Source organism: Marmota monax, unplaced genomic scaffold (genome assembly GCF_021218885.2).
Source record: "Marmota monax isolate L192 unplaced genomic scaffold, Marmota_monax_Labrador192_F-V1.1 WCK01_AAM20220418_F8-fsc00873, whole genome shotgun sequence".
NCBI lineage: Eukaryota > Metazoa > Chordata > Mammalia > Rodentia > Sciuridae > Marmota > Marmota monax.
Window position 1 is genome coordinate 62,298 of NW_026692760.1, and position 72,089 is coordinate 134,386.

At 39.8% G+C, this 72,089-nt stretch overlaps 2 protein-coding genes and 2 pseudogenes across 5 annotated transcripts; 2 read left to right on the forward strand and 2 right to left on the reverse strand.

The window, feature by feature from the left end:
* Positions 1-21,418: 21,418 nt before the first annotated feature.
* Positions 21,419-42,854, forward strand: LOC124094166 (aspartoacylase). 4 transcript variants are annotated; one of them, XM_046446780.2, is made up of 6 exons: positions 21,419-21,820; positions 24,966-25,161; positions 26,806-26,899; positions 29,448-29,555; positions 31,790-31,899; positions 41,865-42,854. In XM_046446780.2, exons 1-6 carry the CDS (start codon positions 21,585-21,587, stop codon positions 41,970-41,972), a joined length of 852 nt encoding a protein of 283 aa, XP_046302736.1. In that variant the 5' UTR covers positions 21,419-21,584; the 3' UTR covers positions 41,973-42,854. The 4 variants fall into 4 exon arrangements, 3 of the variants coding, with proteins under 3 accessions (XP_046302736.1, XP_046302737.1, XP_046302735.1); XR_009226973.1 differs by lacking the exon at positions 41,865-42,854 and adding an exon at positions 31,453-31,555 and having other exon boundaries at positions 21,420-21,820; XM_046446781.2 differs by lacking the exon at positions 41,865-42,854 and adding an exon at positions 35,028-35,271 and having other exon boundaries at positions 21,420-21,820.
* LOC131424257 (transient receptor potential cation channel subfamily V member 3-like) lies at positions 41,934-44,132 on the reverse strand. Its single transcript, XM_058580020.1, has 3 exons — positions 43,962-44,132; positions 43,170-43,271; positions 41,934-42,075 (listed from the first exon to the last, which is right to left on the reverse strand). Exons 1-3 carry the CDS (start codon positions 44,106-44,108, stop codon positions 41,998-42,000), a joined length of 327 nt encoding a protein of 108 aa, XP_058436003.1. The 5' UTR covers positions 44,109-44,132; the 3' UTR covers positions 41,934-41,997.
* Positions 44,133-50,049: 5,917 nt separating this feature from the next.
* Positions 50,050-50,820, reverse strand: LOC124094168 (olfactory receptor 1468-like; annotated as a pseudogene).
* Positions 50,821-64,077: 13,257 nt separating this feature from the next.
* Positions 64,078-66,857, forward strand: LOC124094165 (olfactory receptor 1-like; annotated as a pseudogene).
* The last annotated feature ends 5,232 nt before the right edge of the window (positions 66,858-72,089 follow it).

Here is a 72,089-nt window from a genome sequence, read left to right on the forward strand (position 1 = left end):
GCCAGCTCTGCTATTCTGTGCCTGTCACATCTGGCTCCCTGGGGATTGCTTCCTGACAAGTAGCTATGAAAGAGCCTTCTGTCACCCCAGGGATTCCTCACCCCCAATCCCTTTCTCACCTTCTTCCTCCTGGCACCCCAGGAGCACCCCTAGCACAAGACCCCACTTTGGTGTAACTGGTCTGGCACTTCTGCCAGCAGGCAGGGACTGGACACAGCCCCCGAGTGTGCATCCCAGGGGCTGCTGCTTTCAGCCCAGAACCTGAAACACAGGTTCAGGCAGCCTCTGGCCTCCAGCCCTGGGTAACCCCTTTGCATTTCCAGGTTCTGGTGAGGCTTCTGAAGCTGGGCCTACCCAGAGGCCTGGGCTTCCTGCCTCTAGTGTCCTGGGCCCACAGGGGTCCTGCAGCCACTTGTGGGCCTCAATACCCTCTTTGTTCTGGCAGCACTGCCATTGACTCAGCTCCAGAAGATTTCCCCTTTATTTAACTTAATTTATTTAATTAATTAATTTATTAGTACTGAGGATTGAACCCAAGGGCACTGACTACTGGATTACAGACCTATTTTTATTTTATTTTGAGACAGGGTCTTCAAGTTGCCCAGGCTACTCTTAAACCTGTGATCCTCCTGCCTCTGCCTCCCTAGGTGCAGGGATTACAGGCCTATGCCACCGGCCTGTAGATGGCTTTTAAAGAATCCTCAGCATCTTCTGATCCTAGCGCAAAGTTTTGTCAAAAACGAAAGTCTATTAAAATTCTCTTACTTTCCATTTCAAATTAAATAACCCACTACTTGCCTTGGTGTCGCAGACCCGGACCTGAGGTTTCCCTCTTGACCCAACGGCTGGACTGCGAGGTTTCCTTCTTAAACCGTTGGCGGTGCGCGAGAGGTTTCCTTCTTGAACCTTTGGGTGCGCGCGCAGGCAGCGGGATGCGCGGGCGACCCCCCCTCCCCGCTACCTCCGGGTGGCAGAGGCTGCAGTTCACCCCAATGTGCAACACATCCTCGCATGCAGCCAGAACATGCTGAAGAACAAGCAGCATCTGCCAGCAGAGACTCCGCTCGGTTTCTTCTTATTGACTTAATTCATTTACTTAATATATTTGACATTTAAAATGTTTTATTTTTATCAACATGAAGTAACTGTACATGTTATGGGACTCGTGATATTTCAACCATGTATATGCTGTGCATTCATCAAATAAGGGTGGTTGGCATGTCCATCTCATTATTTCTTCATATTTGTGGTCTCTCTTTAAGCTGTTCATGAGAAATAGAATAGTATTGTGAACTACCTTCGCCCCACAGTGCTGAGGATGCCATAACTTGCTTTCTTATTGAATTTCAAAGATTCTTTTGAAGTTTGAAGTAATTATTGTGGGAGATTATCCATCCTTCCATGGCTCATGCATCCTATATCATGATCTGCCAATCTGTAGAGTGAGAAAAATCCACTGTTCCTATGTGAGCTGCTGGGGATCATGACTAATACCATGCACAGACACTTCCACCTGGGGGCAGCACCACCAGCTGGGATGAGCACTCTTTTTGGATCCTCCCCTTTGGACTTGTTATGGCTCTTATACCCTCCCTAACCTCACTGCTCTTCATGTGAAATTCCCCCAAGCAGGAACCTTCTGTACCTTCCCCTTCCGTCTTTCCTTTGACTGTGTGTTAACCAATGAGTGGACAGTTGGTTCCTCCCCATCCCTCAGCAGGGATGGGCTGAACCTCTATTTTGTCCTTTGGCTCCATCATTGCTAACCCCTGCCTCCATTTGCACCCTAGGAAGCAAGGATGTGGTGAGGGACCTCCAAAATTTCTGGATGAACATCTAGTCTCTAAAAAGAATAAATAAACATCAATATGAAAAAACAACTGTATGGAGGGCCAATAGGCAAAGACTCCAGGAGCAAGCACACCTCATCTCCTATCGCCAGGACTTTGCTCCATCCTTGTGGGAAAAGTCTAGGTTCAATAATTCAATCTCTAATGTTAATACATCAAGAAGTTTAGGGACTTTTTAGTAATTAGTTTGTGATCAATTGTTTCAACTGAGGTTCTCCTTTTTTTTTCATTAAAGCAGAAAGAACTTTTCAATAATATTCAATTACAAAAGTCATTTAAACAATCTATTGGAAAAGTGTTTAAACATGCCAAACAATCCCTTTGAACACAAAATTATAGCATTTTATAATACAATGTCTAGAATAAATCAGTTTCACAGTAACTTCATCTATTCAAACAGCAGCAAAGGAAGAATAAGAGGCCTTACAGACAAAATTTATGTCATGAAGCTCAAGCACCAGTGAACATTCATGTCAATATTTGATGTGCTCCTTAACTCTTCACATAACTATTCTAACAAGCTTGGAAGACTGGTCTTGAGTATGCAACAGATCAGGAAGGAGCAGGGAAGGAGATACAGGGAGATATTTGGATGTCAGAAGTTACATCTGACAGCAATAAAAAGAAGAAAATCATTATTAGAAGTTTCAGGAACATAAGAAGGCATAATCCAGGATCATACAGTATAGAAACAGCTTTACGAGTCCTGACAAATTGTACAGCATATCTACAACACTGAGGTTCTGTTTTAAACCAGTTTATAATCATAGACAAAGTTCCAGTTTTCTGTCATCATGCCTGCTTTGGACACTTCTCAGTTCCTTTGAAGTTTACCAATTTTATTGGTGGTTCAGGTATACTAATTGTCACTGCTGGGAATCCCAGCCTCCTAGGGAAGACAATATATCTTGTTGGGGGCAATGATGATACAATAATTTTCCCCTCTTGATTGCTCTGGCTGTCCAATCAGCTGGCTCTATTCTTCCTTCATCTTGGATAGAAACTTTTCTAGTAATTCTTAACACTCAGCTCATGTGTGGTGCAGGAAGACTATAACAAGCATACCTAGTCTTGAGTGATAGCAGATCTACATCAGACTTGGGTGGTGGGTGCACTGGGTTCTCTCTTGACTTAGCCCCATCCTCTTGGCCCTAGCTTCCTCTTCCTGCAGCAAGTGAAAGTGGAACTGCAGGCAGAGTGGAAGCTGGAAAGGCCTTGTTGGCTTGCTGCCTGTCTAAAGGAGCTTCCCCCTGGCCACAGCAATTTTTTACAGCCTCTGTGGGGCCATTGCTTTATTGAGAGCTAAGTCTGTCTTTTCACGGGCTACTTTAAGTTCTTAAGACCCTGTGATTTGTGTATATAAAGATACTAAAAAGTCCTCAGAATACAGAGATAGAAGAGACTGGTGTCCTGGATTTGGCAGTCAAGGTAAAGCAAGCGTAAGTTTCAACATAGAAGGAAGCAGTTTGTAGAAAAATGAATGAAGGTCTACATGACAAAGGGAATGAGTAAATCTCTCAGTTGGCATTTGAGTGTGGGGGAGGGGTTGAATTGGGGTCCTTAGGAGGAGAGCCATGACTGCATGCGAAAACAGTGCAGACTCAGATTTCTTCTTAAGAACAGCAGGAGGTTTCTTTCATTGCCCAAAGCACAGAGCACAGGCAGGGAGTCCACCCCTCCTGCTGCCTAGAGCAATGGCTGTGAGGAGCAACAAGGCCAGCTTGCTGCTCTGACTTGGTGACAGTTCTGCTGTCCTCAAAAGAAGAGGCATAAATCTTGGAGTGATGAGTTCCAATATTATGTCACTAATCAAGATTCTCTCAATGGAAAATACTTTCTTCAATTTTCTTTAACAAAAACCATGGTTGAGGGATGTTAGTTCACATGAATCATTATAAAAAGTTTACAATTAACATATGATATTGTTGTTGATAGTAAGCAGTTGTGCCCACAGAGTGTGAACATGCATCCAGTGTATATGAAATGTCCATCAGGCCATCAAGGACTTAAAAGCACTTGAGACTCTTTTGGTGCACAGGAAGTGTACAAAACAGCACTCTTGTGCCTGGCTGGTAGAAATGTGCAGTGTTGTGACTTCTTTGGAATGACATCTATAAAAATTAAAAACTCTCTGCCCTCTCAGGAATTCTACTTCTGTGAACCTTCCCATAGAAATAGAAATGCCAATGCACAAGAATGTATATGCCAGGATGTTTTTAGAATCATTTATTCAAAGAGTAGCAGTAAGTGGGGTAATAACGGATACAATGTGGTATATCCAAATAATGTTATTTATGCAGTCATTATAAAGTATTAATGCAAACTATACCAGATACTCAGAAAGAGCACTGAGCTCACAAAGAGTGAGCACGAAATTAAGTTCAGTGGAAATGTAGCAATAAACGCCCATTTAAAAAACAAACAAACAGTGACACTATATCTATTGTATATTTATATACTTGCATGTAAATATACACCTGCTGAAGATTTGATTATGGAAGGTCACCAGGTTGCCTCCATAGTCTGTTGGGAATTTGAGGCCTTATCTAGGGAAGAGAAGAAAAAGGGGAAAAAAGCATGTCTGTGATTGCAAAAACTATTAGGGCACATTGTTGTTCCACCTGTTTTGTAAATTGTGTGTGTGTTCATGAATCAGATGAATGAAAAGATGTGAGGGGTGTTATCCTGCAACTATCACTGGTTGGCAAGATTCCAGGTATTCTCTTTCTGTGTATTTTTACGTCATGTACCATGATTTGAAAAGAACCTCCTTTATTTTTAAGTCTGAGAAAATATATTTTATGTTTTTAAAGTGTTCATCTTATAAAAATAAAATGAAAAAACATAAAAAAGAAGAGGTAGTGTTATTTTAACTACTCAAGATGTAGGTTTTTGTTTTGTTTTGCTTTGTTTTGTTTTCTTCAGTGCTGGGGTCCACCCCTTGCACAGGCTAAGCATGTACTTTATCACTGAGCTACTTCTCCAGGCCAAGTTGGCTTTTTTTTTTTTTTTTTCAAGGCAACATGTTGTCAGGGCCAAAGTCTTCTACAACACCACAGTTTTCCACAGAAGTATGCAGATGTGATTTCAAGCATGAGACCTAGGATGATGTGGTTGTTAGATACGGAAGGTGTCATGTTATTGCCTCTCATTCTGACAGTCCCCATGATAGCCTCTGAGGGTCCCGGCTCTCCAGATGATGGTGTAACTATCTTTCCTGGAGTACTGGTTGGACTGAGCAAAGGATCTCACTTCTGAGAACAGTGATTGAAAGGCTGTGTAGCATCAAAGGTCTGTCTCTGTGTGGGCACTTGTGTACACCTCACTGTCAGCCAGGGGCAGCACTGTGGGGTGAGGTGTGAGTGCCTGGAGGATCCCCCCCCCCCCCCCCCCGGGCTTGGTGAGAGCAGCTCCTACTGACAGCTGGGCCACAGCCCCTCACCAGAGCCACCCAGCAGAACCTCTCCCAGATTTATGGCCACAGCAGCCTTGGAGGTGGTCAAAGCCTGCTAGCAGTTTTCAGGTGTCTGTGAAGGACTGGGGGCAAGGGAATGCATTTCATGGTAAAGGGGACAAGAATTTGCAGTGTTTCAGAAGAAAGGCCACCTGCCTCGTCACACCAGTGGTAAGGGTTTGCCAAGTTGATTTTGACTACTTCTATATTTAAGATTAAAACACATGTCATTTTAAAATTGTTAAAATTCTTCTTAGAGCACTATAACTGAGATTATCTATGATGATGTCGACAATAATAAGTTGAAAGGCAATCTTCAGAGCTGAGTTGTGACTTTATAATGTCAGATTTTATTATTTTCCGTACAGACATATCATCATATCAAAGTTTACCTTGAGCCTCAGAAGTCTCACTGAAGATGATTACAAAATTATAAAGTTAAGCTCTCTAATTAAAGAAACAAAAATTAATATACTAATGAGAAATAAAGGTAAAATCTAATAACAAAAAGTAAAAATATAAGTTCTGATTTCTTAAAGAATTTCTTGAATTCACTCAGATTTCTATTTACATATGGCTGCTTATTTATTTTTTAGTTCAGAAGAAAAAAGAATACAATTGCATATGTAATTCATAACCAACTCTAAATAAAAATAACATATGGGGACACACAAGAGTTGGAGAATGGAGGGATTCTATCAGAAGGTGTCATGGATCAAGAGACCTTTGGGTTTTAGGCAGGGGGATTGAGGCAGGAGCTCGGGGAGTGACAGGTGATAGTGGACATGGATAGGACAGTTTAAATTAGAAGCACCATCGAGGTACTGGATCTAGGCTAGCACGCCAGTTCTTCCTTGGTGACCCAATACATTAAAGCTCAAGAGGAGCCGAGAGCATTTGCTCCTGTGCAGACGTCACCACCAGAATCCATGTAATTTCCCCAGAGCTGGTTGGTAGCTGTCATCAAGGTTGTGCTGAACTAAAGCCACCATATGGAACTGAGAGCAACAGACAAATGTCCACATGAATCCTGGAAAGGACTTTCCTCAGGATGTGAGTTGACTGTGGCTCCTCTGAAAGTTGAGGATAGAACATTACTAGAGCAGCACTGGAGAGGCAGGGAGCTTTGGCAGCCACAGCACCCTCTCCAGGCACTTCCTCAGGGCCCCCACCACCTCTTTTTCCTCAGGTTGTAGATGAGGATGTTGAGCGTGGGGGTCACTATGGTGCCCAGCACAACTCCTATTTGGGCTTGCTCTGGTGTGTGGGCAGAGCTGGGCGTCATGTAGATGGAGATGGCCTTGCCAAAGTAGAGACTCATCACCATTAGGTGGGAGGAGCTTGTGGCTAGGCTTTGTTCTTGCCTTTTCAAGAGTTTATCCTGAGGACAGTAAGGAAGATGACACTGTAGGAGGCCAGGATGAGAGGAAATGTGACCAGCAGAAACACAATGGTTGACCCAAATTTCACCATCTTGTAGACTGATGTGTCCACACAAGACTTCTCAGAATGGCAAGCATCTCACAAAAGTAATGGTCGGTTTCCCTGGAGCAACATCAGGCAAATACAAGGGGTAGATGGTATGCACAAGTGCTGCAAGAGCTCCTCCAACTGAAGACAAAACAGCCATCTGCAGACAGACCTTGGGGCCCCTGAGGACTGTGTACCTCAGGGGGTTAAAGACACCATGTAGTGGTCCTAGGCCATGAGGGTCAGCAGGATGCACTCAGCAAGGCCCAGAGTGAGGAAGGCAAATATCTGGGGAGTGTAGGCCAGGAAAGACATGCTCCTTTTCCCCATGAAGCAGCACTGACTGGAGATATAAGCCAGACCCATGATAGATAGCTGGCTGAGCAGGAAGTACATGGCGGCTGTAGGGGCGGAGGCAGGGGTCTAGCCAGATGAGGAGGAGAGGGGTGGAGTTTCCAGCAAAGGTGGTGTAGAAAGGAGAATGATGAGGACCAGGAGGTTGGAACCTGAGGAAGAGCCCCGGCAGGATGAAATCTGTTGAGGTTTCATTCTTCTCCATGTTTTCATTCAAATGTTCACATTTGGATTGAAAATCTACAGGGGCAAAATAATACCACAGAGCTTGTGGTGCTTTGTTAACATAAGTTTTGTCTCTTGGTCAGCACCTCTTCTTCATTCAGTTTTTTAAGTCAGGACTTAAAAAACTCTGCATCCCCATAAAAGAGACATTTAAAATTTTCCATTAAACAACAATTCCCTTAATTAGAAATTAGCCAAGTCATATCCTACAGATAACAATCTCCCAGCCCATCATTCTTTCCTGTATTTTGAATTCTTGATGTTTGCTAGCTCTTGGCCTTCTCTAGTGTCCTATTTACTCAACCCGACCCAGAAGGCTGCCCACACTTCCCTTGTGGCCCTATATCTCAGTTATATTCAGGAAATTTCAGTTGTCAACCAAATGAACTATGCTGTTTATTCTGCTTTACCTGAGATGATCCAAAATTTGTATTACATTCAGGTTTTCAATTTTATTCTAAGTAAGAATAATTTATCTTTGTATTAAATACAATAATCTCCTATTTAACTACCTAAGACAGTGGGCATGTCCCTGGGTCTATATTTTTTCAATTACTATTCATTGGCCATAGAATAACATAAAATTTCTCAAAATATTTTAAGATGCCATATAAAGTCCCCAAAGAATTTTTAAGATATCATATTTGCAAGGGTGCTCTCTAAAGGCCAGAAGATAATAACTAACTCTTTCCCCTTAGGACAATGAAGACTTAAACCCTCATCTCATAACCAGCCTTTTTTATTTTATTTTGAGGCAGGGTATCACTGAGTTGCTGAGGTTGATCTTGAACTTGTCATCCTCCTACCTTAGTCTCACTAAAACCTGGAATTATAGGTGTGTGCCACCATGCCTGTCTCTTTAACTTTTTATGGCTTCCTTTATTTGAGATAACCAGTGTAAACAGAGCAGAGTTCTCAATGTGGCACTTATAGGGTAGAGTCATGATAAAGCCTTTGGTAGCACTTTATACCTGGAGAATTTTGTTTCCTTGAGGTATAAGGATCCTGGATGCCTTGGGGTCCTGGGCTGCTTTTTCTGGTGGCCTCTCCCTAATAATGCTTTGTCTTCCCAAATTTTTGGTTGTAAATGCTTCCCTCAGCATAGGGCTGTTTTTACTCTTTGGGGAATGAAATGAGCCTTGAGACTAACAGTCCTTGGTACTCAACTTCACATGTAAAATGTAACATCAACTCTATGATTGATGAAATGAATGCAAGGATTATAAGCTATGGGAGACAGACTGAGAGTGGGAAGGAGACCAGCACTTTGACAGTTCAAATTAGCACCAACTAGATGCCCAAGCATCGAGGACATATTTAGAGTGTAGATTGATAACCAGTTGCTGATAGTTCCCTGCTCATGAGCAGGCCCTTGTTCAATTGTCAAATTATCATTTTAGATAGAAATTAGAAGTGAATATAATAACACGTCATGTTTTATATAACAAAAATATTGTGAGATTTTATAGGAATGTGTGTAAAAGTGCTTTTATTAAAAATGTCTTGGTTCCTCAATATCTTTTTAAGATGAAAAGTCAATGTATAGCTCAGTGATTCAGTTTTTCCTGTTCTATTTGATCTATAAGGCTGCTCTCTCCTCTTCAAAATTAAAATAAATCAGTAGTCATTGATAAAGCTCTCCCATACCTATTTTAGAACACAAAGTTAAATGCATTACTGAACTACACAGCTAGCTGGAGACACACAAGGAGAACCACTGCAAGGTTCTGTAGAACTGTGAACACTCCTGTCCTCAGCCTGGAGGATGCTGAGCAGACTGGGAGGTGGCAGTGAGCTCTGCAACTGGCCCCCGCCAGGCACTGGCTGATGCACTACTGGGATGTGGAGTCTCTCTCCATCAGGACCCTGTTCTACCCCGTCACTTATATATTCACATACTAACCCTCACCACCGGACATTGGGTTTCTGCTTTCTTGCTCTTCCACTGCTGGAGAAAATACATTTCATAAATCATGACTTAGTGAGAGAGATCCTTCCATTTCATGTGGTCCAAACACATCTGCTCTTGCTTTTCAAAATCTTTCTGCCCCAACTCTGTGGTTCCAGACAATCAGAGTTAACCTCCTGCACAGAAAGCAATTGTTCTGTTAACAAGTAAGTTATAACATGCTCCCTCGGGTTACTGCTGCCCGATGAGCTTCAGGTAACTAGTCCTATCTTGTATCTCATGGCTTTTTGACATTAACTTAGACTTGTCTTGAGAAACTTGACATCTGATATCTCATCTCAAAGAACTAACTACATTTCTGTTGCACACCTGGCTCAGGTCTGAGAATAGCATGTGGTGGCTCAGTAGCATCTTCTGCACCCTATTCAGTCCATTCACAGCTTCTGGTTGCTGCAAAACCTGGGAACCCTCAAGGACTGTCTCATGAGAGTCTGACTCCAGTCTTGAATTAATCACAGCCCAGAAATAAGTGCTGGGCTCTTGGAAACTTCTGATTAAGAATAGTGCTGTCCAGTGTTCTGTACTAATTGTTTGCAACATAACACAGTTGAATTTTTTTATTGCCCCTATGGAAATGGAAACATGAAAGAAATTCCAGTCAGGCATGGAGGAGCCTGCCTATAATCCCATCTGCTCAGGAGACTAAGACAGGAAGGTAGAGAGTTAAAAAGCCAGTCTCAGCAATGGCAAGGTGCTAAGCAACTCAGTGAGACCTTATCTCTAAATAAAATTAAAAATAGGGCTGGGGATGTGGCTCAGTGGTTGAGTACCAAAAATAAAGAAAAAGAAAGAAAAGAAAAAAGAAACAAAATTCCATATTGAAAATGTGATAACTAACTACTTGGGTAATTTTTAAAGAGTGGAGAGGAAAAATAATTTTTTAAAAAGTTTATCCGTACAAACACAATCCTTTCCTTGAAGCAGAATTCAGAGTGAGAAATCCTGCAAATGTCACCAGGCAATCTGCTGCAGCCATTCCAATGTCACCTGTGCTTGAGCATTAGTTCATTTCACACTCACTTCACCCCAGAGAGGGTGAGGAAAACTGAGCTGGTGGTGTCAAGTTTGACTGTTGCTCAAAAATCTTATCTAAAGAAAAGCATTCGACAAGTCAAATCATTTTATCTCCTAGAAATGATTCTCAGGCATAGAGGTCCAAACCAAAGGAATGAACAATCTATTCAATGAAATAATATCAGAAAAGTTTCCAAACATGAAGACTGAATTGGAAATCCAAATTCAAGAAGCCTACAGGATGCCAAATGTACAAAAATCACAATAGATCAACATCAAGGTACATTACAATAAAAATGCCCAACATACAGAATAAGGAGAGAATTTTAAAAGCCACAAGAGAAAGGAATCAGATTACATTTAGGGGAAAACCAATTAGGATAATGGCAGATTTTTCAACACAGACTCTGAAAGTGAGAAGATCCTGGAACAACACATATCAAGTTCTGAAAGAAAATGGGTGCCAACCAAGAATCTTATATCCAGCAAAATTAAGCTTTAGTTTTGAAGATGAAACAAAAACCTTCCACCATAAACAAAAGTTAAAAGAATTTATAGCTAGAAAACCAGCACTACAAAACATCCTTGGCACAATTATCCATGAAGAGGAATCGAAAAACAACAATGAAAATCAGCAGAGGGAGGTAGTATACCCTAAAGGAAAAATCAAAGAAGAAAATCAAGTCAAGTTAATTAACAAAAATAAACAAATACAGCTGGAAATACAAGCCATGTCTCAATAATAACCTTGAATGTTAATGGCTTAAACTCACTATTCAAAAGACATAGGCTAGCAGACTGGATTAAAAAAAAAGATCCAACAATATGCTGCCTCCAGGAGACTCATCTGATAGGAAAAGAAATACACAGACTGAAGGTGAAACGGTGGGAAAAATCATACCACTCACATGGACTGTGGAAGCAAGCAGTGGTTTCTATCCTCATATAAAGTAGACTTCAAGCCAAAATTAATCAAAAGGGATAAAGATGGACATTATACACTGCTTAAAGGAGGCATACACCATCAAGACACAACAATCATAAATATATATGCCCCAAACAATGGTGCAGCTATGTTCATTCAAACAAATTCTTCTCAAGTTCAAGAGCCAAATTGAACACAATAATCTTGGGTGACTTTAACACACCTTGCTCACCACTGGATAGATCTTCAAAACAAAAGTTGAATAAAGAAACTATAGAACTCAATAATATAATCAATAACTTAAGATTTAACTGACATATATAGAATATTTCAACCTGCATCAAGCGGATACACTTTCTTCTCAGCAGCACATGGATCCTTCTCTAAAATAGATCATATAATATGCCACAAAGCAAAAATTAGAAAATACAAAAAAGTAGAGATTCTACCATGTATTTTCTCAGATCATAATGGAATGAAATTGGAAATCAATGACAAAATAAAAAATAAAAATTTCTGCATCACCTGTAGACTAAACAACATGCTAATGAATGAACAATGGGTCACAGAAGACATCAAGGAGGACATTAAAAAATTCTTAGAGATAAATGAGAACACAGACACATCATATCGAAATCTCTGGGATACTATGAAAGCAGTACTAAGAGGAAAATTCATTGCATCGAGTTCATTCCCTAAAAGAAGAAAAAGTCAATAAATAAATGACCTCACACTACATATCAAAGCCCTACAAAAAGAAGAACACATCAGCATCAAAAGCAGTAGAAGGCAAGAAATAATTAAAATTAGAGTTGAAATCAATGAAATAGAAACAAAAGAAACAACTGAAAAAATTGACAAAACAAAAACTTGGTTCTTTGAAAAAATAAATAAAATTGACAGACTCTTAGCCACGCTAATGAAGAGAAGGATGAAAAAGGTAATATCACAACAGACACTATAGAAATACAAAGGATAGCTAGAAATTATTTTGAAAACTTATACCCCAATAAAATAGAAGACATTGAAGGCATCAACAAGTTTTTAAGTCATACAACTTGCCCAGATGAGTCAGGAAGATATACACAATTTAAACAGACCAATATCAAGCGATGAAATAGAAGACACCATCAGAAGCTTACCAACCAAGAAAAGCCCAGGACTGGATAAATACATAGCCAAGTTCTACAAGACCTTTAAAGTAGAACTAATACCAATACTCTACAATTTATTTCAGGAGATAGAAAAAGAGGCAGTAATTCCAAACTCATTCTATGAGGCCAATAATCACCTTGATCCCAAAACCAGGCAACGACACATCAAAGAAAGAAAACCTCAGACCAATATCTCTAATGAACATAGATGCAAAAATTCTCAATAAAATTCTGGTAAATCAAACACAAAAAACATATCCAAAAGATTGTGCACCATGATCAAGTGGGATTCATCCCAGGGATGCAAGGTTGGTTCAACATACAGAAATCAATAAATGTAATTCATCACAATAGACTCAAAGATAAGAATAATATGATCATCTCAATAGATGCAGAAAAAGCATTTGACAAAATATAGCACCCCTTTATGTTCAAAGCACTAGAAAAACTAGGGATAACAGGATCATATCTCAACCTCATAAAGGCTATCTACATTAAGCCTCAGGCTAACATCATTCTAAATGGAGAAAAATTAAAGGCATTCCCTCTAAAAACTGGAACAAGACAGGGATGTCCTCTTTCACCACTTCTATTCAACATAGTTCTTGAAACCCTGGCCAGAGCACTTAGATGAAAAAAATTAAAGGAATATGTATAGGAAAAGAAGAAATTAAATGAGCATTATTTGCTGATGATATGATTCTATACCTAGAAGACCCAAAAAGCTCCACCAGAAAACTTCTAGAACTAGTAAGTGAATTCAGCAAAGTAGCAGGATATAAAATCAACCCTCATAAATAAAAGGCATTTCTGTATATCAGTGACAAATCCTCTGAGAAGGAAATGGGGGAAAACTACAGCATTTACAATAACCTAAAAAAAAAGATACTTGGGAATCAACTTATTGAAACAGGTGAAAGACCTATACAATGAAAACTACAGAACCCTAAAGAAAGAAATCAAACAAGATCTTAGAAGATGCAAAGATCTACCTTGCTCTTGGATAGGCAGAATTAATATTATCAAAATGACCATACTACCAAAAGCACTATACAGATTTAATGTAACTCCTATCAATATTCCAATGGCATTCCTCATAGAAATAGAAAAAGCAATCATGAAATTAATCTGGAAAAATAAGAGACCCAGAATAGCTAAAGCAATCTTTAGCAGGAAGAGTGAAGCAGGTGGCATCATTAGACCAGACCTTAAACTATACTACAGAGTAACAGTAACAAAACCAGCATGGTATTGGCACCAAAATAGACTGGTAGACCAATGGGACAGAATAGAGGACACAGAGACCAACCCACCAAATTACAATTATCTTATATTGGACAAAGGTGCCAAAAACATGCACTGGAGAAAAGTTTGCATCTTCAACAAATGGCGCTGGGAAAACCGGAAATCCATATGCAATAAAATGAAATTAAACCCCTATCACTCACATGAACAAAATTCAACTCAAAGTGGATCAAGGACTTAGGAATTAAACCAGAGACTGAGTCTAATAGAAGAAAAAGAAGGCCCTAATCTTCATCATGTAATTAAGGACCCAACTTCCTTAATAAAACTCCTATGGTGCAAGAATTAAAACCAAGAATCAATAAATGGGATAGAATCAAACTAAAAAGTTTCTTCTCAGCAAAAGAAACAATCTGTGAAGTGAACATAGAGTTTACATCCTGGGATCAAATTTTTACCCCTCACACATCAGAAAGAGCACTAATCTCTAGGGTATATAAAGAACTCAAAAAGCTAAGCACCAAAATAAATAAATAAATAACCCAATCAACAAATGGGCGAAGGATATGAGACACTTCTCAGAAGAGGATATACAATCAATCAACAAATATATGGAAAAATGCTCATCATCTCTAGCAATCAGAGAAATGCAAATCAAAACTACTCTAAGATGTCATCTCACTCCAGTCAGAATGGCAGCTATTATGAAGACAAGCAACCATAAGTGTTGGTGAGGATGTGGGGAAAAAGGTACACTCTGGTGGGACTGCAAATTGGTGCAGCCAATATGCAAAGCAGTATGGAGAGTCCTTGGAAATCTGGAAATGGAACCACCATTTGACCCAGCTATCCCTCTCCTCAATCTATACCCAAAGGACTTAAAAACAGCATACTACAGGGACACAGCCACAACAATGTTTATAGCAGCACAATTTACAATAGCTAATCTGTGGAGCCAACCTAGATGCTCTCCAGTGGATGAATGGATAAAAAAGTGTGGCATATATACACAATGGAATTTTACTCAGGAATAAAAGAGAACAAAATCATGGCTTTTGCAGCTAAATGGATGGCGCTAGAGAAGATAATGCAAAGTAAAGCTAGCCAATCCCCAAAGAACAAATGCCGAATGTTTTCTCTGATATAAGGAGGCTGACTCATAGTCAGGTAGGGAGGGGGAGCATTCAGGAATAGATGAATTCTAGATAGAGAAGAGGGGAGGGAGGGAAAGGGGATTAGCAGGGGGCAGGGGATTAGCAAGGATGGTGGAATGTGATAAACATCATTAGCCAAAGTACATGTATGAAGACATGAATTGGTATCAACATACTTTATATACAACTAGAGATATGAAAAATTGTGCTTGTATATTTGTAATAAGAATTATAATGCATTCTGCTGTCATTTTTTAAAAAATTAATGACAAAACAGCATAAACATGGGCAATTTCCTTAAACTCTTTGTGCCAACATGACACAAACTGAATAACATAATTATTCAGACATGAACTGTAGAGCCAGATTCCTAAGTTTACATCCTGGTTCTACCATTTAATAATTTCTTGTTTAAACATTTTGTTTTTGTTTCTAATAGGAAAAACAGGGACAATAATAATAATATATCTTGGAAGATTGGTGGAAGAATCAAATAAATTAATATGTATAATTAAATGTCTAGAAACGTTCACCATAAATAATAGTTATTATTATCTTTATTGTGCATCATATTCATCCCCTGGTTTTCATCAGTATTGTCCTGTCTTGATTTTACCTAATAAGTTAGGAAAACTAGAAATGATAGATTCTAGGAAATATATGTATTTCTGGAAATATTTTTAACAAGTCAGGCACAAATATAATTAAAGATAGATCTATTAATTTTTTTTTTCATCTTAAAAGCACAGAACAACTCAAGCATATAGAATCTGTAGAACACCAGGGTGAATCTAAGTTTTTATGTTACTCCCACCTCTGCCACTAAATACTTTGGGTTGAGTAAGTTTTATTTTACCTCCTTTGACCTAAAAAAGAAAAGAAGCAAGACTCAATGTTTCATCTTTCTTAAAGTCCCTTCCAAAATGTTTCACTTACAAACTACACAAACTTAATATGGCATACACAAAATAAGGAAGCTTCAAAGATAAAGTTGCTCAAAACCTGCTGTACTTCGAGTGGAATTTTCATTTTCTTCTATATCAGTCTATTAATTTTTGTTTTGCATTCTAAATTCACAAATAAAGTTGTTTGACCAAACCTTCAAAGAAAGAACCTTATAACTCATATTCTATCAACAACAAAATAAATTCCCAGGATACAATTATGAAAATTACATTTGAAAACTACATTGAAACCTGAGGGAGCTTCTGAGTAAGTACTTACAACAAATCTGATTTTTTCCAGCTCTGTTCAAATTAAGGTATGACTGGGGTGATTATAACCTTGCTTCCTAGTATGTGCAGATTTTCACATGGTCTATAAAATTTATTTCAGAATCAAGGACACACCATGAGAATTCTGAATCAGATCTATAAAGAGGGTAATGGGACAGCATGGTATTGGCACCAAAACAGACTGGTAGACCAATGGTACAGAATAGAGGTCACAGAGACCAACCCACCAAATTACAATTGCATTGGCAAACTCACAGGTAGGAAATATACAGTATCGAACTAGCCATATGAGAACATGGTCTGTGTCCAACTTCATGGCACTATGCAAATCACCTGCTTTGGTCATTAGTTTGAGACTACCAAAGACTAAATCCTCAATTAATGTCCAAAACAAATACAATGATAAATTTCCACTCAGTTTAAATAAAGGGGTTTTTCCCTGTATTTTTCTTAATTTTACAACTTAATTGCTGTTATGTTTTCCACATATAGCCTCTTAATATATTTCAATCTCAATTCAACAAATACTTGCCCATTGTGTGGATGAAAAGGAAAGATACAAACTTAATTTTAAGATCCTTTCTGCTCCAAATTCCCTACCAATAATACATACAGACATAAACACAACTAAAGAATGATGCATATCAGACTTAGGTAAATATTAACTTCCAAATACCACTGTTAAAAATAAAACTTGGGAAACATGAGGTGAGAGAGTGCCTCTGCTTTATTTCTATCTTGACTTGAAACTAGATATAATAGGCCCTTTTGAAAATATCCTTGGTTCTATTCTAGGAACCAAAACAGAGGTTATGCCACTTTTTCTCAACACAGAAATATTAGTGCAACTTATACGCTAAACACAAAGGCGCTTACAAGGGCCATTATTACATCTTTTGAGTATTGTATGAAAATAAACTTTTTTTTTTCCATAGAAAAAGTGAAAAATCCTCCCTTGGATCCCTAACTCGCACAACTCCTGTTTTCAGTTGGATCTGAGTGGCTTGGTGACACGGTTATGTGGCACAGACTGTAAAGTTTGTTCAATTTGCAAATACTTCGGTCCTCAAAGGCTGGTCCCAGGTGGAAGCCAGAAGGGCTTGTTTGGGCCTCTCCTTGCGGGGGAGGAGGCCATGTCCCTATCAAGGTCTTTTTCTTTATCTTCCCAAAACCTTTCCTTATCCACCCAGGGACCAGCAGCATTTTGTAACTAGGGTCAAGGCAGGGGCTTTCCCTTCTTGAACCCCATCCCAACATGACACACAACTTGAACCCTCAAGTTCCCCTGGCTTGGTCAACCGTCGAAGAGACCCCAGTCAGCAACTGCCTACCTTCTCTGAAAAAAGGGCAAGAACTGGGGCTGTGCGCAGGCGCACAGGTCACCTGTGCTCTGAGAACAACTGGAAGCGCCAAGTTAGAGCGCTTGTCCGCGTTCTCACGATGTAAGGAGATGGCCCTACCTCTTCAACCCCTTTCCCAGACAGGGAAGGAGCCTGTGCTGGTCACTGAAGAGGCAGAGACAGATGTTTAATCCAGTCATCCTCTGCCCCAGCTGCATCGGAAAATTATGGCTCCCTCTTTCCTGCACCCCTGGTCATCTCTTAGGTTCTAGACTTCAGTTTGTAAGATGCTGGTGGCAATCTGGACGGTGTCTAAAAAAAAAAAAAAAAAGACTCCCAGGACCACAAGACCAAAGCGTAAGTGTCTTGTTTGGTGTGGCTGTATTTCTGAGTCAGATCTCTCTGTTGGGATGAGAGTCCCCAGGAAACTGGTGGGATTGCTGAGGCCTGCCTGTGGGTGACAACTATGCAAGACAGAGAGCAGTCAGTAAGGCAGAGCCAGTGCTGCTAGAGCAAAAGAGCCCATGAGCCATGGAGATACTCAACAAAGGAAGCAGAATGGTGCAGCACTTCCAAGCTCTTGAGTTCCAGCTACAGGCTTCCTGCCTGGGAATACTGGGGGTTCTTGGGCTTATGACTTTGAATAACTTACCTGCTCTATATCTACATTTCCTTCCTCAGTAAAATAGCAGTATAAATATTTACTTAATTCCCTAAAAATTTTATGAGACAATGAACAGTCCTACCTAATGCACAGTAAGTGCTCAATAAATGTTAGACCTTATTTCATAATAGTAGCTGCCATTTATTGGGTACTTATTATAGGCCAAGTGTAATAATTTTAGACCTGAGTTCAAATAGGATGTTATTTATTTATTTATTTGTTTATTTACCATATCTTCTGCTATTCAAAGGCTGGGGTAGGTAAAAGGAAGAGGGAGAGAAAGCTGAGAAGAAGGTTGTTAATAAAAGTCTAAGACTATGGGACAATAAAATGTATTTCTAGTTTCTTTGAAAATTAAGTCAAATAAGAATGTTTGGAGATAAATTAGAGATAGATTGACAATAGGCCTTGAATGCCAGAGTAAAGAAAAGTAAAGTGTTTTTTTATTTTTTAAAAATTTTTTCATTCTAATTTGTTATACATGACAGCAGAATGCATTACAATTCATATTACACATATAGAACACAATTTTTCATAGTTGTGTTGTATACAAGTTATATACACACCATTTGTGTCTTTATATATGTACTTAGGGTAATAATATCCATCTTAAGGAATAAGTTTAGAAGGAAGAGGTTCATCTTTTTAATTTGGAAAGAAGAGTTCAAACAACAAAATGTCTGAAAAGACTTCTTTTTATCATAGTTACAATTAGACTTACCCAAAACATGAACATCAAGGAAGCTGCTTTTGACATGATATATACATACATACATCCACACATGTATAAAACCTACTCCCTAAAAAAAAAATGATTTCTCATTAAAACAACAACATTAAGCCCAGGAGGAACAATATCTGCTATGTCTCTAAGGAATTCAGACATGAGCAATAAGGAATGTAGACATGAGCATTATGGAATTTTTGCTAGCAATTTTGTGGTTTTTTTGTATATATATATATTTTTTTTGTACCAGGGATTCAACTCAGGGACAGTTGACCACTGAGCCACATCCCCAGCCCTCTCTTGTTTTGAGACAGGGTTTTACAGAGTAGCTTAGGGCCTCACTAAATTTTTGAGGCTGACTTTGAACTGGCAATTCTCCTGCCTCAGCCTCTAGAGCAGCTGAGATTATATACATCCATCACCATGCCCAGCTTTTGCTAGCAGTTTATAAACTTATCTGTTCTATAGGTGTCTCATTCTGGTTATCATTCATTTATTTTTATGTGAAAAGTTGATCAGAATGGGCCACAGAGCAAGGAAAACACTAAGACTGTGGAAACTTATTCAGGTGCTGGAAGTTATTAAACACCTACTTCAATACATTAAATATTCAACTTAATAGGGAGATAGTGAAAAGGTTTCATTTTATACCCTCAGTTCTCTAAGCTCTCAAAAAGAACTAATAAAACTGCAAAGTTTTTACAAGGATCCAAACTCAAGTGTGCTTTGGGAGACAGGGAGTTAAAAATGTTTTGGAAGTTAAGTTTGTCTAAGAGTATAAAAAGCCTCTGGTGCTCCAGTTCTAAGGAAATGCTCTCCTTTTTCTAATAAAGCTTTCCACAGAAGACAAAACTGTACACAATTAACAAGGTAAGTATAAGGAAGAATTACTACAGTTCATTAACTTTCTGTTGCATATGGACATGTAACAGAAACTTTACCAATGTGAAGTGTGCTTCAAAATGCTGATCTGTTAAAATTCCATAAAATAAACCTTAAAATTCAAGTCATTTGTGCCAGCTAAAGGAGATAACTAAAGCAGCATTTCCAGAGAGACTAGGGCAAAGGACAGTACAAACTACAAATCGGCAAGGAAAAAAACAAAACATAGCAGTGTTAATAATTTACCATAGTTACTGCTCTTGAAACCAAAGTAGCATTACAGCTTTTATCTCTTTACATTTATGTGTGTTTAGTGTACACTCATATGTGCAGAAATCAAAGACTGTGGAGCTTTGTGTTAGAACAGTAATTTTGGTTTATAAATTTATATTGTTACTTTGCTTTATCTCTGAATTATGGTCTCTTAAAGGAAAAATTTGGGAGTTTGCTTACTAAATATCATGTTGGTTTATTAATCATCATTAAATATTAAATAGCATTCATATTCATATTTCCATCATGTGTTTTATTTGTGTGCGTGTTTGTTTCCTGAGCACACTGTAGTGGTTGTTTATGTGAATTCTGAAAGAGCAAAAGTAGAACTTCAGAGGGGACCAAAAATAACAAAGAGGCACCCTGTTGCCCTGTGAAAAAACACTGGACTTAAATCAGAAACATGGGCCCCAGGCCTAGTTTTCTTTTATGTAGCTGTGGAAACTTATTCAGGTTGCTTAACCTCTCTTTGTTGTATCCCTGCAATAGGGATGTCAATACCTACTCTGTCCTATCTTACGAAGTGGAAAAACATCATAAATTTAAGTACTCTGCAATTGTAATGAATTATGCTTGTACTCTTATAAAACAGCCTGGTATTACTAATACATAGAATTTTAATGCTTGAACATATTTGACTTTCTGGGTGATTGAACATGAAATCAAATCAGATTTGGCTCAGCGTCATTTCTCCAAAGGCATGTAATCATCTTGGTATTCTGGGTAATTTCTTCTAATAAGACCCCCTTTCACACAATGCATTCCAGTGGAGAGGACTTCTGTCAGTAAATGAGGCCATGTCTTTATAAATTCATATCATGTGTTAATATATATAGTATGTCCCAAGACATTTTCGTGCATTAAAAGGATTTGAAAATTACTAACAGTTGCTTTTCCTTTGGTACTTTGGCAAGATTCCTAGGGAAATTGACAGAGAATAACCAATAACATCACGAAAAAGAAACTAAGGGATGTTTCAAAGTAGCTTTTCAAGACCCAGTGATCACCAATTGGGTCCCTGTGTCTCTTACTGCATAAAAGCAATCCGAAAGAAGGTGCTGGCTCAAGAAGAAGCTCTGAGTATCTGCCTTTGACTGTTTCTAGATATGAGCTTCAATGCCCTTAGATCATGAAAAGTGCCTGGATTCACTTCAGAAATGTTTTTTTTAATGCCAGTGGAAACAAATATCGAATGAGCCACTTATTTTTTTTTTTATTTTAGAGGATTAGAACTTTACAAACTATTTTTATTATTACAAATGATCATGAAAGCCCTGTTGGATGGCATTCTAGCTGAAGGGGAAACTGACTTTTTGTACTGGTAGGAGATGTCAATTTATTATTGTACTTAGATCTACTGACCATCTGAGGGAGTTAGAAGTCAACAACTGTATCTCTGGTTGATCTTTGCATATTTTAATCCAAATATGGTAAAGGGCAGGGCTTCAAAGGGGAGTGTTCATGTAATAAACAGGGTTTACAACTTGTAACAGAAGATGTTTAAAGTCTTCCACTCAAGGGAACTCTGTACTTTGCACTTTGGTTAAATTCTCATTTGAATTTAAATTTCTAAACTTTTCTTAGGACCTTAAGCTTCCTTTGATCTCCTCTCTTCTGAATTGCAGAAATCAGATAAAACTATTGGTAAAATGACCTCTCCTCACATTACAGGAAAACCTATAAAAAAGATTGCTATCTTTGGAGGAACTCATGGGAATGAGCTAACGGGAGTATTTCTAGTTAAGCACTGGCTGGAGAATGACGCTGAGATTCAGAGAACAGGGCTGGAAGTAAAACCATTTATTACCAACCCAAGAGCAGTGAAGAAGTGTACCAGATATATCGACTGTGATCTGAATCGTGTTTGTGACCTTGAAAATCTTGGGTAAGTGTATATTTTGTACAGAGTGCATACATGTATGTATGAAATGTGGTATGTGTGTGGGAGAACTTGTATACACATGTGTGATGAATATTCATGTATACGTATAGTGTCTATAATGAGTAAGATTGCTTTAATTTCTAATCATGCTGCATTGTGAATTATACAATTATGGAAACTGGGCATTCATACTTTTTTAAAGTACCACATTATTTGATTTTTCTTTTCAAATATATCCTCTGTAGACTACAAAAATATAAGAAAGGTTTTATTTTTAAATCATATCTTGAAAGACAGATTTAATAATCCTTTGCATAAGTTAGTATTTGACCACTATGTATATATACACACTTGTTAGCTGTGTGGGAAATTCACTACATTTATTTTCAACTATGTTATAGTAGCACATAAAGTTCTAGTTAAGAAAAATATAATGTTCCAATTAGTATTTGTTGAATGAAAGAGTGAATAAGTACCCATTTTCAGAAAACATGAGACCACCCTGTGGCCTGAGGAATAGATGTATTTACCTTCCAGGATGGATTAAATAATGAGAACTGAAGACACTTACCCTGAACTTTCTGAATTTCAGTTGCAGCTGATTTTTAACACATTGAATACAATATATTTAATCCTAATATTCTAGATGGGTCCCGACTAATTTTTGCCTTTTTAAATGTTCTGATAGTTACCACTGTATATGCCTCTAAGTATTTGCCTCTTCCATTTCTTTCTTTCATTTACCTAAAAATATTATTAAACAACTTTTCTCATTGTGCCAAGTACTGTGGGAGTACAACACTGTGTACAAGATGTTTTTCCCCCCAGGGAGTTGGTAGACTGCTAGCCAGGATATAAGATATGTACAGTAAGAACTAACTACAATACTTTTTGTACCTGTTTTCTGATACACTAATTTGATTTAGAGAAGTCTTTGGGTTTAGTGTCATTATGGAACAAAAGGTGAATACTACTTTTAGTACAAATATGCTTGTTTATGGAATAGATTGCAAGGCAGTTTTATACAGTAGTCATAATTTTTGTATTGAATCATAATTTTACTGGCGTAAATATTAATTTTTGAAATGCTTTACCTTTATGATTGAGGTAATATCAACACAAACATTAATCTAAAATGGCTATTTTATATATAGTATTACAAGTAGTAATTTGTTGAAGAATAACTTTTTTGATAGCATATTAACTTCACACATAACTCTAAAATGAATTGGGGTGATTTTTCTTATTATGGCCACCCAATATAGTATGCCTTTCAGTGAGAGCAGCCTTTTAAATTAAATTCACATTCTGTTTTTTATTCATAACACTTTTCAGAGGCCAAGCAGTTTTCTCTTAGCACAGCTAATATGAAAATTTATGAAATAGATAAACCAATTATCTTTTCCTAATCCCCCCAATTTTTCCCCTATATTCCTCATCTCAGTAAGGACACTATCACCCAGTATAAAGAAAATCCCCCATAGAAATCCCTGTCCTTCATCCCCCATGTCTAGTGTGTAAGTCCTCCCAAATGTTCGTTGCAAGACCTTCACAAATCCAGTCATTCTTTCCCTTTTCAATACCTTTATTTCTTCTAAAGACAGTTATAATGGTATTTTAACAGAGTCTCTCTACCTGGAGACTTGTGCCAGTCCTTTCTGCCATCCCTTATGGTAGTCATAGGGATCATCCTAACATGAAAATCTTAGGCCTTCCCCTCTCAATTTTTTTTAAAAATTCTCCTCTTCAGAATAGATGTAAGCTAGCTAGTATAGCTGATAGTGCCCTTAGGGGTCTTGCCCCTGTCTGTTCTCTCAGCCTTATCCCTTGGAACTGTTCCAGTGGTACCTGTACTCCAGACATGGGAACTCGAAATGTCCATTGTCAAGCCTAAACTTTGAGCGGCTGGGTGGGCAGTGGTGCTACCTACTCAAAGGGGATAGAAAGATGTAAAAGAAAATAGGGTTGGAGTAGCCTCATGGGATTGTTTTATGAATTAACTTTTAAAACACACGTGTGTGTGTGTACACATGTGTATAATATGTATATCTATAACACAGGTATAAATACGTATGTGTATAATACATGCACACCTGTCCTTTAGGAATTGTGTTTGGTTTTGTATAATAGACTCAAACATACTGGCTTAAGCAAATAAGAGTTTCTTATTCACAAATAATAAGTCTAGGACTGGTGGGGTAGCTTCATGATATCATCAGGACCACAGGTTGCTTCTCTCTTCCCCCTGTTCTCGTCTTCACATGTACCTTTTTATATTTTTTGCTTCATAACTGCAAAATGGCTAATCCACCTTCTTGATTGCATTCCAGACAGGAAACACTCAGGTACAAACTGTAGGTCCTTTAAAGATAACTAGTAAAAATAGCCAGAGAATAGAAAGAGATGGAATTACATGAAAATGTGGTTGAGTGATTTAATGAGAAAAAATAAATTTAAACCATTATCATGTATAGCAAGAAAAAATGTATCCTAACCATTTCAGGAAGTGAGGAGGGGTTAGATTGAGACTCCATCTAAGAATATAATAACAGATATTAACACTTGCCCCACAAACACACACACACACACATACACACACATACCTGTAAATTTTTGTATTTTTGGAGTGTCTTCAGACTCTAATCTGTAAACCTTGTCCCTGGACCACTGATGACTGTTGGGCCTCAATTAAAAATACCTAATGATGATGTGAGCATCTAAGTTTGACTCTGTTTCGAGAACTTGAATTACCCAGGGTGAAGACTGGGAGGAAGATGCATTTAATGATCTATCCCCATAATAAATAACAAGTGCACCATAACTACAAAAAAACTATAAATAAGATTAATGGAAAATTTTTGTTCAAGGTTGAAGTCAAATGGTAAATTCTGTTTGAAAAGTCCTACCTGTGACTAGCAACATAAATGAATGTATTATTTTTAAGAATATCAGTGCAATATTAGTTATGTGGAAACAAATGGAGCAAAAATATTTTTCATTTATAACAATTTTAGATATTTTTACTACCCTCACAGATTTTGCATATTAAAGGTTTGGCAACTGGTTCTTTATACATTGTGTTTTTATTGACTATTTATGTTATCTTAGCCACAAATGTTGTTAATGTTTTTCTTTCTGCTAATAATAGCAAAGAGATGTCAGAGGATTTGCCATATGAAGTGAAAAGGGCTCAAGAAATAAATCATTTATTTGGTCCAAAAAACAGTGAAGATTCCTATGACATAATTTTTGACCTTCACAACACAACTTCTAACATGGGGTGCACCCTTATTCTTGAAGATTCCAGGAATGACTTTTTAATTCAGATGTCTCATTATATTAAGGTAATGTCAATGTTATTAATTTATAAGTTTACATAAGTCAATTATAGATGAGAAACAACCAGAACAGGGTCAAGAAGGAAGGTCCAAGAGAAATGGGATCTATTCCACAGCTGGGCTGGGAGGCTAGATGGGAGAGGCTGTACTCAGATACAGAGGTGGTGGTGACAGGCAGGAGAAAAGGAGAAACCAGTAAAATAACAAATATAAGGAACAAAATGATAAGATCCTTGTGGATTCTTGTGCTTATGAAATTATAAATTTTATTCCAAAAGTCACAAATTCATAAGCTATTGAACAAAAAAACAAGAAAAATGAATATCAGAATTTTAAATGGCGTGGTTGAAATATCAAAATTACAGGGTTTTAGGAAGCTCAAAAATTTGTCATTTCCAGCAGTGAAAACGTTGTGTCCCTTAGTCCTGCCCTTGTCACCATTTGATTGGGATTGCCTAAAACACACCCAACCTTTTTTGTGTGTGTATGGGGGGAATTACCAAGGATTGAACTCAGGGGCACTCCACCACTGAACCACAGCCCCAGCTCTGTTTTGTATTTTATTTAGAGACAGGGTCTCACTGAGTGGCTTAGTGCCTATCTTTTGCTGAGGCTGGCTTCTGAACTCGTAATTCTCCTGCCTCAGCCTCCCAAGTCAATGGGATTACACACCCAATCTTTTGTCACGTACTTCATATAGCTAATCATTTTAAGACTCAGGAATCTGTAAGATTAAAAATTCAGCATTTTACTGCCTTAACTAAAAAAATGGTAGAAAACATCAAACAAGCAAAAATGCAAATAATGGATTTTGTTTTTGATTTTATATAATAGATATAGATGTTCTTCCTTTCTGAGAATTAAAATGTTTTAGTGGGAAAAGTTCAACCCATGTAGCCAGAAGTTGGATTTAAATCTTGGCTTTCTCCTTCACTAACCTTGAACAAGAAGTTCAACTCTCAAAACAGCTTTTTTTATTTTATAAAATTGGTATAACAATACTCACCCCATATGGCTGCTAAAAGCTTTAAATGAGAAAAAGTATTCAAAGCATTTAGACTACTGTCTACCCTGTGGTAAGTATTACTTTTGTTTCCCTTGACCTCTGGACAGTAAATACTAGTGGTTCTGGGTGGAGATCCTTATGTAGCTGAATGCTTTGATTGCCACTCACAGAAGACAGAAGGTTATACCCAGTTATCTAAACCAAGAGACCTGTATCAAATTTTCATTCAAATAAGCAGAATGAAGAGGAATCACATGACATTTGTAGAACCTGAATTAAAGGGGCAAAAACAGAGCTCTTTAAGAGACTAAATAAGCTGAATAGTAAGGGGAACCAATGATGAAACAAAAATAACCAAATCCATTCAGAAGGAAAATTTATTTCCTGTTCTTTGGTCATGGCTCTGAAGAATTTCTTAATTTACATTTTACCCAGAAGGCTGCATGTAATTCAATTTCATATGTAATTTATTTGTATGTTTTCAAAGCTATTACATTGAATTTTAGAGTGTTCCATAAATTGTCTGACTAATCTTGGTTGATGAAGCAAAGAATATGAAAGCATTACTGACTCCATAGCAGCAAAGAGAACAAAACATATGGTCCTTACATAATAAGAAAGATGTTTTAAAAAATTCTTTTCAGACTTCTTTGGATCCATTACCCTGCTATGTTTATCTCATTGAGCATCCTTCCCTGAAATACACAACCATTTCTTCCGTAGCCAAGTATCCTGTTGGTAAGTCTGTTGGCATAGCTGAATAAAATATGTCCTATCTGAAACTCAAAGAAAAATTAAAGAATATTTATAGCTACCTTGCACATAATTAAGTCTTATAATTATCAGAGAATAATTAAATTAACCCCAGGCAGACACTATACTTAATTTTCTCAATATCCCTGAGTAGCTTTCTGGTTCTATTTATATTTTTACCTAGGTTTGGTCCTTCATATGAGTCTGACAGATTCTTCTCATTCCCAAGACTTAAGTGAAATGTCACCTTCTATAGAACCTTCTGTCTAGCTTCACTCTACAGAATTAATCACTCTAAAATTTATACTTTCAAAAGACATTTATTGGACTGTGCTAGGTTCTGGGAAAATAGTGATGATATAGGCACACAGAATCCCTCAAAGAGCTTAGTATCTAATGAGAAGGGAACATTAACCAGGTCATTACTGCACAGAGGGATACATGGCCATAGTAGGAGTAATTTATTCTCTTTCCTGTGAGACCCACTAGCATAATTAACTGTTTGCAAACTATACTATAATTAAAATATCTATTACAACTTAAGATCTTTTTTGTTAGATCTCATAGGCTTTAACCAAGAGTAAATTTAAGACCAAGTTGGCAAATAATATAAGCAAATGAAATTATCCTGTTTGATACTTTTGGTTCATGATTAAGGAGAGAAATTAATTATTAATTATAATTGGAGAAAACTAAATATTCAAATATAGGCACAAAGTTGTAATAAATGTAATAAACCAAAACCTTACTATATGAGATAGGGGTGGGTACAGAGCTCAGTGGTACAGTGTTTGCCTACCATGTATAAGATCCAGGGTTCCATCCCTGGCACTATAAAGTAATAATAATAATAGAGGGGCTGGGGTTGTGGCTCAGTGGTAGACCACTTGCCTAGCACTTGGGAGGCACTGGGTTCGATCCTCAGCACCACATAAAAATAAATAAACAAAATAAAGGTATTGTGTCCAACTACAACTAAAAAAATTTAAAAAAAAATAGAGATCATGGTTCTCTTTGATACCAAATAAAAGTATAAGACTTCCAAACTTTGAGAGACTAGCCTTAGAATATGATATTTTGGGGCAATGCTGTTTTAACAGGAACAAATATCTGCTGATAAGTTTGGTCCTTACAAATAGAACCAAAGCTTTAAAACATTTCAATATGAGGGAGTATTATTAAAAATATTAGCATGTTTTCCTTCCAACTTTACTCTTTTATATTTGAAATATATTATGTCATACACACATTGGAAAAAAGCACTTAAGATCTTAGGCATTCTTTTTGAGTCAACATTTTATAATAAAAATATTGCTCATATAAACTTCTATAAGTTATGTACAAGGACCACTTTTGCATTCCATTGCCAAGGTGACTGAACTATAACATGATCAGGATAATTGGACTATTATGAATGCCTTAAACTATTTGATATTTACTCTAAAGCTGAAGAAAAGTTCATTCACATTAAAAATTGGATACTCAACCAAAAGTATGATTGTATTAGAAGAGAGAAAAATGGAATACATTTGGGGTAGGCAAACAGCAGTGTCTTCTACAAAATGCACACAGACATGTCTGTGAACACAATTTTCATTGATATGTACAAATCATTTATGCACAGAGGCATGCCTTGGCCACACTTATGATATCATATACTTAAATGAGTGCCTGTACATATACACAAGAAAATTACACAGTATACCATAATGAGCTTTTTGAATTGGAAAGTAATAGAAATGGGTGAAAATAGGATGGGTTAAAAGAATATATTTGAGTTGGATGGAAGAGAATGAATGTGGGTGATATACTTACTAAACAGTTTGATAAATGGAGAAAATAATGACTGGAGGGATGACTCTGTGGGAGACTTGTGCAGGTGGAGGAGTATTCTGCAGGTGTAAGGATGGATGCTTGATAGCTACAGGAAACAGACCTGGAAGTACAAGCATAGTTTTATTGAGGTTAGAGGAAATACAAATTTTTCTACAGAAAATAAGAACCATTGCATTATCTTGTCAGAATGGGTTAATATTAAGTATAAAAATGTCCTGAAGTCACATAGGTTGCATGTTAACTTAAATTCATAGTTTATCTAGCTAGATTTCTATGACCAACTAGATGTCTTTCCTCCTGTGAAAGCTAAACATTAGGTCTGTGACAGTTTCTCTTTGTGGCCACCTATTATTTTGTCATATACAGGTTTGTCTACCTCTTTTCTATGTTATGATATTTAAATATTTGAATCATATTGAAATAAATTGAAGAAAAAATAACCCTGAGTTCTAACTACTCAAACACAACTCTGATTTTTTCCCTATTCTCTTCTAGCCTTTATTCACTTTACATTTATCACTATGCATATTTAAACATGTAAATATTCTGCTTTATTTTGTGCCTAACATTCTGTCTCAAATATTTTCGATGATGCTACTGAACTTTTAAATAATTTTTAATAATGGGGTTCTAGATATAATAAAACACTTAATTTTACAATACATTCTAATATTACTATTTTCCTTTCTGTACCTAGGTATAGAAGTTGGTCCCCAACCCCAGGGTGTTCTGAGAGCTGATATTTTGGATCAAATGAGAAAAATGATTAAACATGCTCTTGATTTTATATATCAGTTCAATGAAGGTAAATAGTGGGTAAGGGTTGTTTTGTTTAATTGTGGGTATTTTTTTTAATTGTGGGTATTTATATTTATCTGTGTGTTAGTCAGGTTTCATTATTATGACCAAAATATCTGACAATAACAACTTAGAGAAGGAAAATTTTATTTTGGACACATTCTTAAAGTTTTAGTCCATGGTTGGTTGGAGCAACTGCTCTGAGCCAAGGTGAGGCAGACATCACGGCAGAAGGGCATGGTGGAGGGAAGCTGCTCAGAACATGGCAGCTGGGAAGCAGAGAGAAGGAAAGGGCCTCAGAGAAGATGAACCCTTCCAGGGCACACTTCCAGTGACCCAGTTCTTCCAGCTACTCTCTACCAGTCTACAGTTAACACCCAGTCAGCCTGTTCAAACCAGGTTGAACTGATTAGATTGCAGCTCTAACAATCAAATCATTTCACTTTGAAATATTCCTGCATTAACACAGGAGCTTTTGGGGGATACCTCATATCCAAGCCACAACAATACTATACATATATTATATATATATATATATATATATATATACACACATACACACACACACACACACACACCAGTGTACATTACTTAATTGTGTGTGTATGTGTTTAAAACTTAACCACTAAACATTGAAGTAGTAATTGAAATTTAGGTTGAATTTTTTGTGCTCAGAATGTTGGGTGTTTTTTCAAATTTTTATTCACTTCAGCTATTCCTCAATAACCAGAATAGATACATACAAGAAAAACAGTTGCTAAATAAACAACCCAAATGAAATCCTATTTTCCTATTAAACTCCATTTTAAAAACCAAAGACAGAGTAGGAAATATAAATGTTCTATTAAAGTAGAAAAGACGTTCAACATCATGAGTAATCAGAGAAATGCGAATCAGATTGAGAAACAACTTTTCCCATTAGATTGGAGAAAATAGAATATGATGATATTAAGTGTTGGTATAGGAAAAGGAGATACTCTCATTCCCTGCTGACAAATATTTGAATTGGTTAAGACACTTTAAAGGGTAATTTTATAATTATCTGCTATATCTACTTATTAAATTGTGCAAATCTTATGTCCAGCTGTTCCACATTTCAAAGAAACACAAGCTCATGAATACCCAATAGCTTGTACTTAAGGGTGGTTATTATAGCTTTGTTTGCAATGGACATGACTCAAATGTATATCAGTTGGTGAACAAATAATAATAACATGGAAGAATCTTCAAAACACATTATTGATTAAAAGAAAGAAAATTTAGACCAGAATATGATATACAAATTTACTTTAATAATAATCACTTGCTAGAATGCATATAAGTATAAAATTATTGACAAAACATAACTATGGTGACATATTTACTATGTAGTTCAGTGTCTGTGGGGAACATAATTCCTTAGCCTCAGATTGTGTAGCCCCCTGTGATCACAGGAACTTCTTCTGTGTTTGGCAATCCTTTGACTCGAAAATCATAAAAACCGAAAATGAGCTGTTCACCAACTTTGTATGAGGACAGGTTCTTTACTGTCTAATGGAAGTAGTATTGGGAAGGTCACAACATATTCAACAAGAAATTCTCAAATAGTAAGCGTGGAACTCTAATATGTTAAGAAATTATATCCCCAGGGAGAATGCCACAAACCTGAGTGGAAAACAGTTTACAAATCATAGTCCATAGATCCCTACCACAAGGCTGGGGAACATTAACTCAAGGACACTCTGCTCTCATTATTTTTGCATGCATCAGTCACCCTCATCTTGAATCTGGGCTACCCAGGTGGCTTGTTTTTGTGTCACAAAAGAGGCTTGAAAAGGATTTATGCATTTGGACATGCCCTCTAGTGGCTTTTGGGAACCCTGTGTGGCTATTGTGAGACACAGCCCGCACTAATCTGATTAAAGGTCACAGAATGGAAGACTCGGACACCCCAGCCACCAGTCATGCAGTTTGAACCTTCAGCTCCTGACTTGCAGTCCTAAGCTCTTTTCTCCCACACTGGATTTTGTAAGTTCTGTTTTTTACATCAGTTCATCAGTGCACTGATAGGAATAATTGCAGAACTTTTTGGCTTTATATTGTTATGAACATCTTTAACTAAACTTAATGTGTTCTCCTTGTAACTGTCTTCATTTTGTTGTTGGTATTCTTCTTCCTGCCTTTCTTTCTTAAAGTATCAACTTCCCTGTTTTATAAGAAGATTTTTTTTAGTTGCTATAATACATATTATTATTATTGTAGGAAAAGAATTTCCTCCCTGTGCTATTGAGGTCTATAAAGTAGTGGAGAAGGTTGATTATCCCAGGAATGAAAGTGGAGAAATAACTGCTGTTATCCATCCTAATCTGCAGGTAACTAATCTGCTGTTTCTTTAAAATATTGAAAATATTTTAATAATGTTTTACCTTTGAGTAGAAGTTCACAGTCCATACAGAATTTTACATGCATTAGCTAATTTGATGTTCACAAAACCACTGCAGTGTAGAGAAGTGTATTAGCTTTCCATCACTAAGATGAAATGCCTGAGGCAATTAATTTATACCTGGAATGGTTTTATTTAGTCTCAGTCGAAGATTGATTGGGTAACTCTGTTGCTTTGGGCTTCTGGTCTGGGTACTGAATGGTAATAGTGGGAAGTGTGTGTTAGAGTAAACTGCTCACATCTGAGGTCAGGAAGCAGAGAGCAGCTCAGAGGCTGGGTCCTACAGTCTCCTTCAAGAGCACACCCTTAATGACCTAAGGGCCTCCCACAAGGCCCCACCTCCTAAAGGTCTAGCACATCCCAGGAGTGCCATCCTAGGAACCAAGCCTTTAACACCTCAACTATTGGGATACACTACCTATATTCAACCTATAGAAGGAAGCTATTCAGACCTTTACTGGATAAATACTAGTTGAGTATAACCTGTATTGACTCAGGGGAAACATTAGTGAACACAGTCTATAGTCTCATGGAATTTATAGTCTAGATATAAAAACATTTAAACTATGGTCTAGAAATGATGATAACCAGATTCTGTAACAGAATAAAGAGGTGGGAGAAGGGTGGTCAGACAAGGCTTCTTACAAAAGTGAAATTCCTCTCCGAGTGCAATGGTTGGGAACTGTTATATCTTTTGTAATAAAAGAAAATGGAGACAGAAATTGGAGCCATCCCATAGCCACAATTATCAATGAAAACCACAGAACTAATGTCCTTGCAGATGACCACATTACTTCCACCTCCCGGTGGTCAAAACCAATTAAGTTAGAGCAAGACAGAACCTGTTTCTCTGGGGCACTGCTGCCACCATTCCCTGACTCTCCTCAGAACTGAGGTATCTGTGTACACCCCCTGCCTGGACTGATCCATGATGGCAGAGTGAGGGAGGAAGAAGGGGGAGGCTCAGGAGGTTTAGTATGGAAAAGACAAAGAGAAAGATAGGGCAGAGCAACAATTCCAAAAAGTTAAGATGCCCATTCCCCACATGGAGTGTCCCACACATTCTCAGACCTGAGATGAGAGGTTACCTAGTGTGGGGCTTTCAGCCCTGACTGCAGGCTACCTAGAGAGCTTTCTAAAAATGAAAATGCCAGCACTCTACTCTGAGATAAACTGATCTTACTGTATGGATGAAAACCACTGATCCAATTCAAATCCCCATTTAATGACCCTAATTGTCATCTGGACTTGTAACTTTATACATCATCCTGCCCCAAATACAGACCAGGGAGTAATCCCTGCTTTGTGATTTAATGGGATCCTGGTAGAAACCAGAGCAAGACACCTTCAGCGGTGTTTTAAAGGAGAGGTAAAGACTCAGGGAGAGAAAGGAAGAAAACCTTGTAGGTGACTAAAACACTCAGCACAGGAGACACAGGCCAAGATGATGATGGCACAACATTTAATACTCTTGAGGAGAAAAAAAGCAATTCTGGGGAACTGAGAAGTGACATTGAGATCAGCAGCTAATAGCATTAGAGATAGGTCTCAGAAGTCTAGAAAAATAGTTTAGATTTGTATTTGATAGACAATAAGGAATGACTTGGTGTTCTACAAGGAGAGATCGATTGGTTAGTTATCTCAGTATATATTTTGAATGACTACTAAACCTGTTCTTGGCCCTGAGATTCAAGACAGGCAAAGTCCTCTTGGAAATTCCATATTAATTGAATAAGCAATACATAAACAGGTCATTTCAAACTGTAACAAGTATTATGAAAGAAAAGAACAATGTAGCAGAGGACAACAAAGGGTTCCAATTAAATGGAGTAGTCTCTGAAATAGTGACATTGAAACAGGAACCTGGAAGATGAGAAGCCAGACATGGAAAATAAGTGCAAAGGCCTTGGGGCTGGAACAGACTTGGAGGGTTTGATGAATAGCAGGAAGAGCACTGTCAGTGGAATATAAGCTGAGCAGAGTGGATATTGGCCCTAGAGCCAGAGACACTGGCAGGGACCAGCTACCTGTCTAGATCTTAAGAGTGATGGACCTTAATTGGGGTTACTTATCAGAATTACCTAGGGGATTTTCTCCCCAGATGCTTGGAACCCATCACAAACTACTAAAGCAGTGCTTCTCAAACTCAGGCCACGTAAGAACCAGCTGAGGAGCCTTTCAAAAGTCCAGGATCCCAGGTCCCAACCCTAGAGGTTCTGATTTAATTTACAAGGTGGACACAGGGAATCAAATGACTTCACCAGGTGATTCCATAGGACTCAGGTCTGGGGAGCACTGCACTACATGGGAACCTCTGCAGATGCAACCAACCAATGGGCAGGGAAGTTCCTTCAGTAATTCTGGGCATATCTCTGCCTGAAAAGCACTTGTTCAGAGCAGCATTCTCAACCAGGCTTACAGAAATCACCTGGGACTTATAGAAAGAAAGGAAGGAAGGAAAAGAAAGGAAGAAAGGAAGGGAGGGAAAGAAAAGAGAAGAGTGAACTAGAAAATTGAGAAGCATGAGGGATTGGAGGAGATGGGTGATAACATAGATGTTTTTATTACAAAGCTATAGGTTATATGACTATGCTATGTATATATCAAAATTTACAACTGCACACAAAATTAATGAATTTTACTATATATAGATTTTTAAAATAAAATTTTAATAAAAATGTATTTATTAAAAATAAAGCCACACTTTAGATTCTGATTTGATGTATCTGAGATGGGACCAGCCCTGTTCCCATGTAAATATATATTAATATCCCAAGTGATTCTAATGTATGGCTAGAGTTGAGACAATTACTGAGATGCATGCAGTGCTTTGCGTACTTCAACATTCTACATGTGAAATTCCTCTGTAATAGAGTTTAACATGTAAACTCTGACAATTTGTTAACATGAAGATTTTGATTTAGTAAGTCTGCAGAGGGGAACAAAATTTTGCTTTTCTAACAAACTCCTGGGTGATGCAAGTGCTTCTAGAAAATATTAGAAATGCAGAATCTCAAGGCACCACCCTGATCCTTAGCATCAAAATCTGCATTTTAGCAAAATCCTCAGATGATTTATAAGTACATCCAAGTTGGAGAAGAACTGTTCTAGACTTCCTATGATCGGACAACATTGGAACATCCTTCGATTAAAGGGCCAAATCCCTGGGGCAGGACCTGTCAGATAACACAGTTGTTAACATAATGTGGGGACACACCTGGAGTATATACACTTCGTCTTAGACTTTTCCCAAAACCACTCACCAGTTCTCATCAGAATAAAGTCTCCCTGTGTGCAAATACATGTGACTCATTTTTATGTCCCCAACAGTAGAATGTCTTGCAAACAGAAGGCTCTGAATGAATATTTCCTGAACAGAATTTGACTTCAGATGGCATAAAGTAGAATGTGCACTTAGGTGGATGTGAAATTTATTTTTCCTCTTAATATTATAAACCTCTTTGGCCACATTCAAGGCAAACTTGGTGTCAGAGAAACTCTAATTACACATGTCAACTATAAAAATTAACAGAGAAACTCTTAAAACTGCTGTCCCAAACAGTTACATGGTTCCAATGGAGTCAGGTTTCTCGCATGCCTCTCAGGACACCCTTAAAGGATCACTTTTTAAAGAACAGAATGGTATTTGTTAATCATCTAGAATCTGACATGAAAATTTTGTAATTTATTATTTTAACTGTCTTCCGAGAGGATCAAGACTGGAAACCATTGCACCCTGGGGACCCCATGTTTGTGACTCTTGATGGAAAGACTATCCTGTTGGGTGGAGACTGTACTGTGTACCCGGTGTTTGTGAATGAGGCTGCTTATTATGAAAAGAAAGAAGCTTTCGCAAAGACAACAAAAGTCACTCTCAATGCAAAAAGTATTCGCTCTTCTTTCCACTAGAAATCAGTGCTAGCTCACTTTTTGTGGGGAATCTTGAAAACAGACCAGTCTGTACGCTCCTCATGAACAGAGTTGTGCCTTATTCAAGTTCATGTTCATAGCATCTGACCCAGTCCCCAAGCAGTAGGCATTCACACCAGTGTCTTAAAGAAAAGAATAAATTAATGAATGTCTTTTAAAGTTATCATATTTTATGTAGATAGCTTCTTCAAAGAAGTATGCTTCCTATTTCTGCATAGATTTTTATACATTTACACTTTGATAATTTAATATTCTTTAAAACAGCTTTCACTTTCAATGTATAAAAGATATAGCTACTATGTGCAAAGTTATTAACTTGAACATGGCATTAAATGTATGTTTTCAAGTAATGTTTAAGAGCCACTAAAAACTAATGGTGCAGACTATTTTTAAATTTTTCATGATTGAGTTAATGACACTATATTAAGTATTCAGTCCATGAACTAGCAATAACTGTGATATCCATAGTAGATTTTAGCTGCTATTCTTCAGATGACATGTTGAAGAGAAATGAGGGCTGATTATAAAGGTGACAAATACATCTAGAAACACTGATGTCTTACACTGGCCTTGAGAAGCTACCTGTCCTTCTCAGCATGGACAATTAGGAAGAGGCAAATTCCTCTCATCTGCTACTCCTGTTTTTGAATGAACACTCACTCTTACTCCCAGCCAAAGTGTGAGGAGATCTTTGGACTCCAGTAGCTGTCAGCTTAGGTGGTTAAGACTCATAACAGAGGACAGAGGACACTAATAGAAACACAACCTAATCCATGTCTAATCAGAACCCTAATCCATGTCTCTGGTTTGCAAACACACCCTTTCAAGAAATTCTCCCATTTTTTTTTTAAAGCTGAAATCCCTCACCTCCCATGATTCTTGTCTTCAAAGGACCTCTGGCAAAACACTGCCTCCCTCCCAGCCCCATTCTCAAGGCCCTCCTCCTCCCTTCTTTTAGGTCATAGCAGCCAAGGAAGGAAAAACTTTATCCTATGATTTGAACCCCAAAGAAACATGTTTATGGCTTCAAATGTTTTACCAAAAATATTATAGGGGACTTACATAGATACATAAATGTTTTCATTCTTCCAAGGCCAACTCCACTAAGCCAATTTCACTCCATATTCATTGTTTTATAGAGCACAATTAAATGATTTCTAAATTTTGTACTAGAAAAATCATTGTGTACTTTGCCAAAAATATTTTCATTAGAATAAACTTCCCTTCGAATGTTGTAGTAAAAATGTGTCAATCTTCTTTAGCACATAAGTTTTACCCAGTATCCTTCCTTATGAATATTCTGTTGTTTTTTTAATATTGAGTCCAAATCCTCAGGGTCAGTTTTTTCAGATGCAAATTTTGGCAAGGAAACTTTATCCTTCCATCGAGTTTTAGTAATTTGTAAAATTTATAATGTGTCATTTGGATCGCTGTGGTTTCAGTTTGGGGATTCATAATTTCTATTGAGCCTAATATTTCCTGACTCTATTGTTATAGTCTTCAGTGTTTTTAATTAGATGTGATTTTTTTTTTCTTAATCTACAACAATGGCTGGGTAGTTAGTCATTTTCAGTTTTATTTTTTATTACTTCTAACTATCTGCTAGCTTTGTTTTCTCATGTATAAAGTAGGAGGGCTCATAATAATAATGCTTCTGCTGTGGGGGTTACTGTGAGGATTAAGCAAGTTAATGCATATGAGCATTAGCTCAGTGCCTAGCACTCAGTTCAAACCTAGCACAAAAGAGCTCCTATCCTCCCCGACAACCTCTCTAGATTCATCTCCATTCCCATTCTCTCTGTTCCAAGGCACTTTGTGTTGTTTTATTCCTGAACACCTTCACCCAAACTGATTCTTCTCCCTAAAATTTTCTTCCTACCTTCTTGCATGTTTACCATCTTCCCCTGCCACCCACCCACCTCAGGCCTTACTCTAGTTAATTCCTGTGTTTCCTTCAAAATGCAACTCAAATCTCATTTTAGGTATGAAGCCTTCGTCTCTATCTGACTTAGTTGTCCCTTTGCCCTTCCTTCCATCTATGCCATCTCAAGGACATTAACAGAGTCTTTTTCAGACTGCAATCTATTAAGTGCCTAATATAGGTTAGTTGAATAAATGAGGGTATTGTGCCCAAATACTCTTCTCTACCTAAACATCTCCACATTCCACCAATCTCCCTGCCTTCTTTTTTCCTTCTTCCTCAGTCACTTCCTGGGTCTTGTCACCACCTCTCTTGAGTGAAACTTACTCCATTCTACACTCTTCAGACTGTTACTATATCTCAAAGGACAGCTGGAGAAAAATAGTAGAAATAAAACATACTTTTAAGCCTTTAATCCCATAGGATTAAACAGGGAAATGTTCCCACTCAGTAATTCCCCTGAGTGAGACATTTTGGTGGCTTCTCCTTACCCTTGAAATGAAGTGTCAAAGCCTTACCTTGATGGGACAAGCCCTACATGCTCTGGGCATGGCCACCCCTCTAGTATAATAATAATGCTTGTGCCATGGGGGTTATTATCACTTGGCTCCTTGCTCCAGCAGTTGGGCCACACAGGCTTGATTCTCCAGACCTCAGATGCATCAAGCTCCCTACTACCTGGGGGTCTTTGCCCATGTGTTTTCACTTCTTGAAAGTCTGCCTCACCCTCTTATCCCTTGACCCAGATGACACTTGTCCTCAGGTGTGATCCAGCCTAGGTTAGGCCCCTCTGTTATACAAATACACTAACTTTTATATCAGACTAGCATGTACCACAACTGCAAAAGTACTAATTTATGAAACTGGGGTAGAGGGCAGTCAAATATCTGTTTACTTAAACTGCAAAAGCTCTAATGGAGCAGGGAGAGTGTCTTGTTCTTTGAAGTATCCGTAACTGAAGACTGAAGAAGTCGATCAGTCTTGTTGGATACATGAGATTGATCTGATGAGTGTGAAGCCATCCTAAAGGGCTTCCTCAGAAGAGCAGATTGTCTTAGAGACCACAGAAGATGACCCTGGAGACCACTAGATGCCACTGGGGCAGGAATGGTGAACCACATACAGTTACTGCTCCAACAGGAAGAGCAAGTGGGAAGGGGCAGTGGGGAAACTCTGAAGACCGAGATGACCAAGGCCATGGTGCTGGGAGAGGAGCCTACAAGCCCTGGGGGCACCAAGGCAACTGGACCAGGGCACATCTGCAAGGCCTGCATTTGCATACCCCATGCAGGCACAGTCTGAAGGGAATCGACTGCTTAGGGACTCCCCAAACCTTTTAATACCCCTGTATTTCCACATATATTGCCTTCAAAAGAGACTCATAACTTACCCATAGAGACCTTCTTTATACCCCCAACCCCAACACAGACACAAACAAAGTCCAGTGCTGGGAAGATAGTATTTCCTTAATACATCAGATCAATGACTTGGAGGCTCTCTATGGAGTATTTCACCCAGGGCTGCCTCATAAGGCTTCCTGGGTCACACAGTACACAACTCCAGGGAAGCAAGGCTTTAATCCCCTAAATGCAAAGTGAATGGCACAGCCCAGGATTTTACACCCCATCAAACTGAAAAACATGATTGGTATTTCCTCTTTTGGCTGAGAAAAAGAACAAGGACTTGATTAGTAATGTAAACTTCCCCTCAAAAAAAAAAAACAAAAAACAAAACAAAACAAAAAACTGGGGTCTATAGGGGATTGCTATGATTAACATATAATTAATATAAAGTAAACTTTAGAAAGAAAAATATTAGAGCCACCTTAGCTACATATCATAAAACATTTTACGATATTTAATGTGTCACCTGTGCCTGGCATAGTGGCCTTTTCTTGGCCCCTCAAGAAGGCTTGCCACAGTGAAGGAAGATATTCTGGGAATCACCTAAATCAAATAAATAATTCACTAAATGCCATATTTCACTTAATTTTGAATTGGTCTCATGTCTCACACCCATGAAGATAAAGCGGTATGGGGAAAATGAAGTTGAGAATAACCATCTTTACAAAATACTAAAAAGAATGAAAAATGCTCATACACATGAGTTGGGCTGATGGGCAATAAATATAGTAACAGTATCAGCTCTTTCATACTCATTTTCTCATTGCCTCCTCATGAAAATCCTGTAAGATAGGAAGGATATATATATTTATTACTGGGGATTGAACCCAGGGGCACTCAACTACTGAACCACATCCCCAGCCACTTTTTTGTATTTTATTTAGAGACATGGTCTTATTGAGTTGCTTAGGGCCTCACTAACGTGCTGACTTGCTTTGAAGTTGTGATCCTCCTGTCTCTGCCACTGGAGGTATGCACCATCATGCCCTGCTGTATTTTTTTTAAGTCCCTGTCAATCACAACCAGGCCACGATTGGCCCTGAGTTGCATGTAGCGATGTCCTCTACAGTGCTGGAGTTTAGATGTATGGACAAATCTTATATAATTCCACTTACATAAAGTATTTAGACTAATCAAATTTACAGAGATGGAAAATAGAAGGGTAGTGGCCAAGGTGTTGGGGGAAAAGGAAATTATTATTTACTAGGTACAGAGTTTCAGTTTTGCAAGATTGGTTGTACAGCCAGCTGAATGTACTTCACAACTTTGAGCTGTACCCTTAAAAATGGTCAAGATTATAACTTTTATGTGTACTTTACAACAATTATATTCTTAAAGTATAATATATACCACAATATAAGACCATATACTCATAAACAGTGCATATACTTTGCCAACATCAGGTTGAAAACACTCTCTTGCTTATAACATCTGACATTTTACATAATTATAAAATGTCTAACCAAAATTAGGACTCAGCAAGTATGTTTATCTGTCAGGGTGGAGAAAAAAAAGTCTGATTGATCAACTGCATTTGGGAATGAAATGAGGAAGAATGTCTCCATCTTTCTCTATGCTAACAAAACAATTATGAAGCAAAAGAAGGGGTCTGGGGTTGTGGCTCAGTAGTAGAGTGCTTGCCTAGCATGTGTGAGGCACTGGGTTCAATTCTTAGCACCACATAAATAAATAAAGATCCATCAACAACTAAAAACCAAAAAAAAAAAAAAAAAAAAAAAAAAAGAAGCACAAGAACAGGACAAAGCACTGAAAATAGTTGTTGTATAAATACATTCTTCTCTGGAATCATGCTTCCTCAAAGGTGACAGATGTGTATGCAACTTGCATGTGGGGCAGTATTGCGCTTGGCCCATTGATTTTGCAGTATCTGGGTATCCCATTTGCCTACAGGGATAAAGAACTGGGTTCATGTCTCTGGAAGGCAGGTACATACTTAATAAAATATATAGATATTTGGAAACATTAGGCCCAGATTTAAGGTCCCATAGATCCAGTCTCTTAAAAGCGCAGAAGAGAGACTCCAGTCTGTGGAGCTTAGCATTCTTCATTCCAAGCTGCAGATTCTATCCCATTACCATGGCAGTAAAGCTGAATCAGCCTCTGTTCATTTAGTGACAGAGGTCACATGAGCCTTTGATGTTAGCTGCACTTGACCTCATTCAGAGAGGCTGCTGAGCTGGGCTTTCTGCCTGGGGCCCTGTGGCCATCAAATGTGCATCAGTTGGGAGTAAAATGACTAGTGACCTGGGACTTCTACTGGAGTGTCACTGAAGTGCCATGTGACTGCTGGTGACTCAGTTCCTAGCTCTGGGAGCTTCAGGGGATCTTTACATGAGACTCAGTGATTTCTCAGGTGCCTTCCAGTCCTGATATGCTAGGTCCCAGATGGCAACTTTGAGGTCCCAGCAACTAGGAGGGGCTGCCCTGGAATATCACTTTGTAAACAAGACAGCAGAACCGGTACGCCTTTTCATGCTTTGTCTATGCTGCCTGCCACCTGAGGCTCTGTGACAGAGTGGATGGAGTCAGCCATCACTCTCACCAGATGGTAGGTGCTGTCCTGAGGGTTTCTGATCCACTCCACAGTTATGTGGCACATCTGTGTGCCCTTCTTACTAGACGCGAGAGAGGAGATCTCTGGTATGTAACCGTGGCAGAAGGTCTGGACATGGTGAAATGGTGGAGGGACATGGCAGCCACAACAGAGGACTTGGGCCCTGCCTTTGAGGTGTGACCAAGAGGAAAGACCTACTTACAAGACAAAGTGAAACCAAGCATCTGACAGGATGGACTGCAGATCCGAGGGTCTCAGCAGGAAGATGGCGATACCCTAGGGACAAAGGAAAAGAAAAATTTGTCCTCTGCATGCCGCTCACTGGAGGACCTCAGGGAGGGAGTTCACCCCAGGACTGAGACTCCATGAGAGGTGAGTGTGCAAAGGTCCAATCAGAATCCAGTGAGGGACATGTAGGTGACCCCACAGTAAGGAGGGATGCATCTTCAGATTTTCTTACCTCTCTAACTCCTGACCCCCATCCTCACCCCAGAACCTGCAAAGTTACATAATCACGACAGCTCCATTCTCCAAAAATGGCCTAGCTTTTCCAGCCTCTGAGCTTTTGGTCCTGCTGTTTCCCACAACTAATATGTATGATCCTGTCCCCATGTCCTTATGTCCCACCCTACCCTAACAGCCCAAGTGCTATCATTGTCTTCAAGCTTCTCTCCCTCCCCCTGTCCCTAGATAAAAGTCCCTTCTTCTGCCCAACTTAGGGCACTTTTCCAAGTCTACCTTAAAATCTAGATGTCTGTGCCCATGATCTATCTCCTACCAAACTGTGAACCAAAGAGGGCAAACTCCATCCTTACCACCCAAGTCCTCACATGTAGAAGGTGCTCAGAATATACCTGTTGATTCATTGCTTGGATGGAGGGATGGGTAGATGGATGGGTGGATGGCTGGATGGATAAATGGATGGGTGGATGGATGAACGAATGAATGGATGAATACATGGATGGATACATATATGCATGGATAAACAGATGGAAGGATGGTTGGATAGAGGAATGAAGGATGGTGGGTAAGGTAGCATGGGTATATGGATACAAGAATGAGTGGCTGGGTGGCTGAGAGCAGGTGGGTGGTGGATGATGAGTGAGGACAGGGAGAGGTGGATGCTCACTAAATGGCTAGAAAGAGATAAAGGGTGGATAGTTGGACGGTGAACAGAGGGAATGAAATAGGTAGGCTAGGCTTACCTTATTCAGTTATTCCCATGTTTTAACTGGGGATCTAAGGCTTGGAAGGGAAATTCCTCCCCACCTGCCCATCAGGAATGGTAGAGAAGGGCAGGATGGCAGCAGGCCTGCCCTCACCCTGCCGGCCTCACAGAGCAGTCTGGAAAGGCTCAGAAGCTCACTCACCTCTTTCACAGAGATGCATGTGGCCCAGATCAGCACGAACATCCTCCCCAACAGCTGCAGCCACCCCATCTTGTGCGTCAGGGCCAAGGGGTGTGGGAGGGCCTGTGGGGGAAAGTGAGGAGGGGGAGGAGAAAAGTGAGGAGGGTGGGCAGCACCAGCTCCAGGGACCACAACACACACAGCCCTCAAGCTAGACCAGAGGCCAGCCTGGAACACCATCTCTGTAGAGAGCCTGAGAGGGAATGGAAGGCCCCTGCCCCTGCCTTCCCTACCCTTGGTGGGAACCAGAACTCCACAGTGAGCAGGACAAGCCAATCTGTGCAACTCCTCCACATGCTCCATGGCATTCATCCCTCCCAGAACCCATCCATCACCAGACACTCAGCAGGGCCTCTTAACATAGTCAACAAAGCCCTTCTGTGCTCTGGTGTTGGGTGGGAAACCAAGGCCCAGAGGGGTGGATAGTTTGGCCAAGTGACCACACCCTCCTCCCATCTCCTGTGGCCCTCACAGCAGAAACACCCAATGCATTCTAGATTCAGATCAAAAGCCTGGACAGGGCCTGGGTTTCCTGATTCCCCAACTTTCCCCAACCTGAATTCCCCTGGGGCTAAGTGCCTGGAGCTTAGCCCTCCTAAGTTCTAAAGACATATTCAGTTCCCTGGAAACTTTGAAGGTGACCCGCACACAAATTTCTATGCCTCTCTGGGCCTTAGTTTCCCCACCTGCCCAGGGAAAGCTCTAAGCTCCTCCATATCTGACCTCCCCATTCACCCCCAAAGACCCACGTACCTCCTCCTCCTGAGGACAGTAGTAAGAGACGAGAGTTGGGGTGTTGTTGTAGAAGAAATAAAAACAGAAGGACAGGAAGAACATGTACTTGGCAAATTTCTTCCACTTCATGTGCAACAGTGTGTGCAGGGCCTCCAGAGTCAGCATCTCATGCCGATTCTGGGGACAGAACAGTCACCATGGAGATGAGGAGACAGGGAAGGACCACTTTCAAAGGGCCCATCATGAGCTCTGAGTCAGTGGGGCCCTTGGCTGAAGGGACCCGTCTTTATGCCCAATGGACTGGTTTGGCTGGAAATGGTGGAAAGGCACCTGGGCTCTTCCCAAAGCACACAGACAGCAGGGAAATGCTCCAGGAGAATGGGGCTTCCAGCAGGAGCATCTGCTGCACAGCAGGGAGGGAAGGCTAGAAAGGGGTTCTACTGCCAATCCCCCTCTTCACTGTGTGTCCTTAGGAGCCCCTGACCCTCTCTGCGCCTCAATCTCCTCATCTATAAAATGAGGACAATCCCTGCCCTACCAACCAGGCTCCTGCAAGGATCCAGAGATACCCTAGACAAGGCAGGCTCTGGGAAGCAAAACTTGGTAAAATACCAACAGCCTTCTGTCTCACTCCTCCCAAGAGCTAAAAACCTCTCAGAGCTGATCCTCTCTATTTACCTCCAATCTCACTAATCTCCTGCTCCAACCTCCTCCAGGAAGCCATGCACTGACTGACCCTCATGTGGAACTAGGTTTGGGAGGAGAGAGGATTCCAAGCCAGGCCATATGGACTACACACACCCCCAAACTGCCCAGGATTCTGGGACCCAGAGACCCTTCACCATTAGGGTCCACAATCTGAGGCTGACCAGGAACAGTTGAGCCTAGCATCTCCCCAGCCCCTGATACTTGCTTCCATGTCTAATTCTGCTGCTGAGAGAAAGCCCTGGGGACTCCAGGCACCATGGAGCTAGCACTCTGGGTCTTCCCAGTGGCAGACTGAGGTCCCACCCTAGCTCCCTGCCCCTCCCAACTGCCCAGGAGACACCGTCAATGTTGGTGTTGTAAACGATTATCTCCAGCACAGAATTGTCTGTTGTGGTGTCCACGTTGGTGAGGTCATACAGTGAGGATGACACAGTCAGTAAACTTCCTTGACAGGCTCCGGAGCGGCTTCTCCTTGATTTCACGACTGAGGATGTACTTCAGGATCTGAGGACAGGAAGGGGAACAACTGTCAGCCACAGAATGGGGCTTGGGCCCAACAGGGCTGGGCCAGCCAGAGGCAGGGCAGGCCCCAAAAGATGCTTCCATCAAGATAAGGTTTGAGTCTCACATCTTCACCATGACCCCTGGGCCCCTGCAGTATCAGTGGAATGGGTGCAAACCTCCAGTTCTGCCCATCTCACTGGGGACCAAATATGTGAAGGCCCTTCATAGGCTACACAAAGCTGCATAATCAGTTCTTAATCCTGGCACCAGCTGTGGCTCCAGTTCAGTGAAGGACCCAGGAATGGATTTTTTTTAGATTTGTACCAGGAATTGAATCCTTAACCACTGAGCCATATCCCCTGCCCTTTTTTATATTTTGAGACAGCGCCTTGCTAAGTTGTTGAGGCTGGCTTTGAACTCTCTATTCTGCTTCAGCCTTCCGAGCTGCTGGGATTGCAGGTGTGTGCCACTGTGCCTTGCCAAAAATGATCATTTTTTGAAACAATTTCTAATTGGTCTGGAAGAAGACCAATTGGTCTGAAGAAGCTAGAAGTTGATGTCCAGTTTCTCATTCCACCCTCAGTCAAACTGAGGCTCACCGCTCTGGCCAGACAAGAGTGACACAAGATGCCAGCCTTATGTAAAGGCCTGTGGGGTTAGTGATCCTCAAACTCTGCTGCATGTTAGAGTCTCTGGGGGAAGTTTTAAAACTCCCAAACCACTGCCAACTACTAAAATCCAGATTGCAGTGTGGGAGGGTAGACCCAGGAGGCTACTAGGTAGAGGTGATTAGAAGGCCACCACTCTCCAGCTCACTACTGCTTGAAGGCTGAGCCCCCAGTTACTCAAGGTTGGGTCTAGGGCTTCCTGGGTCACGAGTCTAAGACATAATAGGAGGTGCTGTTGGGGTGAGAGGTGTCACAGCATGGATCCCTGTGCTGGGCAATGGGGACGCAAAACTGACTGGATAAGACCCTGTCCTCCGTGATTCACAGAACCATCTAGTCCTGCTCACTAAAAATCCACCCAGAAGAGAAAACAGATGAGTGGCTATCAGGCCAGGGCTGGCAATTTCCTGTAAAGCCCATGGTCAAAAACTTCAGAACCAGAAATGTGCAGAGCTGGGGGTGCGTTGGCCTGAGTCCATCCAACAGGCAGGTCTGTTCCACTCCCTGTGGCCTTCTCTGCAGTGAACCATGGCTCTGGGCACTTTGTCCAGCTTCTCTGCTCCTTCCATATCACATTGTACTGCACATTTCCTGTCTTACTGGATAAACACCCACCTCCTCCCCCTTCAAGTGTTTACAATTTCTAGAAATGGTCAAGTGAGCAGAGTTTCTTCTGATTGCTCTGTCTGCATCATTGAGCCCAAGGAATGTGAGCTTAAGGCTTGGTTGTGTACTTGTCATTAACAACTTGCTTTCCAAATAATTCCTACTGGCTTATTGGGCTTTGGGCTTTTAGTATATTTGGAAATGTCCATATCAACTCATGTTCACTGGTATTTGATTTTTTTTTAATGGTTTCACCAATCATGAGGGTGAGATCTGACTTCCTGGTGTGGCTTTTATTTCTGTTTCCAAGTGCAAAGTCCCAAGGCCTCAAAAGGGTAGATGCATTTGCCGAATCTCTTAACTTTCAGTGGATTCTTTATCTCCTGAAAGTTTCCCTGTTGATTGCTCTGAATGAAGGTAGGTGTGATTTCCCTAGACCCTGACTTCAGGTTCAGAGGAGCCGAGCAGAGTCCAAGCCCAGTTTTTGTGGCAATTGGCAGCTGGCTACAGATACAAGAGTCCAGCCAAAATGGAAGCATTCAGTGAGATGAACTTCATGTGTGGAATCCACAATTGACAGAGGTGTGTTTTAAGGTTACTTGTAAAGTACACGTCACATCCTTTGTACCAGTGAAGTTAATATTGAGTATGTGAGTATTCTTCAGAAAGCCTGCTGATAGACATTCGCTGGCACCCCAGATAGTGTGCAGGGTTAGGGTTAGGGGGCCTTTGAAGTCCCAGGAGGGCTACAGGGCATGGCACACCACTGGGTGAGGCCCAGGATGGAAGCAGGGCCTTGGCCCACCCCACTCAGATCCTTTCTCCACTCAGCTGCTAGGCCTGGAGCTCTTGTTCCTTCCCTCAGAGCTGCTCCTCCCACTGGGTACAGAGCAGAACATGGCGAGTATGTCCTCAAAATGCTGGAACTCAAGATGGGGAAGAAGAACCCACACTCAATCCCCAACACTTCCTCCAAGGTGGAGCTGATCAACCTGGGAAAGAATCCAAGTGACAGAGAAGGTGGACCACGAGGCTGACAGTGGCTCTCATCAGTGAATGAGAGCCCAAGAGGGACAAGAAGAGGGCTTGAGAGGAGGGCAGAGTCCCTGCTCCCAGCCTTTCCCAGGGAGGCCCCTGGGAAGGAGGCAGCCTGTGCAGAGCAAGGCTCAGGGGTGGGTGCAGGAAATCTCTGCCTCAGAGCTTCTGAACCTCAGGATAGCAAGCTCTGACACAGTGCAGAAAGGCTCCCTGCAGAAAGTCTGTCAGCAGCTACAGATCTATCCATTAAGTCAGAGTACAGAATAATCCAGCCAGGACAGCCAGAGGCCTCCATGAATTATCACAATCTGGGAAGATGAAGGACCACTACAGGTTTAGAGCACTCATGCACCACAGGAGAGGCAGCCAAGAAATTCAAACTTCCAGCATCTTAAGATTCCAAAATCAACCACACAACAAGCTCTACAAAGGACATGCCAGAAAGAAAATACTCACTCAACAGCAAATATCAAAGGCACCAGGGAACTGGAGGAAACACACCCATCATATTCTCATAAAGAAGTAACACTAGAGATAGGGTGGTACTCACCAGCAGGTGACCAAGGAACAACTGCAATGAGGACACTCTGGGGTGAGACTCAAGGACCCAGAGGAGCCTGAGCATTGGTGGGCAAAGAGAGGTCATCCAGAGGAATCAAAAGACACTGAACACTTATAGGTGACAGGTGATCGATCACCCAGAGGACACTGAGGAGACTGCATGCTGGAGGACGAGGATGCTGACCCTCCGTTTCAGAGTCCATGGAGAATATCCCTTGTGGGAAGTCACCCCTGAGATATTTAGCATCTTCACTCGGCCTTGAGCCAAGGAGATTTTGGTTTGGCATTGCAAGTTATTTTGTGGCTCCTCCCACTTAATGGATTACACAATACACGTGACCTCAGTCTTCACTGGGCTAAGGAGACTGGTTGTAACCCACTGGGCCTGGACAGCCCACCTCCTACCTTAAATGGTGAAGAACATTCTATGGAAAAACCTTTGATATTTCCCCCATATAAATAAACCAATGCGGGCTCTTGCGTGCTCTCTTTCCAGTGTGGAAGCTTGACCCCTAAGATCGAAGAGCCATTCAGCCCTCACTTTTCAAAATTGCTTTCTGTGTCATGTAGTTTTTTTTTTTTGCCACTTTCTTTTCTTAGCTTTATCTTACAGCTAGCCTGCGTCATGCAGAAGAGACCCAAATTCCACTGCCTGGGGGGATGTGGGTGAAAATGCCTCAGTGCAACATCTCAGGTACCTCGGTGATGGTGGGACAGGGGTGCTTTTTAACAGGTCTCAGGATGTTTTCCATGGTGGTGGGAAATTTTCCTTTGTACATATCACACTGTCCTGTCCAGGTGGGAATTGTGCCTGATCCATAGTTCCCAGAGTGTTTCTATTCTGATGAAAATATAGTGCCCAGTCGCATGTCATGAAAGATCCTAATTATGGTTGGAAACTTGGCTTTAATCCACTGGTCACCAGGACCTCAGAAATCCTGGGCATGGTGTTAGAGTCTGTAAACAAGTCAAAATAACACCTGGCATTTTGCCAGGGGAATGTTAGAGTTTGTAAACAAGTCTGGATGGTGCCTGGCAAAATGCCAGAGGGAGTGGTTTGAGAAGTAACAAAAGTGAGCCATTAAGTGTGGAGACTCCTTATTGGTTGACTGATGTATCTAGTTTATGCTAATTAGATAAGCTGTGTGGAATGTATAAATACTGCTCCTGTCCTGCAATAAACGGCTCCCACTCCTGCTGTATCAATCTACACAAGTTGCTCGTCACCCCCCGGTTATTTTGCTGCAGCCGGACTGCAGCACATGGTCTAATCAACAATAAGAGCACAGCCACATGATAAAGGTATGGAAATGGAGGATAATGAGTAATGAAACCAGGTCCTCAGTGCTCTTGGAATTGAGATCAAGTAACAGTTGTCATTTGGTTTCAGACTCTGTTGACAAGCTTGTCTGAATGGAAGCACCAAAAGTGAAGCAAGGTTTTTTGAAAGAGGAACTATCTAGATTTCTCCAATTTTCCTCAGTAGTGTTGATGTGAATAGTATTCTAAGATCAAAGAAGGTGTCTTTACATTGGAGGGAAAGGCACTCACCCACACAGTTTATTTAATGATCCAGGTGGCATATGGCTGAGAGAAGACTAAGCACTGGAGGTCAAGGGTCACTTACCCACAAGACCCAGCGGGGGCTGAGAACTGGTGGGCCAGGGGTGCTCACCAATAGAATCCAGAGGAGACAGAGCACTTTTGGGTGAGGGGCACTTACCCAAAAGACCTAGAGGAGGCTGAACACTAGTGAGGGAGGGGCACTCACCTTCATGGAAAGAAAGTTCTTCAAAAATATTCAAATATCAAACTCAATATTTGTATTTGACAACACAGTGTACATATTAGAACTGTGACCATGCAGAGAATAGAATTGTCTTCTTACAAAAGACTCTTTTCAGGGCTCCCTTCATGTCTCCACTTCTCAGATGAAGGGGTTCAGCATGGGGATCACCACAGTGTACATCAGAGCCATAATAGAATATTTCACACTAGATTTGTTAGCTGATGAACATAAGTAGAGACCAATAATGCACCCATAGAACATTGACACCACCAGTAGTTGGGAGGCAAGGTTAGAAGGCCTTGTGGATACCACGAGAAAATTCATGCATAGGACATGAATTTTGAGGAGAAAATTCATGCATAGGACACAGTGATCAATAGGAATGAGATGACAATAATGAGTCCTCCTGTAATAAATATCATCAACTCATTGACATGATTGTCAGAGCAGGCCAGCTTCAGCGGAGAAGATATGGCATATAAAAAGTGTAATATCATGTTGTCTGAACAGAAAGATAGTCTGGCCATGAGCAGATTGTGCAACGTGGAATGGAGCATGGTGAGCACCCGGGACAGCATCACCAGGGAGAGACAGGGCTCAGGGCTCATGACAGCAGTGCAGTGCAGGGGGAAGCAGATGGCCACATAGCAGTAATAAGCCTTGGCAACAAGGAGAATTCTCTCAAGACTTCCAGAAAGCAGGAAGAAGTATATTTGAACCATGCAGCCTGCAAAGGGAATGGATGGAACTTCACTCTGTGTGTTCTGGAGCTTTGTGACAGAGAAAAAGCAGAGGTCAGAGAAGGCAAGATATTGAGAAACAAATACACAGTTGTGTGAAGATGGGAGTCCAGGTGAATGAGAATGAGGATGAGGAGGTTCCTTAGGATGGTGGTAAGATACATGGCCAGGAACAGGGCATTGAACAGATTTTGATACTCTGGCTTCATGGGCAGGCCCAGGAGGAGAAAGTTGGAGATGAGAATTTGATGCCTTCCTGTCATGCTCTATCTCCAGTATTTTTAAGAGAAAATAATATAATCCCTTAACAATCCAAAGAAATGAATATTGTTCTATTATCATACATTGTCTGATACTCACTCGATAATAATTGATCTCATTTTCTTTATAATAATTGGAATTGTTAAAGCTCAAAAGTATATTCTTTGCATAATTATTGTTGTCTTTTTTCTTAACTTCTCTGTAACATGTTTGAGTATTTCATCCTTTCCTAAACACTCTTAACTATTGACTTTTGAGACAAAATACATTGTTATTTTTCACACCTGTTTTGGATGGTAATTCCAGGGAAACATAAGTGACTGCTATTCCATCTCTCTCTCTCTCTCTCTCTCTCTCTCTCTCTCTATATATATATATATATATATATATATATATATATATATATATATATATATTGATGTTCTCAAGGATTTTATATGCTATACTAATATATATCTGTATACACTAGATATAAACTCTTCTACTCCAATGTCTTATATCACCATTTAAAACTCAGATGTATGGTCTGGGGATGCAGAACAGTGATACAGTGCTTCTCTAGTATGTATAAGACTCTGAGTTTGATCCCCAGCACTCCAAAAAATAAATTACAACATAAAATGAGAATCAGCCAGTAACCTTTATATCTTTGTGTCCCATAACCATTATCTTCCCTTCTGTGTATCATTGTGGGGACAAGTGGCATGGAGTACTGCATACATGGCATACGTTAAGGGCGTCTGAGTGTCAAATCACACCCCCGTGCTAGGCTTGTCAGAAGAAAACTGCTTACCCCGTAGGCATAGCCCTCGGCGTGAGACCAGATGTTGCAATCCCTGTGCTTGCTCCATGGCCCACTCCTCGATTGGTTGCTGCAGGGATAGTTGGCCAGAAATTGTATTGGTGGCTGCCTGTAATCTGCTTAGCTACCACCTGAGTATATATACATGGTAACTGCGCAATAAAATCAGACCTGCTTCCTGCTCAGTCTCCAGAGGTTTTGATTAGTGACTCTGCAGCCACTCTCTCCTTTTTAAAAAATTGATCTTATTATTATTATTATTTTTAATACACAACAACAGCAGAATGCATTACATTCTGGGAGGTTAACATTTGTGGTTTGGTTATGATCCCCCTGCTGTTTACGTTCATCATAGAAGAATGTCTTCCACTTCAAAAATGTTGCAGGCTCAAGAGCTGCTCTGGCTAGGTCTTTTCAATCTTGAGGACAATTAAGTTCAAAACTGAGTGATTCTAGCATTTGCTCTACAAATGGCCCCTGGGGCCCATTCTCTTTTACTGCCTTCTTTAACTCCTTCAGGGTACCCAATGCATGTGGATACTAAGTGGCAGGGTGCTGTGGTGTGGGGGTGTGTTGACTGGGAAGGCTTGTACTCCCTTACCCCAATTTTCTTTTTTTGTTGTTTTTTTTTGCATTTTATCTTTTTAAAATTGATTTTATTTTTTTAAATACACGGCAGCAGAATGCATTAAAATTCTTATTACACATATAGAGCACATTTTTTCATATCTTTGTATATAAAGTATGTTCATGCCAATTCATGTCTTTATACATGTTCTTTGTTTTTTTTTTGCATTACAATTCTTATTACACACATGTACCACAATTTTTCATCTGTGTATATAAAGTAGGTTGACACCCAATTTGTGTCTTATACATGTACTTTGGATAATGATGTCCATCACATTCTACCATCCTTGTTAATCCCCTGCCACCTCCTTTCCTTCCCTCCCCTCTTCCATATCTAGAATTCATCCATTTCTCCCACGCTCCCCCTCCCTACCCCACTATGAGCCAGCCTCCTTATATCAGAGAAAACATTTGGCATTTCTTTTTTGGGGATGGGCTAACTTCACTTAGCATTATCTTCTCCAGTGCCATCCATTTACCTGCAAATGCCATGATTTTATTCTCTTTTATTGCTGAGTAAAATTTCATTGTGTATATATGCCACATTTTTTAATCCATTCATCCACTGAAGGGCATCTAGGTTGGCTCCACAGATTAGCTTTTGTGAATTGTGCTGTTATAAACATTGATATGGCTGTGTCCCTGTGGTAAGTCCTTTGAGTATAGTCTGAGGAGAGGGATAGCTGGGTCAAATGGTGGTTCCATTCCCAGATTTCCAAAGAATCTCCATACTGCTTTGTATATTGGCTACACCAATTTGCCGTCCCACCAACAATGTATGAGTGTACCTTTTCCCTCATATCCTCGCCAACACTTATTGTTGTTTGTCTTCATAATAGCTGCCATTCTGACTGGAGTGAGATGATATCTTATAGTATTTTTGATTTGCATTTCTCTGATTGCTAGAGATGATGAACATTTTTTCATATATTTGCTGATTGATTGTACATCCTCTTCTGAAAAGTGTCTGTTCAGGTTCTTGGCCCATTTGTTGATTGGGATATTTGTTTTTTTGGTGCTTAGCTTTTTGAGTTCTTTATATACCCTAGAGATTAGTGATCTCTCTGATGAAGAGGGGTAAAAATTTGCTCCTAGGATGTAGGCTCTGTGTTCAACTCACAGATTGTTTCTTTTGCTGAGAAAAAAATTTTAGTGTGATTCCATCCTGTTTATTGATTCTTGGTTTTAATTCTTGTGCTATAGGAGTCTTACTAAGGAAGTTGGGGCCTAATTCCACATGATGAAGATTGGGGCCTACTTTTTCTTCTATTAGATGCAGAGTCTCTGGTTTAATTCCTAGGTCCTTGATCCATTTTGAGTTAAGTTTTGTGCATGTGAGAGATATGGGGTTAATTTCATTTTTGTTGCATATGAATTTCCAGTTTTCCCAGCATCATTTGTTGAAGAGGCTATCTTTACTCCAATGCATCGTTTTGGCACCTTTGTCTAATATAAGATCATTGGAATTTTGTTGGTTAGTTTCTGTGTCCTCTATTCTGTACCATTGGTCTACCAGTCTGTTTTGGAGCCAATACCATGCTGTTTTTGTTACTATTGCTCTGCGGTCTGGTATAGTGATGCCACCTGCTTTGCTCTTCCTCCTAAGGATTGCTTTAGCTATTCTGGGTCTCTTATTTTTCCAGATAAATTTCATGATTGCTTTTTCTATTTCTATGAGGAATGCCATTGGGATTGTGATCTGAATTGCATTAAATATGCATAGTGCTTTTGGTACTATGGTCATTTTGATAATATTAATTATGCCTATCCAAGAGCAAGGTAGATTTTTCCATCTTCTAAGGTCTTCTTTGATTTCTCTCTTTAGGGTTCTGTATTTTTCATTGTATAGATCTTTCACCTGTTTCATTAAGTTGATTCCCAAGTATCTTTTTTTTTGAGGTTATTGTGAATGGGGTAGTTTTCCTCATTTCCTTCTCAGAGTCTTTGTCACCAATATACAGAAATGCCTTTGATTTATGGGTGTTGATTTTTATATTCTGCTACTTTGCTGAATTCACTTACTAGTTCAAGAAGTTTTCTGCTGAAGTTTTTTGGGTCTTCTAGGTATAGAATCATATTGTCAGCAAATAGTGCTGATGTAAATTCTTCTTTTCCTATACATATCTCTTTGATTTCTTTTGTCTGTCTAATTTCTCTGACCAGGGTTTTAAGAACTAGATTGAATAGAAGTGGTGAAAGAGGGCATCCATGTCTTGTTCCAGTTTTTAGGGAAATGATGTGAAGGTATAGAGTTAATATATCTTAGGAAATGTGATGGAGAAATCTAGTGAAGAGGGTTAGTAGCAGGAGAATATACAGGAAGTAATTTAGAGTAGACAATTATGTGGGAAGACAGTAGAGTACATAAAACAAACACACATGTATTTAAAAAAATACAGGATGTAAAAATAGTATGATTTGGAGGGGGAAAGAATAAGAATGGGAAAAAAGAGAAGAAAAAGAAAAAAGGTCTTATTCAGTTTCTCTATATTATATTATTCAAGTGATTCAGTCCTTAAAGTTCTATTTCATGCAAAGTTCTTGGTTTTGCATATGTTGGGGATGTGAGGGCCAGAGGATAGAAGGGTAGAGGAGAAAGAAGAAGAGGAAAAAAAATACTCCTTTCTTTCCTGCTTCTCTTCTCATCCAGTAAGTAGAGTTGTTGTTTTAAGCTGGTGACTCTGCCCTCAGGATGGTGTAGGTAACCAGGGTGAGAAGACTGGACCTGTTGTGGAGCATCTGAAAATGGGAAGTACTGTTCACCAGTCCCAGCAGGGATATAGTGCCACTTAAGACTTACTTAAGTGCCTTTTTTTGTGACCAATCACCAGATTCAAGCCCCTGGTATCATCTCTCTCTCTTGTCTGAAGATTTCCCAGATCCTGATCTCTCTGTTATGCTCCAGACTTTAGTCCCCTCCCCTCTCTTACTTATCAGGTCCTGGATGTCTCATCCCCAGGCTCACACCTGGTGGACAGTGCCCTGTTCCCACTGCACTCCTGTCCAACTGATAGCTGTTTTGTGTTGGGTGGCCACTGTGCCGAGTTATCGCTGCTTGGGAGTAGGGGGAATTGGAAATCAGGTACCTGATCAAATGGCAATCTGATACAGCCACCCCCACCAAAAAATGGTGAGGAAGGTTTTTCCCAGATGGAGTTGGTCTGCTTCCAGCGCCGGGGTGTCTGGTGATGTGGGGGAAGCTGGGCGGTGGCCTTGTGCTGTGGATAGGTAGAAGCTGCATGACCTGCATGGGAGCGGAGTGCAATCTGGAGTTCTGCAGAGGTGCTAATAGGTGGTTCTGCTAAGCTGCTTGTGAGCCTGCGTGAGCTAGAACTTCGGACTTTGGGTCCGGAGTCCAGAGACTTACTTAAGCTCAGAGGCTCTGATTTCTCTGCAGGTGGTTGCAGCGCTGGTGATTTCTGCAAACATCCACTGTATAGAGGTCTTCTCACACTCTCTGAGATGTTGTATTCCATCTAGATGAGACCTTGTTGAAAAGCTGCGTGTCTGCTTTCTTGGTTTCATGTCACAGAGAAGCCAGAAACAGGACTTCCTTTATTCCGCCATCTTCCCGCCCTCCGCTGATCTTGCATTGCTCTTAAGAGTAATGTAATTACTGTAATCTTAAGATTACATTCCTTTTGAAGGCACAAATATTGCTCTATTTCCTGACCAGCATCTACCTCCACTGTCTCACCTGTCCCCACAGTGACACTTGCAATCCACTTTGAAGCAATGCTGGACTTAATAGCATTTCGTATGCAATTGTTCCTCCTGCCTATCACTTTATCCCTCTGCTCTCTCTTCACCTGGCTTACCCACACTTATTTTCATGCATATTGCATGACACTTGCTAATCTAAAACTCCCTTGTGTCTACTCACTAAGTGAGTCCTGCGGCAGTTTTCAGAGCATCTTGTTTTCATGTAGTACTGCTCATGTCTTGATCACAGGTCGATATGTGGCTTCTCACCAGGTTGTGAACTCCACACATGAAAGGCAATGTCTGCCTCATGCCTGCAGCAGGGCAGCTCCTGGCATGGTGCCTGATGTGGCCAGTGCTTCATCCATATTTGTTGGCTGTCCCTCAGGATGAGACATATCCCTTCAACTTTAAGGAAGTCAAATTCCCTTAAATAGAATAATTGCTACTTTCATCCTTCCAGAATACAAAGTCTCTAGACTTCACCACCTAGTGTTAGATTAGACCAGGATGCAAAGAAAAGACCACTGACTCCAATTAAAATCAAATTAAAGCAATTTTATTATTTCAACCAGCCAGGCTACCTCTCCCAACAAAAACTGCGGGAACAAGACAGCACTGCAACTTTCTTGCAGCCCAGCTTTATAGCCCAGAAAGTTACACAAAGGGGGGGGGGTGTTACAGATAACAAAACTCTGATGAGCATAACACAAAGACTAGTTTACATTTTTGCTGCCCCTGATGTCAGAATTTATGAAGGTCATTAGAGCCTCAGAGAGGGTCATTATCTGGCCAGGGAAGGCCAAGATTTATGAGGCATCACTAAAGTTTCAGAGAGGGCTGCTATCTGGTCAGAGAGAGCCAGTCATGGGTGAGTTCAAGGCATGGGCAGGCATTCCAAGCTAGTTCAGAATTTGCAGTAATTTATAGTAAAGCAAAAATTAGCTTTTCATGTCTTTGTTTCGAGATGGCTCCCAATTTTAAGAGGGAATCAGACTGGATCTATCACCTTAGCACTACATTTCGTCACTGCATTACCAACTTCTCTGATGTAGCTTTCTATTCATGGAAAATATTAGAGTATATCAGATGCCCTGTTCTTTTCAGCAATACTGATGTCGATGAAACATTCTTATGCTTTAATACACAGATTCCATTGAATCAATGTGATTAAACATAAGAGCATTATGTAAATTATTATAAAAGAGGAAAGAAACATAATTTTTAAAGCTCTCCCTTCAGTTCCTCCTCAGATATCTATACCATATATGATGGCTAATTTTATGTGTCAACTTTGCTAGTCCCGAGGCCAAGTTTTCATCAAATGTGACTTTTACATTGCCATGAAGATATTTTGTAATGTGATTAACATTTAAATCAATAGACTTTAACAAAAACAGACTACTCTCTATAAGAGGAGCCTTGTATCATCAGTTGAAAAACTTACAGGAAAGAAAGACTTTATTCTCCTGATTAAGCATTCAGTCTCCAAAAGACTTTCATCCCAGAATGCTCTGCATTCAAGAGTGTAACATCCATTCTTTCCTTCAAAGTCCACTGTTTTTCACTGTAGATTGTGAACTTAGAAATATTCAATATCAATGGACTATGTTCTTAAAATAAAATTGCACACATAATCATACATGTACACATAATATTGATTCTTCTACTTGGCCCTGACTAATAAACCCCAATATGTCAAAAAGCTGTGAATGAAAGCAGAGGGGTGGCTTTAACAGATGTGGGAAGCTCATTTTGCTAAAATGAAAGGAATGAATACAACTGCTGGTAATTTCACCCTGCTGCTGGTGCTCAACACTGCCACATTAACAGTATGTGCCTTGAATATTAGGTGTTGGCATTACAGTGGGAAGAAACATGTAGATTATGTACCTGGTCTCTCAGAATGTTGAATTCCCTGGTGAATGAATGGGTCGATCTCATGTATCAGAAGTACCTACAGGGATTACACTATAGACATCACCTGCTAATGTCATCAATGATGATCCAATGAACTTCTACAGCTGTTAAGTCTATAGTTCTCAATCTATATGAACATAAGAATCACCTAGGGCAGTGTCTCTAGTATTTAATATACATGCAAGTCACCTGGGGGCTCTGTTAAAAACCTAATCTGGTTTTAAAACTTCTACATTTTAAATGCATCCAAGGTAATGTCAGTACTTTTGTCACTGAACTTCACTAAAGTAGCAAACTCATACAATGTCATTAAATTAAGGTTAGTTAGCCCCTTCAGATAAATTTAATCATAATGTATGACATGAGGCCTATGCAAAGCTTTTTAAAGCTCCAGAGGTGAATGTAAACTAAAGAATGCTCAAGAATTATTACAGCACTGAACTCTTATTCATAAGACTATTTTTATCTGCAAATAATACAATCATTGCAAATACATTGTACCATAAGTTTCAGTAATGAAAGTTATTATTAATAAAATATGAAAATATTGAAAGTTAATTAAATTATTTACACTATGTGACAATGTCTTCAGAGGCAAAAAGATGGAAAAGAAGAAACTTAACAACCTAAAAAATTATTCTGCAGAACATCATACAACCTGGGAATTCAAGACAATCACATTTGAAAGACAGATAAGAGCTCATTCACCCACCTACCAACTTACCCAGGGTGGTTGTGATTCCAGGGCCCTGATCCTGCTCCCCTTTATTTGTTAGAGGCAAGGAAGTAAAGGCCTCTGTAGTTTTCACCTACCTGCACCATCCCTTCTCATTCTTCCCTTCTACACACAGGAGGCTGAGGAGCTCAGCATCCCAGAGGAGTATGAATGCCGGAGGAACTCATTAAAAACAAAATAATAAGCCAGGACCCATCAGGGACAAATTCTCCCAGAGTCCTGTAGTGGTGACTCATGACAGCCTCTGTTTACACCTGACCATCCTTTGGGGAAGTGAAAATGCCAAGCATCTCAGGACAGATGCTTTCTCATTGCCTGTGTAGGGAAGGGTCAGGAGACTTGTGTGGCTGCAGCCTACATTTCAAGATCTGAAGGTGGATGGCTGCAGAAGCCAGCAGGATAGTCAGGGATCATATTGTGAATGTCCCAACCTATCTTAGGAGTTTAAGAGTTTAGGCTTTATCCTGTGGATAACAGGGATCCATATTACCATACAGTGGTCTTCGAGTAGAGTACTGCCATGAAACTCATGTTTCAGAAACATTGCAAGGATGGCAGAACCTGTTATTTCTCCCTATCTTGCTGCTCACAGTCAGTAAGAGAGGAAGAAATGCATTTAACAAGGCTCAGACTTCTTTGATTAAGGCACATGCAGATACAAAGAAATCAGAAGAATAAGAAAAAACAAACTATCCAGACCATGTCCAATTCTTCCTCATGTAGGGTTGAAAAATTAATTGACTTTTGCACCACATTTGGCTCATTTTCTATGGAAATCATTGAGAGCACCCAGCACAACCATCACCCCTTCCTCCATCTATATCATGTCACTTCCTAATGCCAAGATTATTCTCTCCTAGCATTTGATTGAGAAGGCAGGTTTGGCATATATAATTCACTTTCTCACTGTCCACTCCTCCTTGGCCATCATCAGCTGGAGGATCTTCACTTAGTGACACGTTGCAAACTTCCTTCTTAGGGACCTGCATCCTTACTGATGTAACCTTTATTGGGTTTTATAGTTTTCATTATGTTTATTAATGGACTTAGAAATATAAAGTGTCACCGAAAGTATTCACAGGATTGCAGACATCACGTTCTCAATCCCAGTTGTGTAGAGTAACCATGTTTCCCCTTGGTGATCAATATAAACTACCCCATGTGCACCAGCAACCCAGCTATTTGCAACATTAGCTTGCAAATGAATCAGAGAATGGCCAAATGGTAGACTAAAAAATTGTTATTTGCATAACAACATGTCCCTTAAGAACTACACACTGATGGTGCACTGTTCTAAGTTTTCTCAGTCTCTTATTCCAATCAATCTCAACTGACTTCAGTGGCTACCACTTGAAAGCACTGCACATCCATCCTGTTCCATCCTCACTTTTGCTTTGAGACATCTCTGGCTCCACACAGCAGGATGTCATGGGAAATCTCCTCAGCACTCAAACAAACATTAAGATCTAATCATTTTCTATGAACTGTTGTACAGAATGTGAGGTGAAGATCAAAATTTTAAAATTTTGACTATGGAAATTCAATTTTTCCAGTATTATTGATTAAAGAGACTACTAGATTTAAACCAGTAAAATGAAATATCTTAGTACAATCAACTTAGAAATAGGTTCATTAGCTCACAGTTTGAAGGATTCAAATGCCAAATGGCTTAGTGCAGCCTTGGCCAGATCACCTCTTGCATTATCTGCTCATGGTGCAGGATAGGGATGGCAGAGCACATACAGAGGAAGGATCACATCTCAAACTAGAATGGAGTTCTATAATCCTTTTCAAAGTCATCCTCAATGACCTAAGGACTTTCTATAAGGTCCTGCCTCTTCACCATAGCAACTATTAATCCTGCAATCTTGAGTCTAGGCCTTTAGGTATGGACCTTTGGGGAACAGTCAACATTAAAACAGTAGTAAATTATGCACAGGGAAAGATCAACAACAATATTTATTCATAAAACATGCACACTGTGCTACTTTGTGCAGGCCAAGCAGGTGTTCTTGGTGTCACACTGTATTATGATAAATGCCTACAGGGTGAGATTAAGTGAGGTGAATGACATATGCTTTGTTATGTAGCATTATCTCCATAATATAATGCTCACTTGAAGGTTCACTTGAACCTTACCAAGTAAGTTTTATTATGTAAGGTTCACTTATTGCACAGCAGTGCAATAACATGGAATCGGATGCCACTTGTATAAACTGCTATCCTCCTAAGATATTTTAAAACATTCAGAGTCTAGTACTTGATTTATTTTTATGGACTGTCCAACCATTTTTCTTCAAGTCCCCAGTGTAGGCCCCACTAGCACAGGATTCCTGTCCATTCCCTAAATGGGAAATGAGTGATCATTCATGCCTGGGTTCTTCAACCTCACCTTTTCCCAAAGTACACTCAGGTGTGATCAGAGGCTGTAAAGAGTCACCCTACAGTACTTTGAGAATTTGTCTTAAACAAGTCCTGGATAATTAGTTTGTGCTTAATGAGTTATGCCTGAATCAAGACTCTCCTGGGATGCAGAGCCTCTCGGGTCCATGGTTGGCTAGAAGGCAAGACATGAGAAGGGATGGTATAGGTATGAGATGACTACAGAAGATGTAACTTCATATGCTTATAATGAGTAAAGAGGAGAAGGATCTTGGGTCAAGGCCCCAGAGTCACCCTCAGACACTTTGGGTAAGTTGTCAGGATGGAAAATGATCTGGTATCTTTTCAACCTGAGGGTCTTGATTTGCCCAGTTGTATGATGTTGTGCAAGGTAATTTTTCAGGTATAATGACTTCCTCTTTCCATCTAGCTCCCTTCCAAGACTTTGCCATATTATAGAAATATTTTGACTAATGAACATTCATCACTTATAAATTTTTTATTGATAACAGTGCTCATTAATGTTACATACTCTGCAGTGAATCCTCAAAGATCATAACATTTTGACATAACAGGCCCTTAAAGTAGGGTTCAGGGCAGTAACAGTTCTTAACTTTTCACCTAAGGAACTTTAAAAAACTTTGTACAGGAAACTTCTCAGAGATTCCAATTAAGTTATCTGAAGGTGCTCAGATATCTGAGTTAAATGGCAATGTGTGTATTTGCTATTCAAGTGCAGTCCAGTGATCACAGTATTGACACCACTACTACAGCACCAGAACGAATGTCTTAATGATAGGCAATCTGTATTTGTGTTAAGTGTAGAAACACTGCCCACATGATCCTTATGTGCTGCCCAGAGTGAGGACATTGGATTTAATGGCTGAAGAAGAGGAAGCTCAGTGGATTATCTGTGAAAACGTCTGCAGCTGCTATCTCTGGTTTTGTGATCCCTGCACAGGTTCTTGACACAAAGATAGTCCCACAAACTCAAAAGGTAAGCAAAAGGCTGAGAAACCAGGTACATGGTTTTCTCCACATGTTTCTTCCCACTATGATGCCAACACATGGTGTCCAAAGGTATGAACTGTTAATGCGGTTGTGTTAAATACCATCAGCAGTGGGGTGAACTTCCCAGCAGTGGGACTCATTTATATCATTTTAGTGAAGGAGCTTTTCACATCTCTTAGTGCTCCTCCTCTGCATTTTTGATGGCTTTGAGACATACTTTTTTAAATTGTTTTGTTTTGTTTTGGGTACTAGGAATTGAACTCAGGGGCGCTGAAACACTGATACACATCACCAGCCCTTTTTATATTTTATTAGAGACAAGGTCTCACTGAGTTACTTAGTGCCTCTCTAAGTTGCAGGGGCTGGCTTTGAACTTGCAATCCTCTTCCCTCAGCATCCCGATCTGCCACGATTACAGGCAAATGCCATGGCATCTGGCCATACTAGGCTTTATGAGTCAGGTTATCCAAAAGAAAGTAGTGTGTGTGTGTGTGTGTGTGTGAGAGAGAGAGAGAGAGAGAGAGAGAGAGAGAGAGAGAGAGAGAGAGAGAGAGAGAGAGAGAGATTTATTTTTAGGATATAGCCCACAGAAAACTAAAACTATTAAGTCTGAAATCTGTAGGGCAGTCCTGTCTATAGGAGTTCCTGGGAAGAGTAGATAGTACAGTCTTGAGACCACAGCATATTGGAGGTAGAATTCCTCCTCTGCAGGAGAGTGAAGTCTTTTCTCTTATGAACTTCTACTGACAGTAGCAAGGCTCATCACATTTTGGGGGGCAATCTACTTCACTCAAAGTCTACTGATTTAAATTTCAATATATTATAAAAAACCTTCATACCAACATTCAGAACTGGTATTTTACAAAAGCCTGATAGCAGAACCTAGCCATGTTGACACATAAAACTAATCATCACATGTGATATGAACATCTGAGGAAGACCTCAAGTGAGACCTTGAAAAATATGTAACATTTGTTTCCCCCATACTTTATAAAATGCTCATCATATTTTTTTATCATACTCTTGAAACACCCTAATATTTTTCATAAATATAAAATCACATCTGAGAAGTTGGTAATGGAGTGTCAAAATTTAGTGTTATATGGTGAAGTCTAGTGAGTTTGTACTCTGGAAGGATTTAATAACTGTGGTTATTTTACTTAATGGGAGTTTTCTGACTTTAAAGTTGAAGGACTCTGTCTTTCATCCTTATGGACAGCCAACAAGTACTAATAAGCATTGGTCACATCAGACACCATGTCAGGGGCTGCCCTGCTGCAGGCAAGAGGCATCCATGGCCTTTCCTGTGTGGAGTTCACAACCTGGTGGGAAGTCAGCCATCTACCTGTGATCAGGACATTTACTACTATGGGATGAGAACAGGAGGCTGTGCAGACAGCAACAGAACTCACTGAGGGTGGGGATACAAGGGAGTTGTTGGTTTCACAAGTACCATCTAATGTCCCTGAAAGATAAGTCAGGATAAGCTAACAAAGAGGAAGCAGAGGGGAGAAGGTAATAGGTTGGAGGAACACCATGTATGAAATTCTAGAGGCAACAGATTATGATTTGCGATCCAGCAGTGTTGGAGAATGGAAGACTTGTATCACTTGGGGGCCAGATGAGACTGTGGAGGGAGACGAAGTTCAGATAATGAAGCACCATTTGTACCCTTCAGAAGAAACTTCACCTTGATCTTAAAAGCAATGAAAATATCCCAGATCATGAATCAGAAGAGATGATCCAATTTCCATCTCAGAATGACACAGTGTGAATGAAGCATATTGAAGGAGGATATTTAAGGTATGGAAAACAGGGAACTGACTTGAATCTTGATATAATTAAGAAGATTAACATTAAACAGGGACGAAAGGTGGGAGGGAAAGGGAGAGAGAAGGGAAATTGCATGGAAATGGAAGGAGACCCTCATCATTATACAAAATTACATACAAGAGGAGGTGAAGGGAAAGGGGAAAAAAACAAGGGAGAGAAATGAAGTACAGTAGATGGGGTAGAGAGAGAAGATGGGAGGGGAGGGGAGGGGAGGGGGGATGTAGAGGATAGGAAAGACAGCAGAATACAACAGACACTAGTATGGCAGTATGTAAAAATGTGGATGTGTAATCGATGTGATTCTGCAATCTGTATACGGGGGAAAAATGGGAGTTCATAACCCACTTGAATCAAATGTATGAAATATGATATGTCAAGAGCTATGTAATGTTTTGAACAACTAATTAAAAAAGAATGATGGGGCTGTTAGGGTGATGGGAACTTTTGTTGTTTTTCTCTATTTTCTACGTTTGTGTGACGTGCTTATATTACTTTTAAAACACAAATGCAATTAAAGTTTTTGATTGTGGAAAAAAATAAAATAAATAGTCCAGATGAGATTAGATATCACAAAGGTCTAGGAATGTGGTTTTGTGATAAGAAGTAGAGGAAGTAGCAGAGGAATAAAATGTAGAATATATGGGATGTGGTAGATTCAATTTGCATTGATGGTGACAGAGAAGAATGAAAGAAGTGAAGTTCACAGATTTCTGATTGGATCCTGCATTCCTTTTACTGAAAAGTGAGAGATTAAAAGAGGAGGAGAGTAGTATGGATGCAACAACACAACATGCTGTTTCATTAGGAACCTGTTGAGCCTAAGATGCTTGTGATGATACATCCAAGGGAAGAGGACCATTAAGCAATGGCATACAGAGTTCTGTGGGTGAAACATCTCTGTCTTAATTTAAATGGTAATCTACATATTTGGCATAAATGAGATGTTCTTAGGGTTACACATAGAATTACAAGAAGATAGGGTTAACAAAATATTTGAGGACTATCACTCTAAGATATTATAAATCAGAAACCAATTATAGTTCCTTAGGATGAAAATAGAGGTAAGAGAAAATCCAACACTCCTTTTGTGATAGAAGCAAATAGATAAGTGTTTAGGAAAGAATGACTACTTGGACATGTTTAAAAGAGGGTGAGATGCAGTAATACATGATCATAGAAATTAAGGACACTTGTAAGATGATACTTAATATGATGATGGTGAGATCAACTAGTGTAGAACACATAAAGACTGTGTATGAGAAAAACATGATCATTTTCACTGGGTTTTTAAAGGACCTTATTATTTCTCTTAAAGGTATTGGAGACAGACAATAATGAAAAAAAACCAAACTCACATCTCAGAGTTCCTCCTCCTGGGCCTGCCCATCCAGCCCGAGCACCAAAACCTATTCTATGCCCTGTTCCTGGCCATGTATCTTACCACCATCCTGGGGAACCTCCTCATCATTGTCCTCATTTGCCTGGACTCCCATCTGCACACACCCATGTATTTGTTTCTCAGAAACTTGTCCTTCTCTGACCTCTGCTTTTCCTGTGTCACCATGCCCAAATTGCTACAGAACATGCAGAGTCAAGTTCCATCCATCCCCTATGTAGGCTGCCTGACCCAAATTTACTTCTTCATTTTTTTGGACACCTTGGGAATTTCATCCTTGTGGCCATGGCCTATGACCGCTATGTGGCCATCTGCTTCCCGCTGCACTACACCACCATCATGAGCCCCAAGCTCTGTCTCTCCCTGGTGGTGTTTTCCTGGGTGCTGACCACATTCTATTCCTTGTTGCACACCCTGCTTCTTCCCAGATTATCCTTCTGTGCAGACAATGTGATCACCCACTTTTTCTGTGAAATATCCGCCCTGCTCAAGCTGGCCTGCTCTGACACTCGTGTTAATGAGTTGGTGATATTTGTTGTAGGAGGAATTTTTGCTGTCATCCCATTCTTACTCATTCTTTTGTCCTATACAAAGATCGTGTCCTCCATCCTCAAGGTCCCTTCTGCTCGTGGTATCTACTATGTCTTCTCCACCTGTGGCTCCCACCTCTCTGTGGTGTCACTGTTTTATGGAACAATTATTGGTCTCTACTTATGTCCATCAGCTAATAATTCTACTGTGAAAGACACTGTCATGGCTCTGATGTACACGGTGGTGACTCCCATGCTGAACCCCTTCATCTACAGCCTGAGGAACAGACATAAAGGGGGCCCTCAGACGGGTCCTTTGTAGGAAGAAAAGTCTCTTCTGAGTATAAAACAGTTTTATCATAATTTTTCATTAGCATTAACATTGATATGAATATTGAAATATTTTCCTAGAATTTTCCCTCACCATGGGAACTTCAGTTGAAGTAACATAGTACATTATTGTTCAACAGGCAAAAGAAAGAAGATTTAACTGAGTGCTGAACTATGAAAGGTCGTTTTGGGACCTGACTTTGCCTTCTTCCTTGTCTTTCCCAGGTGATGCTGTGAAAAGCCTAGGTGAAAGCTACATTTTATGTGCTTTCCAGTTCTTACATTCCTTAAATTATTCCTAGATCTTTCAATGTTATCTCAAATCTGGTTTGACTATGGTACAATTTTTAAATAGTGCTCCATAATCTTATATTGATACTCAGTAACTTCTCTATATCTCAATCTCCCAGCAAAGCTCTAAGATCTTGTACATAATATCCCAGCACAAATTCTGTCATCATTTTATCTCCTAATTTTTCTGTACCCCTTATTTATTTTCATGTCTACCTTGTCTTTTATTCCCTGTCCTGACAATAAATTTTTTCTAATCTGCTGTGCAATAGTGTCATTGAACAATTTTGTGTTCCCTTGTAATTAACTAATCCAGGAACCCTAGAATTTATTGACCCAGGATGGGGCAAAAAGTTAGAGGCTTTGGGAAAATTTTAGTTTTTAAAGTTACCTCTGTTTTGTTTGGTAGTTTTACTTTGCAAAGGATCCTTCTATGTTTTATTGTACCCCCGTGACAATTCAAAGGAAACAGAGAAGATATTATCACTTATTTTCAAACTAACATCTATGAAGTTCAACACTTTCCAGGCCATGCAGTGGGTCAGTTATTAAGGCTGTGTAAGATTAGAGACTGAAGATCCTTTTCATTTTCTCTCACTTCCAAATGAAGGATAGCATCCATTGTTTTTTTTTTTTTTTTTTTTAGTTTTAGCATAACCATGACATGGACTTTTTCTGGCCTTGGTCCGTTCCTTTTCTTAATTGTCTCCTCTGATGATTTTCAAATCCATTCCTTTCATATAGTCTCCTGACCTCACTAGTTTATCTGAAGGTCAGATCTTTCTCCAAAACTCTCAGCTGTCCTTAAAAAAAAAAAAAAAAAGGTTTGATGCTATATTATTTATTCACTTATTTTAATTTGTTCTTTTTAGGTATACATGACAGTAGGGTATATTTTGACATATTATACATGCATGGAGTATATCTTAGGATTCTATTCTTGTGGTTGTACATGACATGGAGTTTCACTGGTTGTGTATTCATATATGAACATAGAAAATTATGACCAATTCATTCTACTGTCTTCCCTCTTCCTATTCCCACTCCTTTCCCTTCATTCTCCTTTGACTAAACCACTGAACTGGTATTCTTTTATTGTGTGTTAAAATTTACATATCAGAGAGAACATTCAACTTCAGTTTCTTAGGAATTGGCTTATTTCTCTTAAGCATGATAATCTCTAGCAAATTTAATAAAGTCTCCCGGGCATATCTCTGGCTCTGGGGACCACCTTAGTAACAGAAGAAACTATACTTTGCAGGTGCTATTGGGCACCTAGATGTCTCTAGCTCCACTAATGCTCGAAAACAGCGGCAGAAAAACTTGAGATGGAAGGCCTTATCAAGAGTTTCTGTCTATGCTAATGAATGTCAAATGGCATTTCTTAGAAAATATTATATGGTTCAGTTTTTTGGGCATAGTCTTGATGCACAATCATTCTGTCCTCTTTTAGCATCTTATTCAACCATGTCATGAGCCAAATGTGAAACCTTAGCCCCAGTAGAGCCACTGCCAACTAATGGCAAAGCTGAGACTAGAACTCACAGACTGGGGTTTTTTCCTTTGCACTGTTTTTTTTTTCCTTTGTATGACTGAAAGAGAAAGTGACTGTACTTCCAGGGATCCAGGTTTGGGGGAGGCCAGGTGGCTGGGCCTTGGCACTGGCTGGAAGGTGCCAGCAGCCAAGGCTGCTGGTGAGTCCTTGGTCTATGCTGTTTTCTGTCAGGAGGGCTTGTCTCTTAGGTTGGACTGCAAGGACTCTAAGATCGGTGATGAAGCTTGAACAAAGAAAACAGAGAGGGAAAGGGATTCCAGGGAACTGCTCCTCAGTGCCCTCTGCTCTTCAGCTCCAGTCTATAAGGTGGCAGAGGCCAGGGCACAGATGCAGTTCACCACCCTCAGCTTCGTTGCTGCAAATTAAGACAATGTGGCAAGAGAAAACTCTCTCACAATTTTCTCCTATTCTTAAAGAAAAATGGTTAATAAAAACCTAAGTTTAAATGATGAGCCGGGACATGGCCTGTTCCACTTTCCTTACCTTGACCCTAGAAGGTGCCAACTCAAACGCCACCTTTTTCATTTGTTTCTTAATCTATAGATACGGCTGTATTGTGGGGAATGGTGGGGGATTCAAGTTGATCTTACAGCTCCAGGGGCTGGAAGGGACCAGACCAGTCAGCCATGCTCAGGACCCCATGGCTCCTCCCCCACTCCAGCTATTCCTTATCAAAGTCAAGGGCAGGACAATGAAGTTTGCCAAGGCTGCCCCTGCAGCTTGGTGGGGGCCTGTGGGGGCATTCCTCTACCCAGTTCCAGTATCTGTTTTACCATCAGCCCCTCGTCCACCCCTATTCCCACCCCTCTCCTTTCAGCTGGGCCATGTACCCCTTTGAGAGGAAGAAGATACCCCCACTTAGGGCCACAGGCAGCAGAGTCCTGCCTACTGAGAGGCTGTTGGGAAAGTGGCTCTGTCCTGTACCTTATCAGGATGTTTGGCTGGAAGACTGGAATTTAATTGCCATCATCTTTGATTTTGTGATATTTCTTCTTGGAGGGGTGAAACCCCCTTCCCACTCTTTAGCATGTGTGCCAACTCTCCCCTGTCATGGGTGTTACCCTTCGACACTCCAGCTCAGGGAGTGCTGATGTCCTCATGTGAAGAGATTCCTGTGTGATAGAACCTAAGAAATGTAGCTTGGAAGTGACCCCTGTGACGATGATGTCTCTTTCTTTCCTCTTAGTGAGGAGGTGATTTGTAGACCCTGACTACCTATGTAATGTAAATAGTGTACATTTAATTTATTGCTATGGTAGCATATTGTATTTGTTAATGTATAAAACAAATTCTAAAATGTTGACAAATGTATATTTTGTTGCTTAAATGTGTCTTTGCAGAAACTGACAATAAATAACATATTTTGTGTCCATCAGTATTCAAACTTCTTTGTGTGGGGCCCCAGGCCTGGGTATCACCTTTCAGTTCACTGGAGGTTGCATATTATAGTGTTAACTTTGGCCTGAAAAGCATTTAAATTTTTAAAAAATGAGTCATCAATTTTAAAACTAACTACAACTTTCAAAAATACACCTAGAAATTTTAAGTAAAAATCTCAATTTTCTGTTTCTCTTTAAAAATCAGATGCTGGATCCATTTTTCACGCATAAATTCATCAGAGCTCACTGGAGTCTGTCTTTTTTGGGCGGGACATGATTACGCCACAGTTTTCACTACTCCTTTTTGTCTACCTCTGGAGAATTTTACTCATTGTTTGTTTGCATCTCTAGATATGAGTTTAGATCACACATTTGACTTCATTGTGTCATTTTTTTCCTCTTCCCAAATTCTGAAATTACTGATTTTTTCCTCTTCCCACTTATTTAAGGATTCTTTCATAACTAATAACTTTCTGATTCTATCCTTCTTTGACTCCTAAATTGCCACACTCTTTTTTATACATTGCTTTATACTGTTTGGGTCTATATTTAGAAGTAATATAAAAAATACATTTTTTTCAGAAGTTTGAAGACAAGGAACAAATCTTTGAATATCTGACAGGGATCTTGGGCAAATTACTTCACACAATTTGCATTTTCTTTTATGTATTATCAGAAATCTAACCCACATGCCAAGCATGAGGATAAAAATGAGTTCATAATTGGGGAAGAGCTTTTAAAAAATGGCAAGTATTATTTAATCACCAGAAATTCAATAATATCAATGGTAGCAGATGACATTTATTGCAACCTGACCATGTGGTAATTGTTTTACATATATAGTCAATTTTTTTATAACATACTAGTTCCTAAAAACAACACTGTTTGAAGTCATGCAACCACAGAACTTATAGAAAAAATGGGGATAGACGCATAACACTCAAAAACTTTATCAGTGGCACATAAACATAAAAGGTTATATTTATAACATACTTAATAAAAATGCTAATAATTTTATACATATTTATGATTAAAAATACATAAATATTATAATACACAGACATTTGAGCTTGAAAAAGTCTTGAAGTTTGCTTGTGGAAATGGGTGTTAAAAGGGTTGCCATTTATGAATTATATGAAGACATGGAGGGGATATATTTCTGAAATTGGATGTGTGCCATGCATCTCAGTTTAACTAGGTTCAGTTTTCTACTTCTACACATTTCTCATGGGTTAATTATAAAATCAAAAGTACACTTTGCATTATACTCCAGTCATTCCCTATTGTATCGATTGTGTTGGCATCAATTTCTATTTTTGTTTTTATTTTTTTTGTGGCATTAAAGATTAAACCCAGGAGATCTTTACCACTGAACCACAATCCCAGCCCTTTTTATTTTGAGGCAGGTCTCACTATGTTGACTAGGCTGGCCTCAAACTTGAGATTCTCCTGCCTCAGCCTCCTGTATAGTTGGGATTAGAGGTATGCATCATCATGCTCAGAGAAACCCCTTCTTAAAACTGACTCTATTATCATTTAGTCATCCAAACAACCCATTAAGATGTGTTATTATTTCCATTTAATGTAAGGGCTCAGAATCAGTTCAGTTTGGGACCCAAATTTCGTAGGCTAATGTCAACATGAAGGTAACAGAGTGTTGACAGTTCTGGATGCATAGAATGCCCCAGTTAAAGTGCATCCCAGTTTTCTCTGGTTTCCCTGCCCAGCTGGCAGTCCCTGTCTTGGAACCCATGTCTGTACCCTTCTGGGCAGCACCCACATTAAGCAGCACCTCTCTGAGCCTGTGGTTTAAGGCTTCCTATTTCTCAGCATTTTAGATTCCTGCTGTTCTGTCACCATAGCTGCAAGTGAAGCATCATCTTTCACACAAATACCCCAGATCTGGCTGTACCTCATAGTTTGGCTGCTTCCTGGGTTCAGCCTTTCTTTCCAGAAGCTGAGATGTCACTTACAGCTGGAGGATTGTGAGGACTAAACAGTTCCTGTCTGTGTGGAAAAGTGCTGTAGGGGCATGGATGCCATTCAGCTGGGCCAAGGACTGTCCAAATCTTCAGACCCTTTCAATGCTCTGAAAGCTCACTTGCTACTCTAGGTGTCTGTGTTCAGATGTTCTCTCCCACCAGGAAGGCACTCCTCTAGGATGAGGGCTCAGTCTTAAGACTCTGAAACCTGCTCACCCACCTCAGGGTCCAACAGCTTGCAGCAATCATTGGACATCTTGTGTGTGTGTGTGTATGTGTGTGTGCATGTGGGGGGTGGTGTGGAGAGGCAATTATTCTACCTACTACACAGGGGAAGGCTTTACTGAGGAGTATGGTCAGGTTGTGCTCAGGTTTCCCCTGAGTCTTATTTTTTTGAGTGTCTATTGGGTCCAAAGATGCTACTGACCTGCTGAGCAATGATGAGCCTTTCTCTGCCCCCTGGGCTTCTCATTCCAATAATGACTTCACAGTCTAATTCTGTAACGTTGCACTATCAGTTATTAATATAATCCCATTTCATTCAGGCCCAGTCTTGTTTGTTAAACGTCACATTCAATTCAGAGCTGTCCCCACCAATCCTTTGGCGTAGGCTGGCCTGGTAGGACCAGTCTTTTGCTTTGGGACTCCCTTGTTTACTGAAGTTTACTCAGGCTCCTCTGAGTTCTCTTTTTGACTCAGTCTTACCCTTAAGTCCAGTTTTAGCTGAGACTCCTACTAAACCATTTTGAGAATTCCCTACCCTAGATATCCAAATCAGGTACCCACCCTTCA

What these genes read in the sequence shown, in the direction of transcription:
- LOC131424257 (XM_058580020.1), bottom strand. Translation starts at nt 44,108, where the DNA reads ATGCTGACTCTGGAGGCCCTGCACACACTGTTGCACATGAAGTGGAAG. An exon ending in ACTGTCCTCAGGAGGAGGAG is followed by an intron (nt 43,272 to 43,961) that starts GTACGTGGGTCT and finishes TTTCCCCCACAG; the next exon opens with GCCCTCCCACACCCCTTGGC. An exon ending in CATGCATCTCTGTGAAAGAG is followed by an intron (nt 42,076 to 43,169) that starts GTGAGTGAGCTT and finishes CTTTGTCCCTAG; the next exon opens with GGTATCGCCATCTTCCTGCT.
- LOC124094166 (XM_046446779.2), top strand. Translation starts at nt 21,585, where the DNA reads ATGACCTCTCCTCACATTACAGGAAAACCTATAAAAAAGATTGCTATC. An exon ending in CGTAGCCAAGTATCCTGTTG is followed by an intron (nt 26,900 to 29,447) that starts GTAAGTCTGTTG and finishes TTCTGTACCTAG; the next exon opens with GTATAGAAGTTGGTCCCCAA. An exon ending in TTATCCATCCTAATCTGCAG is followed by an intron (nt 31,900 to 35,681) that starts GTAACTAATCTG and finishes GTCTTCCGAGAG; the next exon opens with GATCAAGACTGGAAACCATT.